Raw genomic sequence first — 67,197 nt, forward strand, 5'->3', positions numbered from 1 at the left:
TGTGTAGGGAGGGAAACCTCGAGGTGGTTCTCCTGCTGTGAACCGGAGGGACGCTTTCGAGGACAGCCAGCTGCTGGCGAGGGATTGTCTCCGGGCTGAAAGCTCCCAGCGGCCCGGCCGCAGAGGTCGGGGTGTGGGTCCTCCGAGGGCCGAAGGCTCGCAGCCCCCGCGGGGCGCGGAGGGGCCGGGATCCCGCAGCCCCTCGGGCCGGAGGCGGGACCGGACAGCGCCAGGGCCGCCCGGGGCTCGGGGCTCGGGGCCGGGGCTCGGGGCTGGCCAGCTGCCTGGCCTCTGAGCCCTCGCCGCCCTCTCGCCTCCGCTCCCCGCGGGGACTTGGCCGCGTCTTGGCGAGCGCGCCCTGCAGTGTGGCCCCCGGGGGTGGGGCGCCTCGGGGCCCGGGGAAGCCGACTCACCTTCCCAGGCTGCCCGGGAGAGCGTGAGCCACCGGGCCCCCCCGCCCCGCCCCGCCCGCGCCCGCGCCCGCGCCCCGGCGCCCGGGCGCGGTCCGCCCGGGTGTGTGCGGGGCAGTGCTCCTGCGCGCTGGCGCCCCGGCGCCCCGGCTTCCCTCCCGGGCGCCCCTCTGGCCGAGCCTTTCCCTCCGCCAGCGGGGCCCGGAGGCCGGGGCGGGGGCCCGAGTGGGGCCGGCCGGCGGAGCGAGCCCCGGGGAGGCCGGCGGGCGCCGGAGAGCGCCGGAGAGCGCCGGGCCGGTTGTCTGCAGCGCGCACTATCGCGGCCGCGTAGTAGATGTCGCTGTTGTCCGTGCTTACGCGGCCGGCCGGCCGGGCTCCGGAGCACGTGACCTGCGAGGAGGCTGCGGCTCAAGGCCATTTTCAAATCTCATTGGCTTGGTTGTCATGTGGTCGGCAGAGGCATCCACAATTACACGGGGAATGTTTTCCTAGAGATGTCAGCCTACAAAGGACACAATCTCTCTTCTTCAAATTCCTCCCCAAAATGTCCTTTCCCAACAGCTCTCCTGCTGCTAATACTTTTTTAGTAGATTCCTTGATCAGTGCCTGCAGGAGTGACAGTTTTTATTCGAGCAGCGCCAGCATGTACATGCCACCACCTAGCGCAGACATGGGGACCTATGGAATGCAAACCTGTGGACTGCTCCCGTCTCTGGCCAAAAGAGAAGTGAACCACCAAAATATGGGTATGAATGTGCATCCTTATATACCTCAAGTAGACAGTTGGACAGACCCGAACAGATCTTGTCGAATAGAGCAACCTGTTACACAGCAAGTCCCCACTTGCTCCTTCACCACCAACATTAAGGAAGAATCCAATTGCTGCATGTATTCTGATAAGCGCAACAAACTCATTTCTGCTGAGGTCCCTTCGTACCAGAGGCTGGTCCCTGAGTCCTGTCCCGTTGAGAACCCCGAGGTTCCTGTCCCTGGATATTTTAGACTGAGTCAGACCTACGCCACCGGGAAAACCCAAGAGTACAATAACAGCCCCGAAGGCAGCTCCACAGTCATGCTCCAGCTCAACCCTCGCGGCGCGGCCAAGCCGCAGCTCTCGGCTGCCCAGCTGCAGATGGAAAAGAAGATGAACGAGCCCGTGAGCGGCCAGGAGCCCACCAAAGTCTCCCAGGTGGAGAGCCCCGAGGCCAAGGGCGGCCTTCCGGAAGAAAGGAGCTGCCTGGCTGAGGTCTCCGTGTCCAGTCCCGAAGTACAGGAGAAGGAAAGCAAAGGTCGGTATGAGCAAGTTGCCACCCCAGCGGGGCGTGCAGCCCGGGAACCGGCAGAGAGGGAGCGCCTGGGTGCCCAGCGTCGAGCCCGGGCAGCTGAGGCGGGGCCGACTGGCAGGTGCTGCTCCTCCTGGCTTTTAGAGGGGCAGTCTCAGTCTCGAGATGGTCCCCGCTTCTCCCCGGCTGCCCTGGCCCTCCTGGCTAGTCCTGGCCCCACGCTGATGGCGCCTGGGCAGAGGAAGGGCTTGCCGGGTTTATTTTTCCTGAGCTAGACCTGAAATGCAACAAAAGAGGGCAAATGAGACCTGCGGCTTGTAAACACGGCCCCAGAACCTCCTTTCTCCTTCTCAGATTTGCAGTCCCAGCTTTGCCTTTCACCCAACGATGATTTTAAGGTGGTCCAAGGCACCGTGTTCGTGTTCAAATGTATGCACCCCGCATCCTGCGAGCTTGGGGGCGGCAATGGGAACGAAATGACTGGGCTGGTTGGCGCTTGGGCTGGGGAAGAGGGCTCCCAGCCTCTGCGGGGTTAGGTAACCTTGGCTTTGTCTGGGGAAAGTGCCGCAAGCTTTGCAGTCCATTTGCAAAAGGGGCAAAGGCTGAAGGGGGGGTAGGATGGAATCTGCAGGGCCCACCCCGGCAGGGCCAGCCTTAGGGCCGAGCTGGGGCAAAGAGCCAGGGGCTCTGGCTTTTTTGAGGAGGAACCCTGTCCCTATGCCTCTCCCCCAGTGTCCAGAGGTGGGCCACAGTAAGGAGCCACATTTCTGGGGGGGGGGGGAATGCTTTTGTGTGGGGACAAGAAGGAATGGGAATGCAAGAAATTCTGGGGAGTACAATGCCCAGGCAGGTCGGAGAAGGTGTACTCGGTTCCTTGGTTATCTTTTGAAAGAGAAGGGCCACTATAAGCCTGGTTGTGGGGCTCCCCGCCTGTGCAGGAAAAGTGGGGAAGAAGTGGCAGACTTGGGGATGTGAGGCAGCAGTGGGATTGGTAGTCTTGTTCAGGCTCTGGTTTGCTTTTTTTCACTCCAGCCCAGTTATGAGCTGCCCACTTAGAATGCTGCTGGGGAGATCCTGAAAGTTTACTATTGTACTAATGTTCCGTGCAGATCAGAAAGTTGAGAGAGAAAGAGACAGAAAGAGAGAGAACCCTGACACGGAGGGCAAGAGTACCCGCCCATCGTGTCATTTTGGGCATTTAAACTAATCTGGCATCAATTACAAATCCCTTCCAGGGCCCACCTCATATGAGTAATGTTTAATACCAGCATTTCCCAAAGCGGCCTGGCTGCCAGCAGGGTCATGGCCAAGGGTACATTTGAAAAGCCTGAGAAAAAAAAAATTCTTGATTTTTTTTTTCTTCTTCTCCCTTTAATTTTGTTAGAGGAAATCAAGTCTGATACTCCAACCAGCAATTGGCTCACTGCAAAGAGTGGCAGAAAGAAGAGGTGCCCTTACACTAAGCACCAAACGCTGGAATTAGAAAAAGAGTTCTTGTTCAATATGTACCTCACCCGCGAGCGCCGCCTAGAGATCAGTAAGAGCGTTAACCTCACCGACAGGCAGGTCAAGATTTGGTTTCAAAACCGCCGAATGAAACTCAAGAAGATGAGCCGAGAGAACCGGATCCGAGAACTGACCGCCAACCTCACCTTCTCTTAGGTCCCAGGCCCGTCGGAGGCCAGGATCGGAGAGGGGGCACCGCGTTCCAGGGCCGAGTGCTGGAGGACTGGGAAGGCGGCAACAAAAACCTTCATTGCTCTTTTGTTTTTTGTTTTGTTTTGTTTTGTTTCCTGCTAGAATGTGACTTTGGGGTCATTCTGTTCGTGCTGCAAGTGATCTGTAATCCCTATGAGTATATATATATATATTAAAAAAAACTAGCACGTGTAATTTATTTTTTTTTCATCGTAATGCAGGGTAACTATTACTGCGCATTTTCATTTGGGTCTTAACTTATTGGAACTGTACAGCATCCATCAGTTCATTCATTCCATCCAGCAATGTGACTTTTTCATGTTTTTCCTGACACAAAAGGTCTGTGTGTGTGTGGTTAGTCCATGATCTCATGGCGTTTTTGAATACATCCAGTACTTAAAAGTACTTAAATTACATATATATTTAAAAAAAGATTAAGAAAACCCACAAGCTTTGGGGGGAGGGGGACTAAAAAAGCACATTACAATGTATCTTTTCGCAAATGAATTTAGCGATTGTCCTTGGTGAGATGGAATATTGACGACTTATGCCTTGTAGCCTTCCCTTGTGGTGCATCTGTGGTTTGGTAGAAGTACAACAACAACCTGTCCTTTCTGTGCATGTTCTGGTCGCATGTATAATGCAATAAACTCTGGAAACGAGTTCGCTCCCTCTGCTTTCTGAAATGGACAAGTGTTACGGTGGAAATGAAAGCCTTGGGTGAGATTATCTCCCTGTTAAACTCCTTGTTGGGGCAGTTGGGGGTGGTGATGGAGATAGATGGAGAAGAAAGATGGGAGAGGCTGGAGTAGGCCTAGGGTGCTGAAATTTGGCAGTGGTGGGGGGAGTGATCATCCAGCCTGGGTGTGCTGTTTTCGTAGTTGAGAAGAAGGGGAGTCTTCGCCCCTTCCCACCTTCCCAAGATGGTAACATAATTGAATCCTAGACCCGTGTGATTTCCCTCTAACCAGAGCCTGGTAAGTAAGACTGTGGCCACGCTGCCTTTTTCCTCACAGCTCCCCATTTGTGTGTTTTCCTGTCTTTGGTTTTGGTTGTGTTACTCTTTTAATACTTTCAGTGGGGTCTTGATGATTTCTGGCTGGCGTGCCATCGTCAGGGGCTAGGTTGAAACCAGTCTTGCTTGCCCACCTGGAAGCCGCCGGGCCTCCATTACAGGAACCAGGACAACCAGCAACTAGCATTGCAACGGATCCAGTTCTGCCCCCCTCTTTCCCTCACCCCCACCCCTATCCCAAGCGCAAGACAAGCCAGGCCACAGCGAAGCCGAGGATGGGTGAGTCTTCCCATCCCACTTTGCCCTGGTTTCCCTGTGGAATGATTTCATGCTCGGTCATTACCTTTTAGTGGCCCACACGAAATTTTCTGAAAAGATTTTCCCCACGTAACGCTCCCTCTATTTAATTATAAAATGCTGGTTGGAGCCACTGTATGTAGAAGGCAAGAAAATGTACAAAAGGTGACTGAAAGAGACTTTGCAAATGAACGTGACTTCCCATGAAGTCCAATGTTCCAGCTGCCGACACAGCTTGGAAAACTCTGGCCAGCCTTCACCGGGAGAGTCCAGGCTTATCTAGTCCTGCGTGGGGGAAAGAAGAGGCCTTAGCGAGAGGAGCTGACAGAGAATTCGTTCCCCCAGGTAGTGCTGTGCTTTCAAAGGGTCTCCACCAGCTTCAAGTAGCTTCACAACACACATCCTTTCCAAGTTTTCTTTTTCTCCCCATAAAACTATGTATTCAGGGGCTCTAAGCTTCACAGTTCTCACCCAGGGAGTCTTTGGGAGACTCAGTATTTATTCAGAGTTTTAAATCTCCCCCTGAAAACCAAGAACCTTCCCCAGTTCCGAGACAGAACCTTGAGGGGAGCCGTTTCCTAGGGGTGGGAGAGAGGGAGAGAGACAGAGGGAGGGCTCGGAGTCAGGGCCAGGTTGGAAACGCCGGAGTAGATTTGCCCAGACCTCCATTGGTTGGGCAGGAGAAGGAGGGCAATTTTAACTTCTCCATTTAGCCCCTGCGAGGTGGGGAGCACCATTAGTTGTTGACAGGGGGCCATGTCTCAGAGGAAAACCCGCGCTACAGGCAAAGGCATCTCCTCTGGAACAAAATCAGAAAGCCCTTGGCAAAGGCAATCAATCAGGCCCTAAGTAGCCATTTACCCCCTTCCTTTCCGGGGCTCGAGGTGGGCTGGGATCCCTCCAAGGGTGCTCTGAGCAACTTGTAGCGTGAGGAGTACATCCTCCGCCGCCGCTCGCTCTCGGGGGCTGCTTTTGTCTCGGCTCCCAGCCGGGCTCCCGAGGCTTTGTACCATGGATTTGGGAGTGACAATGGGCATTTCCCTCAGATTCAAGGCTGCCCAGCATCACCTCTGGAAGCAGGGTGGGGAGGGGGGCTGGAAAAGGGAAGAGGAGGAAGAAGAAGAAATGGGGAGCCGGGGCCCGGGAGCAGCCCCAGGAAGCGGCCCTGCGCGGGGAGCTGCGCTTCCCGCTGGCCTCGGGGAGGCAGGGTTGGGCGGGCCGCGGTCGCATTTGGGCTCTGCCCTCTGGCCTGTTCTCTTGCAGGGCCTTTCCGGCAGCCCCGAGAAGACAAGGCGCCCCGAGGGCACCCCGCAGCCCCGCGGAGGCGCCGCAGCCCCGGGCCGGGGGGCCGGGCCGCGGCGTGTGTCCGCCTCACGTCGGGGGGTGTGTGGCTGCGCGGGCGGGTGCGAGGGTGCCGGGGAGGAGGCCCTCCGAGCGGCTCCATCCGTCCGTTTTATTAGGGACACATTAATCTATAATCAAATACACCTCATAAAATTTTTATTGAAAGGCATAATATCATTACAGAGGTCTTCCACCTGTTTTAAACAACACGACAAGCTGTGAGCGGGCGCGTGCGGGTCCGCGTAGGGAGGGGCGGCCGCGGCCCGGGGCAGAGACTCCCCGCGGGCGCCAGGGGGCCGCCTCCGAAGGGCCGCCGCCGCCCCGCGGGCCCCGGGCTGCTCGGGCTCGGCCCCGCGGCGCCCGGGACGCGCGGCCCGCAGCTCGGAGAGTCCCGGGGCTGCGGGCCGGCGCCCGGCCCGACCTGCACGGCCGCGGGCCGCGAGAGGCGGCGAACAAATAGTCCGCGGCGCCTCCTCCGGCCGCGGCCGGGCGCCGCCGCTGCAGCTGCAGCCGCCGCCGGGCTGGCCGAGCCCCGCCGGACCGGGCTGGCCGCGCGGCCCGGGCTCCTGGGCTCTAATTGCGGCGCTCGTGTTGATGATGATTTTTTTTTTAAATCACAGCAGCCCCCAGCTTAGCGGACTGATTTACTCCGGGTATTGGTAAATATGATCACGTGGGCCGCGCGACCAATGGTGGAGGCTGCAGCCTGCGAGCTCGGCGGCGGCTCGGGCGCCGGCGGGGAGCGGCGCGGCGGGCAGTGTAGCCTCGGGTGGGAGCGCGCGGCGCCGCAGCATGTCCTCCAGTGGCGCCCTCAGCAACTACTACGTGGACTCGCTCATAGGCCATGAGGGCGACGAGGTGTTCGCCGCGCGCTTCGGCCCGCCGGGGCCCGGCGCGCAGGGCAGGCCCACAGGTGTGGCCGACAGCCCGGCCGCCGCCGCCGCCGAGTTTGCCTCGTGTAGTTTTGCCCCCAAATCGGCCGTGTTCTCCGCCTCGTGGTCCGCGGTGCCCGCCCAGCCCCCGGCGGCGGCGGCGATGAGCGGCCTGTACCACCCGTACGTGCCCCCGCCGCCCCTGGCCGCCGCCGCCTCCGAGCCCGGCCGCTACATGCGCTCCTGGATGGAGCCGCTGCCCGGTTTTCCCGGCGGCGCGGGCGGCGGCGGCGGCGGCGGGAGCGGCGGGGGCGGCGGCGGCCCGGGCCCTGGTCCCAGCCCCGGCCCCAGCGGCCCACCCAACGGGCGCCACTACGGGATTAAGCCTGAAACCGGAGCGGCCCCGACCCCCGCCGCCGCCGCCGCCGCCGCCGCCACCTCCACCTCCTCCTCCACTTCCACGTCTTCCTCCTCCAAACGGACTGAGTGCTCCGCGGCCCGGGAGTCCCAGGGGAGCGGCGGCCCCGAGTTCTCCTGCAACTCGTTCCTGCGGGACAAGGCGGCAGCGGCGGCCGGGGGACCCGGGCCCGGGGCAGGGATCGGGGCCGGGGCCGGGGCCGGGGCCGGGGTCGGGGCCGGGGCAGGCGGCTCGTCGGAGCCCTCGGCTTGCAGCGACCACCCGAGCCCGGGCTGCCCACTGAAGGAGGAGGAGAAGCAGCATCCGCAGCCGCCGCAGCAGCAACTTGACCCAAGTAAGTGCAAAAGAAATTGCCCCCTGATTTATTGCTGAAACCTGTAAGGCTCGAATGTGCAAAACTGATAGTTTTACTAACCTATAAAAACGTCTAGACGCCTACTCTAGCCTAGGCGAGCAACACGCATCCATAAAAAGCTTCCCATAACCACCTACCCTGGGCGCGCGGTTTGTACGGTAAACAGAGCGCGGGCATTAAGGCTTTTTATGATAATTCCCCCCAAGTTGTGAAAAGCGGCCATCCTTGGTGAAATTAATTTAACGACCTCTCTCCCCCACCCTGTCGTCTCTCCTTGCCTCCCCTCCGCCCCTCGATCCCTTTCTCCAAACCCCCCTCTTCGTAGACAACCCTGCAGCAAACTGGATCCACGCTCGCTCCACCCGGAAAAAGCGCTGTCCCTACACCAAATACCAGACGCTTGAGCTGGAGAAGGAATTCCTCTTTAACATGTACCTCACCCGGGACCGGCGCTACGAGGTGGCAAGGATTCTGAACCTCACAGAGAGACAGGTCAAAATCTGGTTCCAGAATCGTAGAATGAAAATGAAAAAGATGAGCAAGGAGAAATGCCCCAAAGGAGACTGACCCGGCGCGGCGCCGGCGGGACCACTCTGCGCTGCAAAGGCAGTGGGGTTTTTTGTTGTTGTTGTTGTTTGTTCGTGGATGCTTGATTTCCAGAAATTCTCCAGCGATTCGGACATTTCCTCTCCCCCATCCCCGCCCTTTTTTAGGTAGAAGTGACTGTGTGGTTGGTCTCTGTGAGGTATTTGGGGGACTCTGTATTTGCTCGCTTATGTGTCGGAGAAACGAAGTGGCTTTGGGGTTTTGCCTTTTCCCCGCTCCCTCCCTTGACTGAACCGTTGGTTCCATAGGAAATGCTATATTTTGTGAGTGCACGCTGGATTGAGGGGCCCTCTCCTGTGTAAATGTTCCCTAGGTTTCTGAAAAGTGCTGTAGTTTAGCAATCCCAGCGTTGCTCAAGCAGGGGCCAAGTGCGCCCCACTTCTGAGGATGAAGGCAGAGCGACCGCAGTGGGAGGCCCACGGGGTGCCCACTAGTTACGAGGGTCCCCTTTCCTCAGGGAACCCCGGGGGGGGGGCCCCTCCACTGAGACCGGGAAGGAGGCCTAGAGGGGAGCCCAGGGCCTCTGGTGGGTTGGGGGTCTATTCTCAGTGCACTGGAGGAGCCACTCTCTCCTCAGAGGGCTTGGCTTGCGTGGGCGGCCGCGGGTGGAGGCCCTCCGGGTTCCTGCCTGAGAACCAGTTGTAAATGTTACCGCTTCATACCAATAAATGCTGACCTGATCAAATGGAGCCCAGACGCTGGCCCTGAACACTGTGTGCCTGCTTTCTCCGTCTCTCTGCAAAATATCACCCTCACAGGACTCCTCTCCCATCCCTGGGAGGGAGACACTGCTGAAAATCTGGGGCCCTTCCACCTGAGAGGTGGGTCTCCTGTGCCCCTGAGTCTCCCTTTGTTGGGCAGACCCAGCCAGAGTACAGCCCCGGGGTGCCCTTGGCTGCTCAGTCCTTCCCTCCTGCAGCCCGCTTCCAGCTTCTCAGCGAACTCTGTGCCCTAGGCCTGGTGTCAGCCTTGCAGCAGTGCCCAGCGGGGCCCACGGGCCCCAGAAGCCAGGCACCTGTGGCTGGGGCGATGGCACACTCACACCCCTTGTCTCCCTCTGCTCAGGGAGGACCAGCCATCCACTCCTCAGCGACTCCCCCACCTCCTCAGGCTGGCTGGCTCCGGGAGGGCTGAGCCAGTTAGGCTGTGAGCTTCCGCCCTACAAACAAGAGCCCCAAAGTGACCTTAGCAGATCGAAATGGTCAAGGCTCTCCCCTGCAGCTACCCCCACCCCATCTCATCGCCCCCTCCCCGCTGCCCAAACTCAGTTCCCGAGTGTGCTTAGCTCCCAGCTCGGCCCTCTGAGGGCCGCACTTAGGGGCTAAAATGAAGGTCATTGTAACTGAGGGTTCGGCCCAGCACAGCCTTTGCAGGCCTGAGAGTGGGTGGCGCCGGGTGCCCTGGGCTGGGGGGAAGGGGCAGGGGCGATGGCAGAGTTTGGGGGGGTCCTGATGAAAGAGGGGACTTGAAGGAAAAGAAGAGGGGGGCTGGGAGGGAAAGCCAAGGCCCAGATCCGGCCGAAGGTGCAGCGTACCCCCGCCCCTGCGGCCAACCCGATACCTAGGGCTCTTTGAAAACAGGAAGAGCCAAGGTGTCATAAAGCCATCGAGCCGGCGAGACGTCTGGAGGTAATGAGTTTACGACAGGCTCGGCGCTTCACTTTGAAACCATCTCATTTTGATGTTGTGTTTGTGGGAGGAAGGGAAAAATGCAGACAAAACTGGGTCTTAAAATCTGGACAATAAAATATAAACAAGACTGTGTTGGACCAAGAAGGCAGGGGCTTGGGAGCCCCCAGTGAGGTGTGAGCACCTAGGAAATAAAAAAATGGGGGAGGGTAGGAAAGAGGAGATATCATGATATATTTCTGATCTTTAAAGTGGGCCAGGTATTAGAATTAGCCTACAGTGGGTGGTTCTTTATAATATTTCACTATGGCCGCGGTCTAGCTCCTTCTTTTCTTTTTCTTTCTCTCTCTCTCTCTTTTTTTTTCTTTCTTTCTAATTGGCCTGTTCTTTGGGGGGAGGAAGAGTTAGTGATCTTGAGTCATTTACTCCAGCCGAGGGTCTCCCAGCCGCATGGTTGCCTGTTGGCACACACACAAAAAAGAAGTTATTTAAATGCCCTTTCATAAGGATACCTGGCTCTCCATTCCAAACTTTGCAGCAAAAGTATTGTTGTAAATTACATCCCCTTGCTAATAGAAACGTAATCATTACAGCTGATTTGGAAGAAAACATTTTTGAAATTGAGAAAAAACATTAACCTCGAAGGGAACACCTAAGCTGATTAAAGTCTTTGCTTTAACAAAAATTCAGGTGGAATGCTTAGTCAACCCATTTCACTCTGTGACTTTTGATATAAATTTAGAAGCTCGTGTGTTGTATATGGAAGTGCCAGTACACGCAGACCAACAGGGCCTCTCCAGACAGCCACGCAGAGATCCAGCAGAGAGCCTTTAGTTTGTTTTCTATTTCTGCTTTCCCCTGCCCTCAGATTGCCCAGCGAAATGGGCCTGAAAGATTAAAATCACAAAGCTAAAATAGCAAATATTCAGCGTTAAAAGAAAATATTAATAGAACGTCTATCATTTCTTCGTTTTCAAAGTGCCTGGCTCCTCCGACAAAAAAAAAAAAAAAAAAAAAAGCTTGTTGTTGATGTTTAGAAAGTTGTAATTTTTGTTCAATCTAGCCCGTCCTTTAATTGTGGGCGATTCCGGAATGGGGACCTACTGTGTCTGGCAAAAGAAGCGCTGGAAGCTTTTGAGAAAGACAGTATTGGAAGCTCTCGGGAGTACAAGTATCTTTGGCGTTCAGGAGCCCCTGCTTAGTGCACTTGACTTGTTGACAATCAAAGGGATGAAGCATTATTAGTGTCAGCGATCCAAGCTCCAGTCAAAATAAAGAACAAGATTAGAACTGGTCGGGGGGGAAAAAAAGGGAAGTTAAACTCGGTCGGCTGGAGGCGGCATTTTGCCACTAGAGAGCGCTGTTGCTCCACTTTGTGATCTCGTAAAGCTGGCTCTGCGGCGGCGAGGAAGGTTTTGATTTAAAATATTTACAATCTTATTTTTAATTCCAAATTAGGATAAATTTAACCAAAAAGAAGCAATGTACACTATTAAATTCTCCAACCATGTTTGTTAGGTATAAAATTTTGGATTAGTCAGGATTTCAGAAAATTTGGACTATGGCACAGCTGAAACTATAAAATGTTATGGTTAAGTTAATGCATTCTATCAAAACAAACGTGTAAAAGCATAGATCTTTATTTACAAAGTTAATCGCGCTCTTTCCCCATTCAGATTATAAACGGAATGCACGGGGTGGGGGCGAGGGGGAATTAAATGTTTTGTCCCAAGAGGACATGTTGTGCTGTAATGCTTTCTTAATTAGGCCAGAATTGGTAGAAATGAATTTCGTGGTGACTGTGTTTCTTTTTTCTTTTTTTTTTTTTTTTTTTTTTGCACCCAAGAAATCACACGGTTCTGGAAGGTGCTTTGTATTACTGAGATCTGGGCTCTCTCTTTTTCCCCATTCTGTTCCAAAACCCACTCATTGATCCAGAGTTTAAATGCGCACCATTGCACACGCCGAACACTGAAATTTTAAAAAGCCACAATTACAAAGTTGGTTCCAAGGCTTTATTGAGAATAATTCCCTTTTAGTCGGGTATTTGCAAGGTTGAAGTACAAATCGTGGACTATCAAAATCGGTTTGTTCGCCTTCCGATTCCAAGGAAGTTTTACCTGGCGATAGATATCCGGCAGAGAACAACAAATCCGGCCCCCTCTACCAGCCACGGGTCTCCTCCACTCCCTAGTAATCTAAAATAAAAATAAAAATAAAGCATGCCTGTATCATCTGGAAATTCATTAACAATCCGTTTACCTTGACCATTGCCAGCCAATCCCCGTGGAAACAACTGAAAAAGAGTATTTAGACATTGTCTTGCTATGCCTTTCCATCTCGGTGTCATTTTCTCCTTTTGCAAAACATGATTCAGTGCACACGGACTGACCTCAGGATCGCACTCACAGACCGGACCAACACACGAGGAGTAGGGGGTAGCTGAAATGAGCCTCCTGCTGCGCCTCGGGGTGGGGAGTGGGGGGTGGGGGGGAGCCCGTCTCGGGTTCTTAGACCTTTGTATTGGGCGCGAGCTGCCGGCCTGGAGTGCGCTGGCGTTAGCGGCAGCGTCCTCGCGGGCTCGGGGCACGGCCCCAGGTCAGTTCCCGAGGCTGGTGTGGGCCTGGTGCCTTCACGACAGTGGGTGATCCCTAAGGCCGAGGGGCTCGGTCCTCTAAGGATTGCACGAGGAAGGCCGAGTGGGCGAGGGAAAATGCACAGTACAGACGTCTTATTACACTTATTGGACATGAATACGCCTAGAGAAGGGGGTTAAACGTAATATGGGGGAGAGAAGACGGTGGTGACGCTGCGCGGGTTCCTAAAAATCAGCAACATTTTGCCGATTCGCGCTCGACTTGCCCACGCGACTCGGGACGTGTCTCTTCCTCGTGGCTCACAAGCTAGGATGAGCCTTCGCTTTCCTTCCTTTGGGGAAAAATTAGTAACTTTTTAAGCCGCGTCCGGCGCCCGCTCTGGGCACTAAGTTCCCAGGCTTGGCAGACGAACCAGAACCATCAGCAGACGCTGGGCGCCGCCTTCGGCCGCCTGGAACCGGCGCGATCCCAACAGCGGCCCCGGGGCCCCGGGTGGGGGCTCGCAGGCGGCCGGTCCCCCCACCCCCGCCCCCGCGCTCCGCCCGCGGCCACCGCCCGCCCCGGGCCGCTCCAGGCCGCGGCCGAGACCCGGGGGCCGCGCGTCCTGCCCCGGCGCGGGTTCTCCTTCCCGCCTTGGAAACGGCGGTGCCCGCTTCTCTATTTAGTCCCTCGGCAATGCTAATGCGCGCCCCCCGCGCCCCCGCCGCCCCGCATTCTTGTGGTCCCCCCCCCCCCCGCGCGCGAGCCTGGTGCTGACGTCTATCAAGGGTGAAATGATGGAAACTATATTCATGGGCATGATTTCCATTAAATATCAATTAACCTGGGAGCCTCAGCCAGGCGTGCAGTGCGTCAAGGGTAAATGTACATCTCATTTCCACCAGGCCTGCTCGCCTGGAAAAGGCGGCCTGGAAAAGCTCGCTCTGGTGATGCCAGGATTGGGGTTTGGGGGTCACCCTCGCGGCCTCTCACCAACCCCTGGAGAGGGCCCGACCCCAGCGCGCGGCGCTCCCGCGGGTCTACGCCACCCGCCCTTGCTCCCCGGGGCTGCCGCGCCCGCGTGTCCAGAAGCGCAAAAGCCGCGGCCGGCCTCGGGGGGGCTGCTCCAGGGGCCAGCGGAGGGAGTCCTGTGCTCCCGCAGCCTCCTGGGAGTGGCCTCCCTGCCTCCCCCCAAGTGTAAGGTCCTCCCGCGCCCCCGCCGCGCCGGCCCCGAGCCGCGTCCCGGGGCCCCGGGGGGCGAGGCGAGCCCTTGGCAGTGCCGCTTTATGGGCCCCCTTTAAGGCCGGCGGAGGCATCTCCCGGCCGGCGTGAGGAGTCCCGTCGGGAGCGGCGGCGCCTCGGCGCGGATCCCTCCGCGCGGTTATCTCGCCCCCATCTTCTCCTCCGCGCAGTGGCGTGGTGCGAAAATGCCTCGCCGGGGCGCACCGGGGCGGCAGCCTCGGCGGCGGCGGCGGGAGCGCTGGGAGGGGGCCGCGGGGGGGCCGAGGTGAGAGGTGGCGGCGGGCACAGGGTGTTGGTTTTTTTTTTCCTCTCTTCCCTCCAGAGCGGGGGTTTGTAAGCCGGAGCCAAAGAGTGTCCCCGTGGGCCGGGCGCACTTTTTTTCTTGTCCCCGTGCGCTCAGGGCCGCCCGGTGCCTGAGAGGAAACAGTGGAGGCAGCGGGGCAGGTCACCCGGGGCGTCGGCGATTATATTGCGGCCGGGCCGGCGCGCGCCGGGAGAGGCCGGGCGGGCGGCGAGCGCGGGGGCTGGGCGAGGCCCCGCGGCCCGCGAGGGAGGCGGCGGCGGGCGCAGGAGCCGGGCATGAGCGCCCAGTAGCCGGGTGCCCGCGGCCGCCGGGCCTCAGAGGCGACGCGCGCGCGGGCGGGCGGCGGCGGCGGCGGCGGCAGCGACGTAGCCCGGCGGCCCCGGCGGCGCGAGCAGCCGCCCCAGAGGCCCCCGCGGCAGTGCGGCCGCGCCGAGGCGCGCTCCCTGCCTGCTCCGCACCGCCCGCCCGGGGCCGCCGCCGCCGCCGCCCCGATGAGCTCTTACTTCGTGAACCCGCTGTACTCCAAGTACAAGGCGGCGGCGGCCGCGGCGGCGGCGGCGGCGGCGGCCGCGGCGGGCGAGGCCATCAATCCCACTTACTACGACTGTCACTTCGCGCCCGAGGTCGGCAGCCGCCACGCCGCCGCCGCCGCCGCCCTGCAGCTCTATGGCAACAGCGCCGCCGGCTTCCCGCACGCGCCCCCGCAGGCGCACGCGCACCCGCACCCGCACCCGTCGCCGCCGCCGCCGCCGCCCGCCGGGCCGGGGTGCGGCGGCGGGGGCGGCCCGGGCCCCGGGCAGGACTACTTCCAGCCCGGCGGGGGCAGCCCGGCCGCAGCCTACCAGGCCGCCCCCCCCCCTCCTCCGCATCCTCCGCCTCCGCCGCCGCCTCCCCCCTGCGGCGGGATTGCCTGTCACGGGGAGCCCGCGAAGTTTTACGGATACGATAACTTACAGAGACAGCCGATTTTTACGACCCAGCAAGAGGCCGAGCTGGTACAATATCCTGACTGTAAATCGTCCAGTGGTAATATTGGCGAGGACCCAGACCACTTAAATCAGAGCTCGTCTCCTTCTCAAATGTTTCCCTGGATGAGACCACAAGGTTGGGATGCAATTTTTTATTTTTTTTTTATTTTTAATGCGGGGAGAGGGGGAGAAATCTGCTTTCGTCTCACGTTCTAGCTTTAAAACTACCTTTCCCCTCTCCCTCTTCTTTTCCTTCTCGTGTAGCTACAGTGGCTCTTATTCATAAAGTAATACTTTTTTTTCTCCCCTTAAAGTAGAGAAACCGCGTAAAGATGCGGACAGAGCAATCGGGAGGACCTTCTCTCTGCTCCTCTTGCCTGCATATTCTATATATATATAGAAATAGATATATCAGAGCGAGAGACTTGTGTGTATTTCATCCCTCAGCTTGTTCCAGAAAGCTCCAGCAACCTGCAGAGGCACCATGACATTTCTAAAACGCTTATTTTCCTTTTTCTTTTCTTTTCTTTTCTTTTCTTTCTTTCTTTTTTTTAATCAGCAGCTCCTGGTAGACGAAGAGGAAGACAAACCTACAGTCGTTTCCAAACCCTAGAGCTGGAAAAAGAATTCCTTTTTAACCCTTATCTGACCAGGAAGAGAAGAATTGAGGTTTCCCACGCCCTAGCCCTCACGGAGAGACAGGTAAAAATCTGGTTCCAGAACAGGAGAATGAAATGGAAAAAAGAGAACAACAAGGACAAATTCCCAGTTTCCCGACAGGAGGCGAAGGATGGAGAAACCAAGAAGGAAGCCCAAGAGCTGGAGGAAGACAGAGCTGAAGGCCTGACAAATTAACTTCTACCTTTAAAATTTTACCACAGACTATTAAAACTAATGATCAACACATGCTGTTGGACACCATCTATTTTCTTTGTTGGAAAGGACTTTACCTGTATTTCAAGCTACCTTCATGTCACTGCTCTTGAGGTTTCTGCGCTTTGAGAGGGGTTTGGGTGTTAAAAAAAAAAAAAAGTTTCTAGTATCACACAGAAGCAGCCCTTGAGCTGTCCTATGTAAGGGTAATTTGATACTGACCTTGTTGCTATATTTTTATAATGGTAGTTTTTAATGTCTGAGCTGGTGATTTGCCTCAACAACGTAAACTTCCTAATGATTAGCACTAAATAATTGAATATGAAATGCTTTATTAATCAAATAAGTGCACTTGAACACTTAAAATCATTTCTTTATGGTGAGTAAATTAAAAGAGATCTATTAATTTTTTAAAAAAAATATGCCTGCAGAATATTTACTTTATGTTATTTGATTAAAACGTATTATTTATGTTCTCTTTTTCTGCTTTTATAATGAATGGTTCGGGTGCCTTTTGTTTACTCCTAAAAGGTTTGAGTGTTTTGTAAATGTAATATCTCGGGGAAAAGTCTGGGCCAAATATTCATAAAGCACATGTTAGCTGAAGAGTGTAATGTGTAGTCCTGCTCTGCAGCTTCCTTAAGCTTGGGGGAAAATGTTGGGCCAATGACAGAAGTTTCAGGAAAATGTCATAGTTGACATTTAATAATTTTCTGTAGTCTATACAAATTATAGCAATTTAACCATCTAAAGTGAATGAATACTTGAAAAGCCGATTATAACATTTTCACTCATTAACTTTTCACTCTGGCGAGTCGCCTTGTGAAATGCCTCTTATTTCTCAACTTGCTTTCGTTTTGAACTGCGCTTGGTATTGCCTGAAATCGCTAGGTCTCTATGCTGTGGCCGCTGCTGTGATTCCGTTTTTTGAATAGGTGCCATATTTATTTGTATTCCCTTCGCTCTGTTTGCACGCCCATTTTGAGCCAACTTGTGTGCGTCTCAGATGTCGGTTGGTACGTCCTCTGCTGTTCTCCAGGATGGCCTCACCTATTGAAACAAGCCCTGAGAGCAAATGCAGAAAAATCCGAGTGTAAACAACCGCTCCAGAATATAGCTAGCTCCTCAATAAAGAAATGAATCTTTTTCTAGAGCTAGTGTCTTTGAGCGCCGCACATAATCCTTTTCCTGAGTCAGGAACCACCACCTGGACTACTAGAAGGCAACGTTTCACCAAAGCTTCTATTTGATTTAAAAAAAAAAAAAAAGAGTGGGACTGTGCAGTAAAAATAAATAAATAAATTCAGGGGAGGGGTCTCTTTTTTCATTCCAGAGAGAGCTGGCTGGGCTACCCTAGCTTCGTCTTGCTCTAAATAACCTTGCTAAGATACTGTGAAAGCTTTGAACTTCACAAAGGACTCAAGTTGTGGGCCCAGCGGGGGAAGACCCAGGGTCCAGGTTACACCACAGATTATTCCGCTGAGCCTGTGCTGATGCCAGGGTTTGGGATCTGTTATTAACAAGATATCCATTTTCCATTGGAGGCTGCTCCTGCAGCTGCCATTTTATGAGGAAAGAGGAGGGGGAAGAGGGGTAGTAGAGAAGAGGAGAAATTCAAGGAAACTAATATTTCTCCCCCCAAAACGGAAAGGTAGACATTGAAGAGCTCTTTGCTTTTTCTAGATGCGTTTGTTTTTAAAGAGGTACATTATAATTTCCAGAGTGCTTTTTATTGCACAGGTAAGAAAATGGAATCGGTTTTAGGCCCGAACCAGCTCCTCAGGCGTTGGTGGGCTATTTGCTTACCACTTCAAGAACCTGGGGAATGTTCTGGTGGGGCCAGAAATGAAGTACCACCTAGCTTTCTATCCAGGGAAGAGGCTGTGGTTGTGGCATTCACGGACCTGAGCCAGGAAAGACAATTTTAAGTCACGGGTGGCCTGCGGCTTAAGGAACATTTGCACGAGAGGAGACAGCTGCAAATGTGCATGCTGGATTTGGAAACGTTCTGCTCCGTGTGCTGCCTGAGACTCTGCTGTTGGCAGTCTCTGCTTTGCTCTGTAGAGCAAAGATGCCAAGCGCCTGAAAGCATGGCTAGGGAGCAGCCTGTGGGGTGGTGGTGGTGTAGGTTGGTGGAGGTGGTGGTAGCGGTGGCAGTGGCGATGGTGGCTGCAGCCGCAAGCTGGTTAGAGCTGCTTGCTGGCTAAATTCCAGCTACCTTTCGTTTAAGTGATTCCTCTATTAGCAAAATTTGTTGTCTCCCGCGCAAAAATGCTCCCCAAATTCCAGTTTTAGAGCCATTGATTTCGGGCAAGACTCAGGGGACCCAGTGCATGAAGGGATGTGGAAATGAAGGGGAGTAGCAATGTCCTTATTTCCTCTCTATTCTGTGTTGCTCTGGAAGTATATACCTTCTTGACCCATCGCCCCAAACCCATAGTAAAATTGTAAGGGGATCCCTGGGTGGCTCAGCGGTTTAGCGCCTGCCTTTGGCCCAGGGCATGATCCTGGAGTCCAGGGATCGAGTCCTCCATCAGGCTCCTTGTGTGGAGCCTGCTTCTCTCTCTGCTTCTCTCTCTCTCTCTCTGTGTGTGTGTTTCATAAATAAATAAAATCTTTTTAAAAATTGTAGCTCTTGTACAGAGGGAAAAAAACCCAACTCTGTTGTAATAGCTGGTGCATTGCAGAGTATTTGTACACCTACAAATTTGGTTTTCTGGGTATATATTTGGTGTATTTGTACATACACATAGATTACACGTTGCGGGAAGTGTTGGTCATAAATAAATGTAGTTACATACGTTTCTTTTTGTAGCTGGGAAAAATCATGGATCTGCCTTTAAATAAAGAGCTTGGGGAATTCTCCCTCTTGCTCGTGCTCGCTCTCTCGCTCTCTCTCTCTCTCACACACACACACCTTTTAGTGGCCAGAAACCCCCCATTTTGGTGTTTCATGCAGACAGACTGGAGGTGACGAGCACAGAAGATACCCCATCTAATTGGCTCAAATCTGTAAACACCCGAGGGTTGCCGTGAAGCGAGCAAACATTTTTGCTGCAGAAATTTGCATAAACCTTCAGAGAATCCTTTGAAAATCTAGGCAATGCTTTTTGGCCCTGGATTGCTTCGAGTCTGCTTAGAGAGGTCTGTAAACCGTTTAGAGAAAAATAGGACCCTCCAATGTTAACATTGAATGAAAGAACCAAGCCTTCCAAGTGATTTAGGTTCTCTGTTTGCGAGGACCAGAAACACAAAAGAGGGTGTGGGTCTCAATGGTTTCTAGAGAAAAGTCAGTTCGGGGACTGCCATTTTGTGAGGTTCCACAAAGCCCAGCACATCGCCTGGATTACCTCTGCACAGGGGAAAAAGTGCAAATATGGCTGCCTTTTCAAAAGTGCAAAGTCTTTTCCCAGCCCCCCTTCCCCAGGCTGAAAAGGAGGGTCATAAAGCTCTGCTTTTATGTGGGTAGGGGAAAATTGACAATTGAGATTATTTCTTAGGAAATTCTAGAAGTGAGCAATCTCTGTTCAGTTCCATATGTACAGATCCGTGTAAAGTGTTCTAGCTTGGAAGGGCCCCCAAATTTGCCCCACATGTTCTTACACATTTTCTTTTGTAATTAAAAACATTGTTTTATTATTCTTCAGTGCATAAGGTGTTGCTATTTCACATCCAAGCTTGTGTCCTCCGCTTCCCTGGTGTTTGAGGCTTCTTCCGGCATCTGGGGGTGGACAAGGGAATAAAGAGAACATTTTAATGGACCTTGGCTACTGCTGTGGTTCCTTCCAGCAAAGTTAGAGAGCACACTGTTTCTAGAAAGAATACGACTTTTGCTGACAGATGGCAACAGAATTCCTTTAATAAAAAACATCCAAGGTCATCGGAACCTTTTCAAGGGATACAAATGGCCTGCTCCAGAGGGTGCTGTGTGTTTCCTGTTTAAGTCTATGTTCACTTAGGTACTTACTGGATGTGAGGATGTTAATAACAGAAAACCTACCTGTAGACATCCAATGCAAATATTTATAGATGCATTACCAGAAGTCCAAAGACAGTGTCCTTGAAAGGATGGGGGGATGGGTTACCTCTTCCAGGCAGGTTCTGAAGCCTGGATGACCATGCCCGTGCATTAATGATGAGGAGAATGCTGGGGCCCTCAAGGACATTTACTTTCAGCTGGTGTTCTCTGGAGCAGCTCCTATCAGAAGTGCAAAAGGAATGTGACTCCCGCCTTTGAAGAAAAAGGGCTATTTTTTCCCCAAGGCTGAAACTGAGGATCCACTCTTCCCATCCCCCCCCCAGCCCCCGAACAAATGGAGCCCCCTCCTCTTCAATAATGCATGGAGCAGGCTTTTTGCTGGACAAATATTGGGGGGGGGGCAATGCAAAAGGGAGAAACTAGAATTAAATTGCATAGAAACAAGAATTGCACTTAGGGGAGACATGGCAAGGGGTCTCATAGGGGATCCAGAAAGACTGCTTCCCCTTTAACCCAGTACTGTCCAGGAGGATATTTCTGCGAAGATAAATGCCAAGTGTTGGGAATTCAGATTGTTTTGGAGAAGTTGACAAGTACTTAAAACCAATTCCAAGCTGCGAGCTGGTTGGTGACTCTCCTGCCCCCAGAAACCCCAAGAAATGGGAGGGACCCCAATTTATGTCGGAGAGGCGTGAGGGGGAGGGCGGGCTCTCTTGGCCTGCAGAGCCCAGGTTTCCTGCGCAAGATCAGTGGGGCTGGCTCGCCTGGAGAGAAGAGGGGCAAAAACCGAAAGTGCCTTCCTGCGGCTCGGGAGCCGGCCTCTCTGGGAGGGGAGGGGACGGGAGGGGAAGCCAAGTGACCCGCGCAAGGAGAGTCGGAGGGGGGGTGCCCGGCGGGATCCCCTCCCGGGCGCCTGGGCCGCGCACCGCATGCATTTCCCCTCTAACCCAACTCTGCTCCATCCAGCAGAGGTTTCGAGCCAAAGCAAAAAAAAAAAAAAAAAAAAAAAAAAGCATAAGAAATGCTTCCTAGAAAAGGTGAGAGTCAGGAACCATGGAGGCGAGAGACGCAGGGAGAGCAGAGAGGGGCAGGGAGGAAGAAAGAGGAGAGGGGGAAGGAAGGAAACGGAGGAGGAAAGGAGCGAGCGAGCGGGCAGGAGATAGCGGGCAGAGAAAGAGGAAAAAACATGGCGCTTGCGAGCTGTATGTGCAAAATCCGCAAGGAATTGCAGCAAATTCCTTTTTGTTTGAAGAAAATTTACAACTTGGTAATAGACCTTTTTATGACCTATTTGCGGTCGTCATTGGCTGCGGCTGGTCATGTGCAGGCGCCGCTCGCCTTCACGGCCTTTTTCCTGATTTCCCAGGCGAATTTCCCCCCGCATTCTGCCTTCCTGGAGCCTCACCCCCTCTTTTTCTAACCTTTGTCTCTGCAGAGGTGGGATCCAGTCGCCGGCTGCGGGGCTGCGGGGTCCGCGGCGGCCTCGGCTCCCGCCCGGCGCCCCGCGGGGCCCCACCGCCGCCCCGCTCGGGCCGCGCCGCGGCCGCCTCCGGAGCCGGCGGGGAGCCCGGCGGGCGGGAGAGCCCGGAAGGAGCCCGGGGCGCCGAGGCCCCCGCCGGCGCCCACGGCTCCCGCCCTCCCGCCGCCGCGCCCGGCCTGCTCGGGCGCCTGCAGCCCGCGGTTCCGAGGCGCCTGGGTCTGCAACGCGAGCGCCTCCCTGCAGCCCGGCGCGCGGAGCCCGGCAGCGCCTAACGGACTCCGCGGCCGCCGGGCCGCCCGCCGCCTCCCGCGCCGCAGCCTCCGGGTAAGAGCCGCCCCTCCCCGCGCCCGGCCCCGCCGCCAGGAGCCCCGGGGCCGCCCGGGGAGCTCGGCCCGACGCCCCGTGCAGCCCCGGGGCGGCCGGCCGCGCCCCCTGCTTCCCCAGCGCTCCGCGTGCGAGCGGGCGCCCCCGGGGGCCCCGGGTGGGTCCGGCGGGGCTGCGAAGCCCAAGGGAAGCCCCGTCCCCTCTCGGGACTCGGAGAGGGGGCGAACGGCAGAGGGGCCCCCGCTGGGTGGGGAGCCCCTCCGTCCCCACCCTGGGGCGAATCCCGAGGTGCCTCCCGGACGTCTCCGCTTTGTTGTGGGTCACTGCAGGCCCTCGACAGCTCCCAGCAGTGTTTCGCGGCGTGTCTGTGGTCAGAGGTATCTGGGAGGCTAACAGGTGTTTTTTTGAGGGTTGAGGGTTGAGGCTTGGGGTGGGGGTGGGGTGAGTTCTGTGTACCCAGGATGGGTTTGGTTTGTCCGTCTGGGCTTTGGCGAGTGATGCTGGCTAATGTCTAGGGTTTATGGCTTATTGGGCCTTATGTGTGAGATGGCATCTTAAATATTTTTAACCGTTTCTCTAGTTCTTAGAGAATTTTTGCAAGGACTTAAGCAAGGTGCCTCCCACATCTAATAATGTATCGGGTGAATTTGGATTATGTTATGTCACAAAAATGGGTACATGTTTTGGGAGGTAATGGTATCAGAAAACCTGGTGCAAGTTTTGGGTAAAAAACCCAACAGATACTTAAGAAATTGAAAGCAGGTCTAAGTTCAAATATCGCGTGTGTTTCTTACTTGCCAGAACAGGAAAAGAGTAGATATTTTGCTCTCTAAATGCACTGTCCTAGGGTTTTGCCCACAAATAAACGTTATATGGCAACATTTTACCCTCTTCTTCAAAATTACTGAACTGAAACCTTATATGCATCAAAAGAAAATCCTCTGCAGGAAAAAAAAGGGGGGGGGAATGCTCTTTTATCCCACCGATTTTGAACAGCACTTGAGGATGCATCTGTCGAATCCTCTTGACTATTCCCTCATGAACACCATGTGAAATATTAAAACCTGTGGACAGTCTGCCGCATTGCGCATGGGGTGGACCTGCGCAGCGCTGAATATCGTCTCCAGAGCACCCAGCGGCAAATCCTAATATTCCAAATATTCTTTGTAATCGTTTTGGCCATAAAGTATTTCTAAACAATAAATGACATCTTTGTAGAAAGGTATTTTTAGTAATTAGGGATGGGATCACACTGGTTTCAAAATGGAGGGCCACTTTTTGTGGCCAGTCTGAGGAATTGTCATGGGTCACTATAATCTCAGGAGTAAGAAACTGAGTGATATTTTTTTGCTTGAAATGTCTGTAATTTGTAACTGTTTCGCCACTACAGTACAATGGCTGTTGAGATCTTTGTTTCATCTTGGTATAAAAAGCATTAACCATTGAAAAACAGGCCCCTGGTCGAGGCAGGACCTAGGCCTGTCCCCTGGTAGCGCCAAAGCCTAAGGGGCCCCCTAGGCGAGCTGGGACAAGCGTGGGGGTGAGGAGGAGTTGTGGCCATGGTGGGCAAGCCCTAGTGTTCAGAGCTTCAGTGGCTTTTCCCTGGGTTGGGTGGCTGAGTGCGCCCAAGTGACTAAGGACCTAGGGGGACTGCAGGTCTTATTAGGCAGGCAGCAGAGGGTGAGGTCATGGGCAGATATGGAGGACTGAAGGGTTCTTTGTAAGCCCTGTGGTAGCATTAAGAGCTTACTGGAACTTAACGGTCGATTGCATTTAAGGGAATAAATAATCTGCAAATCACATTTGAACTCAGGCCAGGAGGAGACCAGTTAACGCTTTTGCTGCTGCCGGAAATGCCTCCATTGTCCCTGTTAACGCAATTAAAAAAATTAAACCCAATTTTTAAAAATGAAATAAGAAACACTTGGACCCTCAGAGCTCACGAGCCAGGAAGTGTAAGTCCCAGCGTCCTCAGCCCGAACCTCTGTCCGTTTACAGTTCCCGAGGCCACTGACATGTCCGAGCCTCCGTGTTTAGGGGTCAGGCTGCGAGCTGGGCTTACAGCTTCCCGGGGGCCAGGGAAAAGAGCAAAGCCCGCTATTATAAATGTGGCCAAGCACCAGGGCTGAAGACCAAACGTTATTTTCCTATCATACGCTCCTTCAAATAAGTATATTTCGCCAGAATTCTGTTTTCTGAGCTAGAGAAGCAAGGGAAATCGGAACAAAGACAGTATTTCACTCTGGGCAGGCAGGCAGCTGTTAGAGGTATTTACGGCCTTGCCGCAGTGCGGCCGCGGGGCAGGGCACGCGGGGGCACCGGAAGCTAGGGAGAAGCCACCAAGAACTCGGAATTCCGATTTAAGCCCAATTTAGGGCCACTTTTCCGGATTTGGTGTGAATAGATACCCTCTTTCTAGGAACGAGTCCCTTGGACTTGGTGGTTGTGCAGAATGAGGGAGAAGTTGTGCTTTCTGAACGCAGGGAGGGGGGACTCCCCTTCCCCCTCAACCCCCCCCACTCCACCCCACGCCCTGATTAACGACTCGGGAGAAACTAGATGTGCAATCGCGGATCCAAATGACAACCTTGAGGGTGTTCACTGGCAACATGGCGATTTTGTGGGTTTGGCGGAACAGGGCTTGCACATCAGAGAGGATGGCTGAGGGTCTTCAGACAGGTTTTCCTGGAAGAAAAAAAAAAGAAAAGAAAGAGAGGGAGAGAAAGGACGTTTCCCGCCTCGCTGAGACGGGGCGTCCGAGCCCCGTGCAGGTGGGCGCGCGGGCAGCGGGCCGTGGCGGGCACCGCGGGGCGCGGCCAGGCGGCTGCACCGCTCAGCGCCCCAAGCGCCTGCCACGCACGCTCGCCTGCGCCTGGCGCATGTGCAGTGAAGTGGCCCAGCCCGGAGCCCGCCGCGCGGCACGGGCGGGGGGAGGGGGCGAGCGGACTCGGGCAGGAAGAGGGCTCCCGAGCGCTCCACGCCGCCCGCCCTCCGTGCTCGCCGCTCCTCTTGCCTGTCTTGCGGCCTCCGTCTAAATATAGCCAAGCCTGTTGTCCTTGACGACGTTGTTTCCAGTCGGCTGGACTCCGCACCCCAGCCCCGTGTAAATCTGTACTTGAGACGCAGGCTGCAAACGCGAGCTGGTGGCCAAGGGGACGTTCAGTCCTCTTTCCGGGAGGGGTTCAAAGAAACACGCGCGCCCGCGCACGCGCACACACACACACACACACACACACACACACACTTTTAACACCTTAAGAGACAAGGTGTGTGTGTGATCCTCGGGGAAGTGCATCGGGTTGTTTTCCAGCCTGGGGCGTCCGGGGTAGGAAGCGGCCTTTGCTCCTGGAGCGGCTCTAACCGCCCAACCTCAGGCCGGTCCCTCCTGCAGCCGTCCCGCTCGCGGCCTCCCGTTACGACAGCGCAGGACGGTCGAGGGCTCTGCGGGGTCCCTGGGTGGTCCCTGCGGGGTCCAGCGGCTCAGCAGAGAGCGGTCAGATAAATAAATAAATAAACGGACAAACTGGAGGGATTTTCCGCCTGGACTCGCCTAATTAATGGGGGATGCACGCTCCGGGGCCGGGAGCCCGGGGGTGGGAGGCGGTCTCGGGAGCCTGTCGACTTCTGCCCTCCCCCCCCCCCCGGGGAGACACAGTGACCGGCTCCCAGCCTCGGTGCCCGAAGACCTCCAGGGGCGCGAGGGAGCCTCAGCCTCGGGTTTCCAGGGCAGCCCGTGCCCCTGCTCGGCTGTCTGTCGCCTTGTCCAGGAGGAGGCGCTGTAGGACAAGCGTCTTGCCAGCTGCGGCGGCGCCGGGGATGCCCCGGGCGGGGGGAGGGGGACACACGTGACTGCCCTCCCTCCTCCTGCGGCCTCCAAGTGCTTTCGGGGCTCCGTGGAGGGTCGGTGCCGGGCCCACCCCCAGACGGCTGCTTCCCGGGACGGGCGGCCTCGGCCGACCGGAGGCCGCGGAGCCCGAAGGCCGGTCCCAGGGTGGCAGGCCACCTCACTTCCTCCGCCTTCCCGGAGGTGGCGCGATTTCCGCGCGCTGGGCTCCTAAAAGCAGGGAACTAGGGGCCCGCAGGAGGAGGACACGACGAGCCTAGGCAGCCCCCTGAGGCCGGGCTGCTGCTCTGGCCACTTTCCCTCCTGCAACCCCGGGTACCCGGAATGGGCAGCCCTGAAAGGCACAGGGCTCGGCGCCTCCCCCCGCAGGGCTCGACCGGCCTCGCCCTGACCCTCCGGGGACGCCGCCTGGGTTCTGGGCTTCCCTCTGGGCTTGAGGGAATCTCCTGGACTTTGCAGCGTGGGGACACTGCACATGCACATCTCAGCTCTTCCACACCGCGCACGCACACCCCTTGTCACCCCTGCACCCAATTCGGGGCTTCCGTGGGTTTCGTTTCTTGCACCGCGGTAACACCCAGCCTCAGCAGTCCGCCCCCACCCGACCCCAGGGATCCTCCATTGTCTGTGGGCAAGGCAGTCTTTTTCTTCCCTCCTTTCTGTACTTAAGGGCAAGGATTCTTAATATTTGCATTCACCTTTGTTTATAACTCAGGTTCCTGGGTCTCAGCCAGACTTCTTAAATCAGAGTATCTGGGACCTGCATTTTGTAAACACTCTCCCAAAAGGCAACTAGGAAGCATGCCTATATTTGCAAACTACTGGTCAAGTGTCTCTCCTGCTGCTTCTATGGTTTTTTGATGTCCAGGAGCCAAGTTCCCTTTAAAACTCAGCACCCTGCTCCCCATAGTTCCTGGGGGTCCCTCCCTAATTGATTTTTTAAAAGCCACTACCCCCATAGACTAATTGCTCCCATTTAGGGAAAGGGACTTTGATTTCTTGCTAACTTGGAGATTTTAAGAAGGCGAGTATGTTCTCAGTTCAGACTACCTTGGTTCAGATCTTTACCACTTACCTGCTATGTAACCTCAGGCAAGTAGGGCAAATTGCCTGGGCCTATTTCTTCATTTGAAAAGTAGGAATAAGAGTACCTTGAAGGGTTTTTATGAAGATTTTTACTTACATTGCAATACTTTTTGCCATGCACTATCCTACCTACCTTATAGACATTAACTCACCGGTCAAGTACTTTAAAAAGTGCTTTGGCACATAACGAGCTTTCAGTACATGTTGCTTATCTTATCTTTTTTCTGATCAACATCAGGCCTGATGTTGAAAGAGACCTGGTTCACTCGGTTCTTGAAGCCTTCAGAGAAGACAGGCCTAGGCTTGGTCACACACGGAAAGTGGCAGGCCCAGGAGAACATAGTTCTGGGATGCTTCCTCTTGCTGTAGGGGGCCTCTTAGGCCCTGCCCCCTTGGGTCTCCAGTGCCTATGGGTAGACTTCAGGGCCACATCCAGAAGGGAAGTGCCCCTAGCTCCTCAGTGGGCAAATGTCAGACTGAAGAAGCCTCATACCCACCCAGGCATATCCATGGAAAAGCTTCAGGCCTTTCCTGAGTCTCCTCCACCACCACCCATCAGTCACAACTAGCAAAGCAAGTATCCCCTTTTTAGTCTCTTGAAATCTGGAGCAGGGTAGAAAAGCACAAGGCCAGTGGGCAACAGCAGAGGATGCCAGAAGTGTCCCACTCCCTCCTAATCTGCTTGTATTCTGAGCTCGGGGCTCCAGGGCCCAGGCTGAGCCACAGCTCCCCAACATGGGCCACAGTAATGTCAATGTGTATCTTGGAGAGGACTTATCCCCCCAAATCTCCATCAGCCTTACCATTTTTTTGAGATTTTGTCTTTTTAAAAGCTGTGTAAATGCCATTTCATGCTATAACCCACATATGTGCACAGACGCCTTTGCAACCAGGTTCCAACCTCTAGTCCTGGCTTTCATGACTTGTGCTTATAGACTTCTACGAACGAGGACTCTGCAGCCCTTCACCAAGCTACTTGGCTTAACCAGGAGTTTACCTGGGTCAGATTTTCTCTCAAAACACAAATAGTCTGGGATCCCTGGGTGGCGCAGTGGTTTGGCGCCTGCCTTTGGCCCAGGGCGCGATCCTGGAGACCCGGGATCGAATCCCACATCAGGCTCCCGGTGCATGGAGCCTGCTTCTCCCTCCGCCTGTATCTCTGCCTCTCTCTCTCTCTGTGACTATCATAAATAAATAAAAAATTAAAAAAAAAATTAAAAAAAAAAAAACACAAATAGTCTCTTTAGCTACCAACCATATTGGATGAAGTTTGGCCTATGGCATTGGGCAGTGCTGTAGTCTCCAGTCATCCCCAACTCCTGTGCCATCTACCCTCCACTCTTGCTTCTTAGAGTACTAAGATGATCATCCCAGACCCTACTCTTTTTATACCACTGGAGTCTTTTCTAGCCCCTGGCTCCATCATCAAAGGTCCTGTTTCAAGCCCCATTCATTTGGATCCTATCTCCCCAATTGGGGTTTTCTCCTGGGGTCACCTTTTCTTTCCAGAGGACACCAAACCAGAGCTCCAGTGAGTAGACTCCAGTGTAGGAGGTAGGGTTGAGGATAAGGGTAGAAATGTTCCTTTTTCAGTGATAGAATATGGTGCCAGGAATAAGGGATCATATTTCTCTCCTGCTTGCGACTCCCTGCTCAGCCCCCCTCTGGCTCACCCCTCATCCTGTGTTCCCAAGTGCCAGGCCTACATAGTCTTCTTCCATCTGCCCCCCACCTAGGGAGTTCATTCAGAGTCTTAATCCCTATCTATCCTGGTTATGCAGACACTTGGTTTAAGAGGAGAGCTCAACACTACCTCTGGGCAAGAGACCTCTTAAAAGTCAGTGTCAGAATATTCTTCCCTGAGGCCACATAGCAAGGGCCCTTAGGGTGGACAGAGGGCAGACCTCATTACATTTGGAGTGTAGTTGATACTTGCTGGTGCCCCTTCACTTTCTCCTTCTTCCTGGGAGCTGCTCTGGCTTTGAGGTTGGTGGAACCCTACACGGGCCCCTACCTCATAGGAGCTCTCTGGGCAGGAATTCCCAGGACTGGCCCTTTCCAGCCAAATGGAGAAGGATAGTGCCCAGAGTCCCACTTTTCCCCAAAACTAATTCACTACAGGCTTTAAAGAAGGCATCAACCTCTCCTTCCACACCTCTTCTTCCATTACTACCACCACCACTATTGAAACTCCTTGAGAAATCTCCAGCAAACCGGCCAAGTTAGTATGCTGTTCCCCCGAGGCTCAGCCTTCTTATTAGACCAAGTTTGTTCTTTCCCATCCCCACTCTCTCATTCATCCTGGGGGCTCGGGGGCAAGGGAAGACCGTAGGAAGGTAGACACTCTCTCTTTAATCATGTGGCCTGGCTGCCCTCAGATTAGAAAGTAATTGAAGATATCTGCCTCACTGCCTGTCTTCCTTTCCTCCTTTTTCCTCTGCATAGCTAGTTACTTTCCTGTTATTATCTAAATATACAGAGTAGGCTGTGTCATTGTATTCATCTTCTTGTGTGAGCCACAGTGAAGACTGCAAGCAAGCCCAGTCACCGTCCTTCCGTCCTTCCTCACCACTCATTTTAAAAAAATATCTAGTGAGCCCAGATTTAGGCACCCCGCGTTGTTTCAAACAACCACTTCCTCAGCTTGGTCTCCTTCTTATACCCCACTCTCCCTGAAAAGCTCACACAATTGCCTAGAAAGTCACACATCCTTTTATTAATTCTGTTTTATTAACTTAAGGAAAAATAAAGCTTTTCCCAACCTCTGGAATTCTAAGTTTTGGTGGGTTTTTTTGGTTTTGTTTTTTTTTACCGTGGATTAACTGGGACTAATTTTGAAGCTGCTCACCCAGTCCTTCCAGAATCAGAAATCATTTTTTGAAGAGTTGATCTTTACTCATATTTACAACGGATGTTACCAACTGTAAAAGAAAAAGAGCCTCCTAAGTAGCTAATGGGGGAGGGGGGAAGAAATAAATGCCTTACGGTCTGAGCTAACAGCTCCCCACTTTCTAGCTAATGAAAGTCAAATCAGGGAATGGATTTAGAAATACACAGAGAATGGGCGGAAATTAGAATGCAAAGAGATCTTTGTGGAGAAGGGTCATCTCTTTCTTGGGCTAGGTAGGACTTGCTGATGAGAACTTTTGCAACTGAATTTGATTTAGAAATTGTGTATGTGTGCGTGTGCTCTACAAACCTACCAGTAGCACCCATTCTTTTCATCAGAAATGTCGAAATCACAGGTTTTCACACTGATTGGTGGAAACTCTGGTGGGCTATGGAAGGATGCTGGGGGTCAAGTCTCTTTTTATTTACCCCCGTTGGTGGGAGCTGGGGGCATCTCTCCCATCCCCACCTGGCCCAGCATAAAATATCACATTCTCCCTGAGAGCTGCGTGCTAGGGCCCTAGCTCCTTTTTTTTTTTTTTTTTTGGCTTTCTCAGCAGGAGCGCGCTCTCCCTCCTTCTCTCTTAGGCTCACCCTCTAGTGGGAGTGGCAGTGTGGGGGTGTAGCATTTCACTCAGGTTTGGGGACAGGGACCAAGAGCCCCGAGCCCTGTGGGAGTAGGGACATCTGACTTCCTGGGCTTGGGTTCCTTGAGAACCTCATTTGCTTCCTCACACCCTGTCCCCTTCACACCAGGGCTGTTTTATTGTTTTATAACCTTCTTTAGAGCTTCAGTTGCCAAAGATCCCGATGGGGCTATTCTCCAGTTTCTCACTTTACCAAATCCCAAGTCTTGCTGTTTTAAGCAGTTTGGTCACTTGCAAAGGCTCCCCTTTCAGAGCTAAGCAAATTATAGAAACCTCTAGGCATGTGGCTACCTTCACCTTTCTCACTGAGCCCATCCACAACAACACAGAGCCAAGTGTTAACTCCAACTGCCACCCCCATCCCAAGCCCACCCAGCCTCTCCCTAACCACCCTTCTTCTCTTGAAGTTTGAACAAAATCTCAACTAACTCCTGGAATAAGCAAGTAAGAAGTAGCCTTTGACTTTCCTCTTTATTTACCACATCTAGAGCTAGAAAATGATTGAAATAAAGGAGCCGATGGTACTCACAGTGAATGCAGCCAAAGACTCATAAGACATGCCCACCAACCAGTCTTTTCGAAATAGCACTATCTCCCCCACTTAAACAGACTTCTCTGAAAAGATGCTGTTTGAAAAGCCCAGGGTATTGATATGAATATGACCCTCCTTGCATCCTGAATATTTGGAACTATTTAAATGTGAGAGAACAGTTGCAGTGAACCTTTATTTGGTGAATAAAAGTTTAAAGCCGAAGGTTATTTATGGTTGTGCAGAGATGAGACCTGAGTGGCTATTTACGAGCACGTGATTCCAATAAACTTTGTTTTATGGCTTGAGAGTTGACAAGCCAAAATATAATTCCCACCATAAATTAGGTTAAGAGCATACAAGTGCAGATGCTTGGTTCTTGAAGCAGCGATAGGGAAGTGAGAGGCTCCAGCTAGCACCAGGCTCAGAAGGAGACAGTTCTGCTCCCAGTTCCCTTGCCCACTAGGAGAGAAAACCAGTAAGTCACTTATTACTTTTTCCAGGACAACTCCAGGGGTGGGTGATCTCTCTGCCTTCCTGTCTGGGGTGAGCAGAAGTCCCAGCGAAGTTAATTTTCATTTTAGCCTGAACCTGAATTAACAAATAGAATGGGAATCCCGGTTTCCTCCCCTCCCTTCTGGACATAGAAAGTTGGGAACTGAGGGCTCCTATCTCACAAAAGGGACTTACTGTCTGTCTCCTCCTCATAATGGAGCATCTGGCTCAGACGGGAATTAAACAGTGGTAGTCTAGGTGGAGAGAGTGGGAGAGCAGAGGGGAGAGGGGGAGGGAGAGAAAGGATGAGGATGGAGATGGCTTTGCCTCTGAGATTTCCCAGGGAAGACTGCCATCCCAGAATAGATGAAAACTTAAACCTGGACACCAGCCCCAGTGAGGATCACCGCTTTGTGAGATTGCTTTGTGGGCTCTCCAGAAGCAATGCTGACAAAATGCTGTCACATCCAGAGAGCCGCATAACAATCTAAAGCATTGCCATTTACCTTCAAACCCATCGATTTTTTTTTTCCTCCTCCTTGGTTATCATTTGGGTCCTCATTTCCCTTGGAAATCGCCCTTTGTTTTGAATTGGAGCAGAAATGGGACAGCAAGTCCCAGTCATGCCTGGTCCTTCTTTGGAAGGGAGAAGACAGGTTTTGGGGCGCTGGTTGGGGCTGGGGAACTGGAAACCAATCTGAAACTGGAAAGGGGGGTTGAGTGGCTCCCAGCGCGAGGCAGACGGGGAGCTGGGGCAGGGGACAGATGCAGCGGCTGCCCCAGCCCAGGGGACTTGCGCCCACCCGGCCGCTGGTGCAGAAGGAAACACACAAAGGCCCATTTTCTCCCCGCTTCCCGTTTTCCCACTGGGGAAACCCTGTTCCAGGCAGCCTGAGTCGGGCCAAGCAAGCAGTGAGGTTTTGCCCAAGGGTGCAGGGAGTGGGGGAGGTGCCGGGCCAGGCTCTCCCGCGGCCCGGGGCTGCCCTTGAGGACTGCGGGCTCGGGCTCCGCGGAGAACTTGGCGCAGTTCCTGGGGGCGGCACCCGAAGCGGGGAGGTCTGGGTATTGGTGGGGTGTCCGGGCCTTGTCATTTTTCTGTGTATCCTCTATCTCTGCTTTATCATCCTGTGGAATTTGAGTGACCCCCCCCCCCCCCCGTTTTCCTTGCAACAGGTTCGGGACCAGGAGACTGCGGCCCGTGAGTACCTTCCCGTTTCTTCGCAAGGCGGAGGCGGTGGGGATAGCGGGGAGGTGCCGGCGGGAGGGCGGCCGCGGCTGCCCGGGCCTGGCGGGCGAGGGAAGCTCCCTGGGAGAGGAGGCGCCAAGTTGGGCTCCTGGATGGATGGTTCGGGGCCTAGTTCACAGTCACGCACCCAAGAGAACCGCCGCAGGCGCCCGCCCTCGTCCCCCGGGGCCTCTCCGGGCCTCTCCAGGCCTCCCCAGCTCGCACAGGTGCAGCTCCGCGGCGGCGACGCTTCTGCTAAGAGCTTGCAGCTAATTAGCAGCCCGCCCTATTAACAAGTTTCGGCGAGCATCGCTTTCCGCTCGAACCAACCTGCTAGACGCCAGAGCAACGCGACTCTCCCCCGCAGCCCAGCCTAGCTTACCCCGGGCCAGCCTGGCCCAACCTTCTCTCGTCTTGTCTCGTTTTGTTTTTAATAAAAAGAAGAAAGAAAGAAAGAAAGGAAAAACGTAACCCCTCGCGGCTGCGGGTGTGTGGAGTTGGTCCGCTTCCGGGAAGGGCTGCGAATTCTGAGCTTTGCGTGGAAATCCCTCCTCGCCCCTCCCCCGGCCCCAGCCCCAGCCCCAGAGCTTTGGGCTCTGGGCTGGGGACACGGGCTGAGCAAGGAGGGAGGGATGCGACCCTTCTGGTGCACCTCTGCTCTCTGGAACTGCAGTTGAAGAATTTTCGCACCAGGGCCGCTAGTGTTGCAGGCAAACGTGGTGGTGGTGGTGGTGGTGGTGGTGGTGGTGATGATGGGGGCAGAGATTCTTGGGGCTCTGGGCTCAGAAGTTTGGATCTTTCTGAGTTGCACGAGCGGCGGAAGACAGGTACATTTCTGAGGAGGCCTGTGAAATCGCCAGGAGGACTATCTCATTAAGGTGAAGGTGGTGGCAGGAGAATTAAGGAAGACACAGTGACCCCTCCCTCGTTGCAAAATGGAGATTATTTTCTTTCAATGGAAGGAGGAATGTAGGAGGGCGATAGGAACCAGGCACCCTTACTCCAGAGTGGAAGAAGCTAGGGGTTGGCTCTGGGCCAGGTTTCTTTGCCCTCCAGGGTGGGCAGCCTAGTTGACCCCTAGAAGTAGAGATTCCACCCAGTTCATAGTTCCCCTCTATTAATAAGTCTGGCTCAGATGAAACCAGTTCTGCGCTCCAGGCTGGAAAATCTGGTGTTCCCAGGACACCCCCTTCCTGCTGCTGCCCCGGCTCTGGGTGCTTATCTCTGCCAGTGCTCCTCGCTTGCAAACCCACATTCGGCACCCTGTAGCTGAACACAGCACAAAAAGCCCCAGAGATCAAAAGCATTTGTATGGGCAGTTGAGCGGGAGGTGAATATTTAACGCTTTTGTTCATCAATAACTCGTTGGCTTTGACCTGTCTGAACAAGTGGAGCAATAAGGTGAAATGCAGGTCACAGCGTCTAACAAATATGAAAATGTGTACCCTCACCCGGGTCCCCACCCAGCCCAGTAGGCTCTCCCAATTTGTCTGGATAAAGCCTAGGCCCAGTGTCCCCAGGCAGGTGGGTGTGTGGGAACGCTTGGCATTAGGGGAAGTTGCAGGGGGGGGACCCCCCCACCTTGAACAAGGGAATTTGGTGTGGAGGCAGCCTCGGACTGGCACCCAGGAAATCCCTACAAACTAGCCAAAGCACTGGAACCAAAAGATGGGGGTGGGGTGGAGAGTGTCCAAAGTACAGAGTAGAAACAGGGAGCCAATTTTGCCAGGCTGGGGGGCGGAGGGGAGTTTCCCGTTCTACCCCCACCAGATCCAGGATAAGGCTGAAACTAATTTTTGGATCATAAGGGAGAAAACCAAAACAATCCAAAATTTTTTTTGTAACATCTCCGGCCTACAGCGGAAGATCCCAAAGCCCCTCTTGAGCCCCAGCATCCTTCCTTCCGCCCCTGAAATCCATCCAGACTCTTGAGTGTGTCTGTATCCTTGGTGCCCCAAGCCGAGGGGTGAGCCCTAGACGGCACTGAGGCGCTGGGGCGGGTGCAATTCATGAACTTTTGTACTCTTGTGTGCTGCTGTCTGCAAAGCAAAAATAATGAAACTTTGTGATATGTTTGTAAATGATTTCGAATGACCCCTCGCCCTGCCCTTCACCATTAGCACGCCGACCCTAGCCCGGGGCAGCTCGGTGCCTGCAAGCAGTGCCTGCCGCAGGGTCTGCAGCAGGAGGACGCAGAGGCCAGCCCCGCACAGGGCCCAGGAAGGTAAACGTGAGACTTCTTGGAACACTAGCTTTGCCAGCCAACCTGGCTTCCCCCGCGCTGGGGAAAAGAATGGGCGGAGGATATTCTCTTCTCCTTCTTGCATCTTTTCTTCTGCCACTGGGGGGGTATTTGCTCCTTTCAGGAAAATACCACTCGATAAGGGGGTGGGTTATTTGGATCAAGGGGGGGGGGTAATAAAGCCGCCATTTCTGGGATGGATGATTTTTTTCTTCTTTGCTTTTCTTTCTTTCTTTCCTTCTTAAGAAGACTGTCCTGCCTCCTTGGCTGCTCGGTCACTCCAGCCCTGGTACAAGGATGGGGAACTCGCTGCTGCAAATTTCCACCAAGCTCTTCAAGCTACCTGAACCCTCTCTGAAAGTGCGAGTGGCTGCGTCGGGCGGTGGTGGCTCCGAGGAAGAGGCCGGTGCTGGCTGCGGTCTGGGTACCCACTCTGGGTGGAACCCGGAGGTAGTAACGTTGTCTATATATACCCTGTAGAACCGAATTTGTGTGGTATCCACATAGTCACAGATTCGATTCTAGGGGAATATATGGTCGATGCAAAAACTTCACGTTTCTCCGAAATAGCCATAGTCGGAAGCAGAGGCCAGAGGCAGCCGGCCGCGGGTCAGTTTCCTTTCTGTTTTATTACCTTAGACTCCAGGAGGATGGACTGAGCCTGGTGACATAGTGGAGCCTCTGCCTGGAGAAGCCCCTCACCTTGAAACAGAGGCTCCTGTGTAAATCCTTAATTGGTTGCATGAATGCAGGGCCAAAGGGCTAGGTCTTGGGGGGCTGGGGAGCCAGGTGGAAGGCCAGGTAGACCCAGCCCCATGCCCTTAAGGAATATAAGGTGAGGTCAAAGGGTACCCAGTGAGGGGGCTCGCTGGTCCTTGGCTGCCGAGTGGGAAGAAGGCTGGCTGGGAAGAAGGAGTGCAGGGTCCTTTGGAGCCCATCTGGATGAGATGAGGGTGCCATCACCACCTTCCAGGCCCACCCGTCAGTTGCATAAGCTGGGGGGGGGGGCGGGGAGCTGGTGGCAGTCTTGGCCATACCTGCAAGACTGGCTTTGGCTAAAATCACTGCAGCCTGGGCACTCACAGACAGCTTGGCAGTTACTCATTGCCTGATTTGATTCAGACCAGCCAGATTGTTGTAACTTTTGGGTGACCCTGGCGAAGACAAAGCCAGGACTCGGCCTTTGTACAACAGAGTCCCCTTCCCGCTGGCTGGCGGGAGCCCTGCCTGCCTGGGGTTCTCTGCCTAACTCAGAGGCTCCCTCACCCACCTGCCTTTGGGTATTCTCCGGCCTGACAGACTTGGAGTTTCATCCCCCCCTTGAACTGTGCCCATTTTGGGGGGCTGTTTGCAGGCAGGGGGCGAGTGGAGAGGGCACTGGAGGTTAACAAAGTCAGTGGCAGACAAAAGCTGGGATGCCCTGCCAGGAGCGAGGGTGCTGGGGATTAGAGAACTATATTAACATCTGGTGGGGGCCCTCAAATGTGCCATGGCGAGTCACTTGATTACACGTATGTTATTTAGTTAAATTTGTGAAAATTATGAGATGCTCACCAACCCGGTGATAAACTCGCTCCCTCGCTATTGGCTGGCCTGGTCACATGGCCGCCAACTTTATTCAGTTGACAGCAAGTAGGAGGGCCCTATGGAAGGAGAAAAAAAGACAACACGAGAAAAATTAGTATTTTCTACCTTCTGAAATTAATGGCCATGAGTTCGTATATGGTGAACTCCAAGTATGTGGACCCCAAGTTCCCTCCGTGCGAGGAGTATTTGCAGGGCGGCTACCTAGGCGAGCAGGGCGCCGACTACTACGGCGGTGGCGTGCAGGGTGCAGACTTCCAGCCCCCGGGGCTCTACCCGCGGCCCGACTTCGGCGAGCAGACCTTCGGAGGCGGCCCCGGGCCGGGCTCCGCGCTGCCCTCGCGGGGTCACGGGCAAGAAGCCAGTGGCCCCGGCGGCCACTACGGAGCCCCAGGAGAGCCGTGCCCCGCGCCCCCCGCGCCCCCGCCCGCGCCCCTGCCCGGCGCCCGGGCCTGCAGCCAGCCGGGCGGCCCCAAGCAGCCGCCCCCCGGGACGGCCCTCAAGCAGCCGGCTGTGGTCTACCCGTGGATGAAGAAGGTGCACGTGAATTCGGGTAAGGCGCCCGGCCCTCCGTCCCCACCCCAGCCTGGAGGCCTGGGCCCTGGGGGTGCGGTGGGGGCGGGGGGCTTCCTTGGGCGCCGCAATTACTCTCTCCATAAATTTTTATAGCTGAGGGAGCAGGCCGGGACCATGTGGCTGGCTGCCTGGCGGTGGGCGAGAAAGGGGGTGGAGATGGGGGTGGGGTGGGGGAGGACTCCATTTTCAGAGCGGAGGGAACCCGGTGGAGGAGGGGGGGCGGTTTCCAAAGGCTGGGGAATTGTGGGGCTCGCGGCGGGCCGGGGAGCCGGGAGCACGTTGGGGGATCCCCGCCCGGGGCCTGGGGAGCGGGCGGGAGCGGCGCGTGTGCGCGGGGGCGGGGGCCCGGAGCTGCGGGCGGCGGCGGGCGCGTGGGGGAGCCGGGGCCTACCGGCGGGCGCTGGCCTCACCGCGCTGTCTGTTTTGTCTCGCAGTGAACCCCAACTACACCGGCGGGGAGCCCAAGCGGTCCCGGACGGCCTACACCCGGCAGCAAGTCCTAGAACTGGAAAAGGAATTTCATTTTAACAGGTATCTGACGCGGCGCCGTCGGATTGAAATCGCGCACACCCTGTGTCTGTCCGAGCGCCAGATCAAGATCTGGTTCCAGAACCGGAGGATGAAGTGGAAAAAAGACCACAAGCTGCCCAACACCAAAGGCAGGTCCTCGTCCTCGTCCTCCTCCTCGTCCTCCTCCTGCTCTTCCTCAGCTGCTCCCGGCCAGCACTTGCCTCCGCTGGCCAAGGACCACCACACGGACCTGACGGCCTTATAGAAGTGGGGACCCTGGGCCCATTCCTCCCTGCGCTCCCGGCTGAGCCGAAGCTGCGGGGGCAGGCCGGGCTTGCTGTCACCTCCCTGGGCTCTAAGGTACTGTGGGGTGGACCTGGGACACGCAGGCCGCCCTCGGACTAGGTTAGCATCCTGCCCGAGGGCAGCCCCCTCCCTGGAGCGGGATGGGGGTGGGAGGGGGGCGGGATTCTCTCTCTAAGTACACGATCCTATGGCAGGAGCTACTGAGAACCTAAACCTTGGCGAGTTATTAAACTTATGAAAATCTCTGCTGTTGGATTTTGAATTTGCAAATGAAGGTTGGGTACTTTATCCCAGCGTGAATTGGAACATCCTCCCCCACCCCACCCCTCCAGGGAGCTTTGTGGTTTAATAATGTGGGGGAGTTGAGGCAGAAGGCTGGCCACCCCTGTGCTAGGTGCTTTCAGTGGAGACAGGAGAGCTGGGCCAGGATTTGTGAACTTTCTGGGTTGTCTGTATAATTTCCAGTGTGGAAAAAAAGAGTATTTTGCTCCTAGTGGCCCCATGCCCAAAGAAATGAGTCTAAGAAGGAAATGGAAACGGGTTATTTTATGTTTAGATTATATTTGCTTAAATATTTATTTGTGGGGGATGGGGTACAGAAATCACTGACATCTTAATGCCAAAAATCGTGAGATGGTGAAAGGGGCTGAGTTTCAGGGAGAAGAATCTGAGATGTGTGGACTAACTTCTGGCTCTAACCGGCATTTTGAACTCCACCCCCTCCCCACTCCCCGGAAATGTGTGTAGGGGGCCCTTAACCCTTTTAGAGGGAAGCAAAGGGTCCACTCAAAGTTGAGTTCTTGAAAATATATTTCCACATGTGCTTTTTTCAGCACTGTGCTTACAACTAGTTCTGGGTGATTAAAGAAAAGGGAAAAGAAAGAAACAAATGGTCCAACATTTTCCTTCTGGGGAAAGAAAACAAAACCTCTATGTTCTGGGTCATTAGGTAATGACTGAATTTTCTGTTCCAACTGGATTCCAAATGCTGGATTCCAAGTAACCCATATAGCAGTATTTTATAGGAATTGGTGTAGGGCCTATATGGGAGAGAGGGGGTGTATGGTGGGGAGAAAGTGGGAAAGTGGGGAAATTTTAGCTTTAAAAAAGAGAGAGAAAACTATTTGAATCTAGAAGTCCACAAAACTTGGTCTTAGGGGTTTTTCCCCCTGAAGTTTTTATGTTTTAAACAAACGTAAGGAAGTTTTTCTCAACATTAATTAGAAGCAGAAATCGTAGAAGTATAAAAGTTTCAGGCCCTCTTCCTTGCCTTAAGAATAGTGGTTTAAAAACAATCAGTCTCAAACAACAGGAGTGATGTTCTTTAGTCATTTTTCTTATGCCTTGCCTGAGAAGGGTTCAAAGCTCATTTTTCTAAAATGCTGACCCTTAAGGATAAGGGGGAAAGAGTCAAAGGTAATGGCCAGAGTTCATATACTGAAATGAAACAAGACTTTGGAAGTTTAAACCCCAAAGCCTCAGGCTCCAAAGAGAAGCCTCTGGTTGTAGCTCCCAAAAAGTGACAAAAGGGGGTGGGGGGGGGGGAAGGGATGAGCATGAAAGAGAGATTCAGAACTGGAGTTTTTTTTTTTTTTTTAATTTTAACCAGTGCTTCAAAACACTTTAGAAGGTTCAGAGATAATTTTTTAAAAATATATTTAAATGGAGGGAGAAAAAAGACTTTTTCTGCACGCATGTTCTTTGGTGTCTCCTGAGAGCTAAGAGCAGGTATTCACTGGAGTCCCTAGGCTGAAATTCCACTTCTCTAAAGTATCTTCCAAGCCTTGGTCTTTTGTATTAGACCCTGGGGACAGCTCTTTGTTCCTCCTTGGGGTGAGCCTGGCTCTCAGACTTGCACATGGCAATACTTGAATATCGCCACGTCGGGATATTAAAGATGGATATTCCTGCATTATTCGCATCATTGTTTCTATGACAAAAAGCAAAGAGTTCATACATAGTCAAGACGTCTTTTTTCTGACGCCCTCACGTTGAGAAGCTGAAAAGGTATTTTACTGAAGTTCGGCTAAATTACAGAATCAGGTTCATCCAGAGGACAAATTTTCTATTCGATTAGCTGTATTTCAGCCGGGAGGACTGACCTCTAAACCCTTAACCTTTTGGACTCTAACTACCCTTCTCTTCTTTTTTTCCCCCTCTAACATGGAGAGCAGTCTTTGGATGTAGCATTTGAAAAGAGCCGCTATCGTTAGGCAAGTTGGAAAGTTGCTAAGATTCTTTCCTGAAGCCCAAACCTGTGAATATATTGAACCTTCTCCTTGGGAGAGGGGGCGGGGAAAGTATATATTTTCACAACACCCAACTACATGTATATTATAAAGATTATTATATAGATTTCCCCCTTCCCAGAAGTTCAGGTTATTCACCCCAGCTTCAGACCAAATGCCAAAACTATGTAGCAGCCTTCACCCATGCCCCCAGAGGAAAGCCAAGAGGCATGTTTTGATGAAGAAAACCCAAGCTCCTTCTCAAACATAGCCCCACTACTTTGAAAAGTAACTAAATCAGAGAAACAACTTCTTTGTTTATAAGTCTCAGTTCTCCTCAGTTTCCAGGGATTGTCTTTTGAAATGTTAATGGAGCCTGGATGGCCCAGGGGGCAGCCTTCAACCCTGTGGTCCCAATCGGACCCTGGTGTCCATTTGGGCCCACAGGAGTGGGGCAGGGAAGAAGTAGTGCCTCCCCACCCCCCCCCCCCACCCCACCAACCACCACCACCTAGGGCAGGGAAGGAAATGAGTTTCCATCTGGGAACATACTCTGCAGAAACCTAGATGTGGAAAGGCACAGTGCCCATTTGCTTTTATTTGTTTCCAGTTTGTTCCCCCAAATATGAGCCAGAAGTGTTTGTTTTGGTGGTTTGTGTTTTTTTTTTTTTTTCTTAAAGCTGTGTTGGGGTCGTGACTGGGGAGGAGTGAAGTGTTTGCTGAGGACATGGCTCCTCAGACTCCCATCTCACTTTGTCCATTGCAGCCTTTTGTTGGGAGATGACATTGTCAGTCAGCCCCATGGTGTCTGTTCACACAAGATGCTTTTTTAATAGAATTGACCAATGTTCTGCTGCCACTGATTAAAGTATTATTTATACTAATTGTTGCCTGTAGTTTTGATGTAATTCATTGATCTATATTTGAAATAATAAAAGGTGTAGCGAAACTTCCATCCTGTTTGGTGCCTCCACAGAAGCATTCTTCATTAAGTCTTCTAAAAGCCTTAACATTCGATATAAACAGTTTATTTTATGAATTTCTGCATCATGCCAGACATGTGAAGGTCAAACCGTGGAAGGGTTAGCAAATCTGTCATTAACCTGTCCCCCACACATGCACACTCCCAATTTGGCCACCGTATTTCGTGAGCATTGGGAAGCCTATGCTGGGATTCAGGCTGCAGGGCATTATTTTTTGAAAGGAAAATAAGTAACTTCCTAGGCTAACAGGAGGCTCCAGGTTGGCTCTCTGTGTGGCCCAGGGTAGCCCCCCGCCAGACCCCCTGAGTCTCTCTTTGCTTTGTGGTGGGTGAGAGACTTCCCTGCCCACCCCCCACCCCAACTCTGGAAGAGTCCTGGGTTCTGGGCCTCGTGGGACTGGCCAGTGGCTGCTCCCACCAGACCCCTCTGGCCTCCAATCTTGGACTCCTACTTTTCCTGTGCCCTTCAGCCCCACTGGGGCCTCCAGCACCTGCCCCTCCTCCCCCTAGAGCCCCCTCTGCCCTCCAGACGACAATAAACACTCCCCACTATAAAAAGTGGCGTGCACTATTTTTTTTTTTTTTCTGTCTCTCTAGTCTTGGCCTCGCCTTGCACAGTGGGCCAAGACAGGAGTCCCAGAATAGCTGGGGGGGGGGGGGGGGCGGGGAGGGGGAGCTCGCTCGCGACAGGAAATGAGCAGAATGCATAAAATCAGACATGTGTCCCTAATATATGGAAGGGCTGGCCTCCGACGCGTGGACATGTGTATTTATAAGTGTGCAGACAGAAGTTTAAATATTCAGGCCCATTTTATGATTGTCCTCTGCCCGTCTTCTGGCTAATGGCTCCTCCTGTGCCCACCAATACATCAATACCGCTGTGTGGATTGAATCGCGGGCAGGGCCGAGGAGGAGGAAGCGAGTCCCTAGCCGAGCCCGCTCAGTGCAGTACAGTAAGTCGGGGCCTCGGCAGACGGCGCTTCCCGCCATGATGGGGCGCCCTCCCTGCCCCCCGCGCCGGGCTGGGCGCCGGGGCTCGCCGGCAGCCGGGGGAGGGCCTCTCGTAACCCGGAGAATTTCCAAAGTGCGAGGAAGATGATAAGAATAGATTTCTACAAGTCCCGACCACGTGATTGGCGAAATAATTAATTCAGCACGTCCCTTAAGAAACACGGAGTCGTCATTAATCTGCCACGCAAAGGGCTCTCTCCGACTTGGAAAGTGCAGGGATCCCAAGAATATCACCCGCCGAGGGGGGCCGCGCGGCGCCCCCAGCCCCCTGCACCCCCGGCCCCCGCGGCGGGGCGCGAGCGCGGCCAGCAGGTAAATATTTTGGCGACTTTTATTTCTCGAGATTTAAATCCTTAATGAACTTAGCTGTCAGGGCCGCTGACAAATCGTTCCCTTTGCTTCCTGATTTGGAACCGCGCGCCGGCGAGAAGTTGTTAGTGGCTCGGAGGGTGACCTTTGGTTCAGCGGAGCTTTGCACTTATGAAAAATCACTGCGAGCGGCCGAGTGTGTGTCTGGGAGCGCGCGGGGGTGCGTGTGAGCATGTGGGGGGGCGGGGGGCGAGGGCGAGGGCGAGGGTGCGCGCGGCCGGCCCCGAAACAACAGGAGTTGTAAAAAAAAAAAAAAAAAAAAAAAAAACCCGCCCGGCTGGGGGACGCGCCTGGCGCACGCGGGGCCGAGGTTGCCCGGTCGCCTGTGTCTACCGGGAACAATGGTCGCTGTCACGGCATCTGCTGCCTATTCTTAAACCGGTGAGAAAAGGCCCCGGCCCTCTTTTCAGGCGAGGGTCGTAAATTTTTCCTTGCGTCATAATAGAGGGCTATAAAATCCAGCTGAAATTTTACCCCAGGCAGGTTTTTAACCAACAGATCATGATTTCCGAGTTGCTTCTCCCACTCCCCTCCTTCCCTACTGCTGCTTCTGTCACCACCCCTCCCCCCCCCCCCAGGAGTTTCTCCTTCTAACCCCTTTATTTTTGCATTTTTAATTTGGGCGAGGATCTAAAATTAAAGGCCCGGGTTCGAGGTCCGCGCGCGGCGGCGGGAGCGGGAGACCCTGGGGCGAAAGGAGCCCCGGGGCAGGGGTGCGCGGGGGAGAGGCCGGGGCGCGCTGCGGAGGCCGGCGGCCGTCGCCTCCCGTTCAAGCCTCTTTTCTCCCGCTCTCCGAGGGGATTTGAGGTCCCACTAGCCGCTCAGCTCCCACCTCACCCCCCCCTGCCTGCCGTGGGGGGGGTGCTCCGGGCCGGGCCGCAGCGGGCGTTCGCCGCCTCCAGCTCCCAGCTCAGGGCCCGGCCGGAGGAGAGCCTCTTTATGCGCCTCCTTCCCTCCCGTTGGCTTTGAGGATGATTTCCGCTAGCTGGAGCTGGCTGTTTGGTAGTTGTTTGGGGATTGTGTGTATGTTTTGATTTCTTTTTTTGGTGTGTGTATATTTCCCCCCGTCAGGACAGAGACAAAGTTTCCTCTGCTATGAATTATACATTCAAACAATAATACATTAATTCAATTATTCAAAGATGACAAATGTTTATGTGCTTTGCAAGTGGCTCCGGCACAGATTCCGGGCGCTTTCTCTGAGCTGCTTGCGTTTTTCTCAATGAGAATTGGCTCCCCTCCCACCCCAACCCCACCCACCCCAACTCACCTCAACATCCCCCCTTGGGCCCAGAGAGGAACCCACAAAAGCCTCCCCAGCCCCGCTGGCAGCCCGGCAGCCAACAGCCTCCCAAGTCCTGGGCTTGGCGGGCACCGGCCCGGGCTATTTTATCAGTGTGACAATTGCCCGGGTTGATGTGATAAATCATCGTAAGTAATTCCTGAAAGGGTGCGAGGCTGTTGGGGGCCGGGCGAGGACTGTAAATCTTTCCGGTTTATTGCTCTATGAACATATGCTCCGATTGAAGAAGGCTTAGATCCTTTCCTGGAGACAAATTCCCGCAAAGCGGCCCCCCTCTTTGGCAGGAGATTAACACTTGCTGCGGGCTGGCCGCTGGGCCCCCGGCGGGCAGCTAGGGGGCGGGATCGACCGGGTGGGGGTGAACTGGGGGCACCCACGGTCCGGTTTCAAGAGGCGACCCGAGTGGGCCTCCTCCAGCCAGGCCCGGCCAGGTGAACAAAAGGAGGAGCTCCCCGACAGGTCTGGGGGCTGGAGCCTGTGAGCTGTCCTCCGGGACTTCCTGTGCCTCTGAAGTGAGGATGAGGAGGACTTTACCCCCTTCTCCCCGGCTCTTCTGGGGCTTCGGAGCACAGTCACATTTGCCATCGCCTGTCGGAGACCTTGCAAGCTGTGACAGGGCATCTGCTCCGAGCCGGATGCCGTTGAGAAGCAGAATTGGCTGTGAAAACAAGACTTGGGGGGTGGTGGAGGGGATAGGCTGGAGACCCCAGCGTGGGGCGGGATTCTGCGGGGGCGGCTGGGTCTGGGAGAGGGCCGTGGGGCTCTCGGCAGGCCAGGCCCTGGAGGAGGCTGTTGGCCCGCCCGGCCCAGGGCCGAACCGCTGTCCGGCAGCAGACCTGTTAGGGTAAATTCCGCGGGCACCTCGCAGAGAGCTTGGAGCGGGTCCTGCTGTGCCATTTCTAGACAGCAGCTCCCGCGACTCCCAGCTAAGCCGGGCTAGGACTGATTTCGCAGCCTCCTCGCCTTCTCCGAGGCGCCGCAGGAAGCGGGGAGCCGCGGCCCGGCAGCGGCGGGGCCTGCCGGGTCGGTGGGCCCGGCCCGGTTCCGAGGTGCGCGGGTCTCGGCGATCGGCCGCCCAGGCCGAGAGGGGACACGCAGAGGGGAGAGCGCTCCGGCCCGGCCTGCTGCTCAGGCGCCTTTCCTGGCTCCTCTGCTGCGTGTGCCCAAGCAGCCGTGGCCTCAACGGCGGGGTGCGGCTGGGGTTCCCCGGGGCGAGCGGCCCGGTCTGGGAGCCGCAGTCGCCCCCCTTAGGGCCGGAGCCTGCGCTGTCCACGGCTGAGCGCCCGGTCCGGGGAGGGGAGGGCAGCGCGGCCCCCTCAGCCGAGCCGTGCCCAGGTGCGTGCGGGTGCGAGGCTCGGCCGGGGGAGCCTGATGCTCCACCGCCGCGTCCGGAGCCGCCCCTGACAGGCAGTCTCCATAATTGCCCATCCGTGGGCCAGTCCGGTGCAAGGCTGGGCCAGGGTCAGAGGTCGTGGGGGGAGAGCCCCAGCGCCCCCACACCCCGCCGGCGGCCGGGCTGGGGCTGCGGGAGATGGGGGCTTTCCTTGGGCTCCGCGCCCACCCGTGTCTGCTCCGGGGAGTGGGCCCGGGTCCACGCTCGCTGCCCCTCCTCCTCGCCCCCAGGCCTGGCTGCGCTCCGGGGCTGGATGGCGTGAAAGTTTCAGCCTCAATCAGTACAATCTTCCCTCGGGGTCACGTGAACAAATATGCTCGCATTTGAAGGCAGCGTCTGTATTTCCCGACTACGAGGGGGTTTCCGGGGCTCTCTCCAAATCGAGAAAGGGCCACATTCCGCAAGCAAAACAAGCCCCGAGCTCTGGGGGGTCTGGGAGGGCTGGGCAGGAACCCAGGAGTGGGTGGGGGCGCGGGTGGCCGCGCTCGGGGCCTGGGAGCGGGCGGGCGGGCGGGCGGACCGACGGGCGCGCAGCGCAGGCGAAGCCAGCTCGGGACGACGGACTCGTTCCTCCTGCGTTTATTGGTAGTTGAACCTCAGCCTGGTTCCGTTCTACCGGGAATTCCGTGTGCTCGGGTATATGGCCGCGTCTGCGAGCGCGCAAGACCAGGGTTGGGACAGTGTTGTCTGCAGACAAAGGGGGAAGGCTAGCTCTGCCCCCCACTGGCGCCCACTCTGAGGCCGAGGACACCAGGTTTATGATAAATTGGGATCCAGGTAAGCAATTGCATGACAAAATGGAAATCTTTGGGCACCGGGCTGCTTGCTGCCCTGAATGGGATACTAAATATGATTTATTTTGTGTAATCTGTGATCTTGATTATTGCCAATTGGTGAGGCAGTCCGCGTAGACCTAGATACACTTCTACATATACATCGAGGACGGTGATTAATCGTAAGGAGGTTCGCGTTGTGGGGATGCTCCCCGCCTACCCAAAGGTTAGGAGGACACACTACCTTGCCAGGCTGAGGGGGGGGGTTGGCTGATGGCATGGTTGGAGGGAGGAGGTGGCAGTTTGAGGAGAGGGTCGGTGAGGGATGAGGGGGTCGGGGGCTGGAGGAAGTATTTTGGGGGTAAATGTGCAGTTATGAGAATGGGCTGGAAAATGAAATGAATAAAAAGAAACTTTTTTTACACTGTCACTGCCAAAGTAAGATGGAGCGTCATATTAATTCCGTGTCTTGGGCTGCCTGGCTGGGCACAGGCAGGTTGATTTATATGTATTTAAAATAAACTCTGTGACCAGCCAGCTCCCTGCATTGTTCTGGGAGCTAGCTCCACATATGCACGCCTTTATCTCTTGCTGCTGGCTTAATATTATTTCTCCTTTAGAGGTTAAAGTGCGACTCAGGCTTTCCCCCCCAAATTCAAGAGAACCCCCAAACTACTCAGAAGAGTTTGAGAGGCTCCTCCACATGCCCCCTCACTAATCCGGGTTTTGAGTTCCATAATGTCAAGGGAAAAGATTTAGGGCTCCTGAGTTCTTCTCCCCAAAGAACCCAGGATGAAAGCTAAATCATATTTTGGCTTCTGCATCCCTTGCATCCTTTTGTTTACTGGATCCTGTGGCTCCTGGCTGGAGGAGGACAGGTCCATTCATCCTGGGTTTTTCCGGGTCCAAAGCCCAAGCAAGCAGCTCCATGAGTCCAAGTGAGCAGCTCCAGGCTCATGGGAATGCCACACGGCTGGGTCAGACTGGGTCTCTGTGGGGAAGGGTCCCAGAAAGCAAGGAGCAGTCCCTTAGCCTAGGTTGGGACAGGCCCCAGCTTCCAAGGGCATCACCATCAAAGGAGAGCAGTAAAGTTGTTTTGTCAATCCCCTGCTCTTGGCTCCATCAGAACTTAAAGTCGCTGGACATTTTTCTTCGCCTGCTGCCTTGGAGCAGCGCGCCTGCCAACTTAGTCAGCTGAATCCAATTACTGCGAGCAGCATTTCATTTGGCCCCATGGAGCACTCACTTATAACTTCCCCGAAAATTTCAATAATCCGCACCAAGGCTCCCTATCCTAAAGACTTTTCCTGGGGATGCTGGTGGGGGTTGGGGTCTAGGGCCGGGTCTGCCTCAGACCAGCTCTTCCTTGACAGCTCACAGATGGGGCTCCCACCCACTCCCCCAGTTTCTGGCTGTGGAAAGGGTACTTGAGTCGGTGGCCCAGAGCCAGCCGGGTTAAGCCTACGATTCTGGGCAAGCAGGAGGCTGATGTTGGGCCTGTGCTGGATTTTGGGTGGACTGAGTGTTCGGGAAAGCAGGAGAAGGCAGTGGGGACTCTGGGTGGCCCAACTTTGTCCCCCTTGGGGTCCTCTTTCTTTTTTCCTTGCCAAGCCTCCTGCGCCAGAGAGCAGGGTGCACAGGGCATCGCAGAGCGCCCAGGAGCACACTTACCCTGTTCCTCCACGGCTAGGAAAACAAAATCTAGGTACAGGCAGCGCGGGGTCGGCCCTGGTGGCCTCTCAATTTAGCTGTCTTCTAAGGGGAAGATCCTACTTTTCAAGAATCCTCTTTAAAAAAAATAATAATAAAAGACTCAAGCAGTGAAAGTTGATGTCCGCTCACGTGAATGTATCATATAAAGTAGCTTCAGGGGCTCACCAGTCAGGTCTGAGGACCTGGATACATGTCGCCCCCACTGCGCAGCCCTGGGGCGGCCCCAGCAGCCTGGGCCCCCTGGGTCCGAGGCCGGCTGGGAAGCTGAAGCCCGGGTGCGATATTAGGAGCCCTACCGGGCCGAGATCTCTCCGAGGCGCTTCCGTTGGGTGTTCATTAAGGGGTGAGTTATTGCTGTGTGAGCCAAAGGTCACTTCAAAGGCTTATGGCTGCGTGCTCTGGTCTTTAGAAGGGACTGGAACGCTTTGTGTGGGGCTTTCTCCTGCGCGGTTTAGTGTTTGCAAACTACTGAGTCGACAAATTGCACAGGGCAGATGCAAGAGGGGGGATTGTGTCTCTCCTTTCACCTGACCTGCATGGGCACCCGTTAAGCACCCACAGTCGTGGTGGACAGCTCGGTCTCTTTCTGGGTGAGGGTAGGAGGGATGTTTGTTTCTTAGATGCTTTGCAGCCTGATCCCCACCCAGGGGTGGTTGGGCAGCCCAGGCCAGGAGTGTGGTGGGTACCCACTGGAATAAAATAAATTCAGGGCAACCGGTCAAGATACAAGGTACAAGCCAGAAAAGAGTGCCCAGCTCCCTTCCCACTGGGGCTGAGCAGGACAGCCATTGACTAGGACCTCCCCAGGCCCATCTGCGCCCTAGTCCTCTTTTTCTGGTGCCCTGTGCTGTAGCCTTCCTCCCATCCCCAATTCTGCAAGGTCCTCTTTTGCTCCTAGGAAGGTGGGCTCAGCCTGGGGGATTAAGTCACCTGGAGCACTTACAGCTTGGTTTGAAGCAGGAGAGGACTGCTTGCTGTGGTGCCTTGACCCACTTGGCTCACCCTTTGCCCGAGGGTCTAGCGTTTTCCTCAGGTTGCAGCTCTTCCTTACCCCATCCGGCCAAAGATTTTGTGTTAAAGTCCACTGACTCCCTAGAAGCCGACCACGTCTTTTTTTAATGCCGGGACACCCGGAGTGACTGCGGCCAACATATACAATAGTCACATTGATTATGACACCCTTAAAAGGGGTAGAGCCTCTCAACATGTGTGCGTAAGAGAGAACCGGCTGCCACTGAGGGTTTTCCATCTTGTTCCAGATCTGCCTCGACAATATCAAAAGGAACCCGAAGAACCTAAAAAGAGCTACAGCCAAAATTTGAGAACACACACACACACACACACACACACACACATACACAATTGTGGTGAGTAGTGTGATTTAAAAATATATATATATAATTTCTACTACATTTCCATCTGTCCTGCAACTCAAGGTAGCCATCTCAGGATTCATACATCAAGACATAAAACAAAGGGCGGCTTTGAAGTGGATCACCTCAGTGTGAACTGCTGCCCGTTACATGATAACCCATCATCGGCCTTCAAATTTATGGCGCTTTAATGGGGTGAGCCCGGTGCCTTAAATGCAGGGTGTATTACGTATTGAGTTATCTGGGCTAACTAAGAATGATTTAGAAGGCGCGTCCGGGTTTCCCATAGGGCAGAAGAGGCTCAGGCTGCAGCGAGATGGAGAGAACCCGGGCAGGAAGCTCTGCCGGCGCCGCGGCACCTCCATCCCCACGGAGCCAACCCGAAAAGGAGCGGGTCGGGAATCCCGAAGCAGCAAAGCCAACGGGGAGCAAGAATCGTTGCTGTGTTCCAGCGAATTAACGGGGATGCCCAGCAAGAGTCTTGTCCGCCAAAAAGAGATTTGTGGGCTTCCGAGGCCCTGGTTTAGGGGGGAAAAAAAAAACAAACCAGGGAGAGGAGCCAAGGCCAACTGGAACCTTCGAAAAATGTGAGAGCAGCAGAAACACCCGGCAGACCATCGCCTCCCCCTTCCTTCCAACTTGCCGGACTCTGCGGGTCCATATCTGACTGGGTTGCGGAGCGAGTCCCGGCCCGGCGCCCCCAGCCCGTCGGGTTTCGCGGCCCGGGCGGGCGGGCCTCCGCGCAGCCAGCGAGCCTCCGGCGGCGGCGGCCCCGGGCGGCGGGCGGCGGGCGGCGGGCGGCGGGCGGCGGCGGGTCTTCGGCTCCCGCGTCCCGCCGCCCAGCAGAGCGGCTCCGAGCGGCCGCCTTATATACGCCCGGGGCGCGCGGGCCGCGGGGCGGCCGAGGAGCCGAGCGGGGGATCCTTTGGCTGCTCTTCCTCCCACGCGGAGCCTGTTTTCCACTTCTGAAAAGTGCCGGGCCTTGGGAAGTGTTTTTCTTTTCATTCCTTGCTGAAGCGTTTACTGCCGCCGCGCTTGCAGTCATAAATTTTGTTGCAAACCACAATGACAGGTGCATTGATATGCACCGTGAGAGCTCCAGCTGCTTAATAACCCCGTCCCCTGGCCGCTGTGAGCGCCTTTTATTTATTCGGTATCATATTAGGTATTGATCCCGGGCAGAATTAAGTGCAGTGAGCAAGTATCAGGGTTCGGCTGCTTCGGAGGCGCGGCGGGTGCGGCGGCCGCTCCGAGGGCCGCCTGCCTTCTGGCCGGGGACCCTTCGGCCCTGCGCTCCCAGCCTGCGGTTGGGCCTCCGAGCCCCGCTGGGCAACTTCCCCGGACCGCGGGAAAGGTCGAGCCAGACCCCCTTTAGTGCCCCTACCCGAGAAGGGGCCGGGGATCGTGCCCCGGCGGGGTTCTGGGGAGGCTGCCCCGGCCGGTGCCCCGCAGGCCGAGAGGAGCAGGAATGAGAGAAACGGGCAGCTGAGGACTTGGAAGACCGCCCCTCCCCCTGCTCGGGCTGGTCTTCACCCCAAGGCATTTGGGTCCCCGAGCAAAAATGAGCAGAGGTACCAAAGGGCGGAAAAAAAGAAAGCCTTTAAAAAAAAGGGGGGGGGGGTGATCGAAAAGATGAGCCACTGAACAGTTGACCATTGTCCAAGTGATTTATGACCCATTCCTGCTTTTTAGGTTCAAGCAGAGTTCACAAGGAGTAGGGATTTCTGGAAAGAAATAAGCTTTTTTTTTTTTTTTTTAAACAGTTTTGTCATAATATTCTGGGGTTCTGTTTTAGTAGAGTTCGCTTCTTTGGGGCATTATAAAGTGGAGGTGGCGGGAGGCTGCAAAGCCCTTTCTGGTGAGGAGAGGCCTCCTGCCCTGGCTTCTGGGGCAATAGACATTGGGGTGGTGGCTCCTCATTGAGTGGGCCTTCAAATTCCTTAAGACAATGAAAACAGAGGCAGGAGAACAGACGCTGTGGTTATTCATGAAGCTGCCAAGTATTTACACTTTGGAGGCCCAGGACCCGGAGCTTCTTCCAGGAATATGCCATAGGAACAAATATATATGTAAAGCCATCTGTTTCGAAGACCTGGTCAGTTCCTAAAGAGGCTATTTTAACGTGATTTGTCCACCCATCAAGATAAACTTGGGCAACCTGGGAGGCAAGACGGGGGAGGGGGGGTGTATTTTGCTTTCACAGTTGTAAACAAAATGACAGAAGCAGCAGTGAGTTCTGGTGGTCTGAGTGTCACATGTAACCATTTTGACATCCAGAGGGCCCACAGATTAAGACCGGGACCAGGATCCCCAGAAAAGCCCAGAAACAACTAAACCCAGAGTACCCAGTCCTTTGGCTTGGGGGCAAACACATAAATATTAGTCACAGGATGAGGGTGTAACTTTCCATTTGATATTCAGTAACATTAGTGGTCAGAGAACGGTATAGAAAATAAATGAAAGAAAGATTAAGACCAGCTTTGCTAGGTAGGTATCTTAACCATGTGCATTTAAGAACAATAATAGAAACAATTTCTAAAACGCGTTCTAGCATTCTGTTATCCCATTGAAAAGGGCTTGTGTCTTATCAAGATAAATGTCAAATTCACTTGTATTTTGAAACAAAATGGGCAACAATACTATCAGACAAAGGCTAATATGAGGAATTTTAAAAATTGGGCTCTTTGGTGAAAGTGGAGGAGAAATGAGGGAATGGAGGAGTGAGCTGGGTCCTAGTGGCCAAATCTATTAGGCCACATAACTTGTCTAGACAATGTGGTCCATCATGATGACCATGATGGAAGCCCAGGGAGTTTTGAGGAAGGAAAGGTGCCTGAAAGAGGAGATCAAGAATTAAGACCAGGGAGCTGACCTATGAGTTTTCTTTATCAAGCAGACAAAAGTGGTTGAATGGTACCAGTTATACTTTAACTCCTTAGGAGCCTTTCAGGAGAAGGGGGTGGAGTGAGAGAGAAGGGAAACCTCCATCAAGAATCAGAGGACACAAAAGGGATAGAATTTTTCTTAGTTGTTTCCCCCCCCCCTTTTTCTAATTCTCAGTCCATTCATCATGCCATAAGAGGTTCTCCCATTGGTTGTGGAGCGGGTGGAGGTGGGGTGCAGCAGATGATCCAGAGCAGAGGTCAATAATAATATATATTTATGTAATGGGTGCAGCATAAACATGATAAAATTATAATATAAAGCATTTTACATTCACCCATGCTCCATACATTTCAAATTCTAAATTTCTTCACCCATCTCTAGTGGTATCCATTTAAAAGTAGTGGAGGACAAAGTAAAGACTCTAGAAAATTGTAGATGAAAGAGAAGAAACACTTTTTAGCTTCAAAATAAGTTTGGGAGTCTAAGTGTTCTTGGTTTTTATCTTCTAGTACATTTCACATTGACCCGCAGAGTTAACTGGGCGGATTCTCACCCTGTCCCCAGAAAGTTGACTATCCGGTCTCCATGAAAGATGCTGTGATTTTGAAACCAGGTGGGGGAGATACCTTTTTTTTTTTTCCTTTTTTTTTTTTTTTTGAGTGTTCTGGCTGTTCTGAGTGGGTTATAGAGTTTTCTTTTTTCATCAACATCCTGGGGTGACCCAGTGATTGACTGGTTGGTCCCTCCATTCACTCATGCAACAAGCATTTATTTCTCTTACCACAGGAAGGGCATTGGACTGGGTGTTAGGAATATGTAGATGAATAAGACACAGTCCTTGCCTGTAGGGAGCTCAAAGTCCAGTGGGAGGATCAGCCATTAAAACGTATGAGGCCATAAGTGCTTTTCTATGCCATTTCGAAAGCTAAATGGACAATCTTGAAGAAAGAAAATAGTGTCTGCGTGGGGAGGGAGCCCCTTCTCTTGGATGGAGTTGAGCTCAAGAGAAGGAAAGGTCTTTTCTTATGTTTATGGAAATGCCTTCTGACTTTTCCAAAGGTTCAAATAAGTTGAACTTCATAAAGTCTCAGATCCTCCCACTATGAAGGCAGCAGAGAGCAGGGCGAGCTAGTCCTTCTACACTGGTTGTCTTGTCAGTTACAGTCCCTCTGGGGCCTTTCACTTTTCTCCTCCACAGGTCACCTGGAGCCTGGGGCTACCCCGGCCCCCTCAGGATTCGGCAGACATCGGAGGAGGAGGTGGTGAAGGAGACAGTGGTGGTCAATGTTATTTGAGCAGGGTCAACAGGCCCTGGAGCTTCCTGAGTGCACCATGCAGAAGGCTGCTTACTATGAAAACCCCGGACTCTTCGGAGGCTATGGCTACAGCAAAGCCACCGACGCTTACTACGGCACCCCCCATCAGCCTTACCCACCCCCTGCGGCTGCCAGCTCCCTGGACGCCGATTATCCGGGTTCCGCCTGTTCCATCCAGACTTCTGCACCTCTGAGAGCCCCGGCCCACAAAGGAACAGAACTGAATGGCAGCTGTATGCGGCCTGGCACTGGGAACAGCCAGGGTGGGGGGGGTGGCAGCCAGCCTCCTGGCCTGAACTCAGAGCAGCAGCCACCACAACCCCCTCCTCCACCGCCACCTCTGCCCCCATCCTCACCCACCAATCCTGGAGGTGGAGTGCCTGCCAAGAAGGCCAAGGGTGGGCCCAATGCTTCGGGCTCCTCAGCCACCATCAGCAAGCAGATCTTCCCCTGGATGAAAGAGTCCCGACAGAACTCCAAGCAAAAGAACAGCTGTGCCACTGCAGGTAGCTCTCTGAGGGCGCTTGCCCTGGGCTAAGTCCCCCAGACCCCAAGAAGTTAGCTCACCTGGGAAGCAAGAGGCTCAGGGCTGGAAGTCCAGCTTTGGAGGCCATAGGTCTGCACTCCTATTCATGCAGAAATATCCTTTCTTTTCAGTGTCCCTGATTTGGAGCCACACCCGTACAGGGGCAGGATGCTCCATTCCAGGTTGCTGGTGCCATTGCTAGACAAGTCCCACAGTTATTAGTAGATAGCTTTTTCTTATATCGACCTAATATCTGTTGTCCTAGGATGCTGGTCCTAACTTAGCTCCTTCCATCCAACAGCTCTTCAAAACCTGAAGACAGGTATTATGACTCTCCAAGCCTCATTTTTTTAAAGATTTTATTTATTTATTCATAAGTGACACAGAGAGAGGCAGAGACACAGGCAGAGGGAGAAGCAGGCTCCTCGCGGGGATCCTGATGCGGGACTCGCTCCCAGGGTCCTGGGATCATGACCTGAGCCAAAGGCAGATGCTCAACCACTGAGCCACCCAGGTGCCTGAGTTTTTATGTAGTCTTCATCACACCACCTTACTCCCTTAAATTAGTAAGAACTAAAGTCTGTGGAGTGCTAACATGGATCCATGTTAACAACCTTGATAAATGCCTTACAAGCATTATCTAATTTAATTTTCTGAAGAACCCTTTGAGGTAGGTATATAATAACATCCCCATTTTACAGATAAGGAGACTGTTATGACAAAAACCACAGAATGGTGTGCTTGAATCCAACCAGAGCCTGCAAGACCTAGCCATGGACTCTGCTTGGTGTACCCCAGCCCAGATCTCCCCATCCCAGCAAATCCATAATGCAGAGGGTCATATCCTAGGGGAAGAGGATGTGCTCTGAAACAGGAGCAGCCTTGGGTTTCTCTTCCTGAAAAAGCTGATCCTAGAGTTGAGATCTTCTGTGGGTCCATTCAGGGTGTGTAGAAGAAGACAGGCAGGGCCAGGAGCCCTAAGGCCTGCTGCCATTCTCCTCAGCCTGCTTGGTTCCTAAAATTTTCTGGCCTTGTGTCCTTTGATGCCATTTATCTTCAGGTAGATGAATTGGCTTCCAGGTCCAGAGCTAGTTGGAGACCTCGGATGTAACTAGCTTGTTATCAAGTCTCTGGTTTGCCTGCAATTCTCTGGGGCTGCTGCTCCTACGGGGAAAGTGCCTTCCAGCCTGTAAGCATCTTCTGCTCCTCCTTCCCAGCTGCAAGCCCAGGCCCCTCCCTCCCAGGAGAAATCCATTTGTACAAGCAGGGAGGGAGTGGACAAGCTGCTAGAGGTGGCAGGGGTGGTGGAAACCAGGGTTGAGACTGCTGCTCCCAGCACTGAATTACTCAAAATGCACCCAGGCTGGCCTTGGAGCCCCTGAAACTCTGGGGCAGTATTTTTATGGTTTCTTACTTCCCTGAGTTTGGGTGCAGAGCCCTTGGGTGCAGCTGAGCTGGAGTGAGGTGCCCAGATCTCCACCCTCATTCTGTGCTTCCTGGGGTGCTTTGCTCAGTAGCCAGCCCCAAAGCAAGGTTGAGGGGGGGAGAGAGGGAGCTGCCTTTCTCCTCCATCCCCCAGCAGAGTCTGGGAAGAGTGTTCAAAGAAGTCTGGCCTTCTTTAATGGGGGCTGGGAGGGGGGTGGTGGCTAGGCCTCAGCAGCTGCTACTAGTCTCTCATTAAACTCCTCCACAGCCTTAGCCTTAGGGACAGGATGATGGACTAGGCTGGAAGGGAGGGGGCCGCAGAGTGAATAGGACCTCAGAAGGCAGATTGGGGGTGGGGGTTCGTTCAGGTGCAACTCCTAGGTAGGACTGGGGCCTGCGAGGTCCCGCTCAGAATCTCACCTCTCAGCCGCCCCTCCCCCACTCCCAAGGTGGGGGGAGGGATAGAGGAGCCAGGGAAGCACCCCGCTGCAGCCCGGGGTGCCCCCTCCTCTCCCGCTCAGCATCCCCTCTACCTCCCTTCCTGCCCAGGAGAGAGCTGCGAGGATAAGAGCCCGCCGGGCCCAGCGTCCAAGCGGGTGCGCACGGCGTACACGAGTGCACAGCTGGTGGAGTTGGAGAAGGAATTCCACTTCAACCGCTACTTGTGCCGGCCACGCCGCGTGGAGATGGCCAACCTGCTGAACCTCACCGAGCGCCAGATCAAGATCTGGTTCCAGAACCGGCGCATGAAGTACAAGAAGGACCAGAAGGCCAAGGGCATCCTGCACTCGCCGGCCGGGCAGTCCCCGGAGCGCAGCCCGCCGCTGGGCAGCGCCGCGGGCCACGTGGCCTACTCGGGCCAGCTGCCGCCCGTGCCCGGCCTGGCCTACGACGCGCCCTCGCCGCCCGCCTTCGCCAAATCTCAGCCCAACATGTACGGCCTGGCCGCCTACACGGCGCCGCTCAGCAGCTGCCTGCCGCAGCAGAAGCGCTACGCGGCGCCCGAGTTCGAGCCCCACCCCATGGCGAGCAACGGCGGCGGCTTCGCCAGCGCCAACCTGCAGGGCAGCCCGGTGTACGTGGGGGGCAACTTCGTCGACTCCATGGCGCCGGCGTCCGGGCCCGTCTTCAACCTGGGCCACCTCTCGCACCCGTCTTCGGCCAGCGTGGACTACAGCTGCGCCGCGCAGATCCCGGGCAACCACCACCACGGACCGTGCGACCCTCATCCCACCTACACAGATCTGTCCGCGCACCACTCGTCTCAGGGACGCCTGCCCGAGGCCCCCAAACTGACGCATCTGTAGCGGCCGCCACCGGCCCGGACTCGCGGCGCAATTACCTCTTTTGCTTTGGTGGCGGGGGTGGCGGGCGGGGCCCGCGGGGCAGCTCGGGGACCCCCTCCCTCGCTCCGGCCCGGTCGCCGCCTCCTGGTCTCGGGCCCGCGGCGGCCGAGACGCGGGCGACTGGGCCTCCCCTCCAGGCGCGCCCTCCTTGGGGTGACTGGCCATAAATCAGCCGCAAGGATTCTCCTCTGTAACCCCGACAGTGCCATATACTGCGGACCGAGGGACTCTAATCGGGTAGTGGTGTCCCGAAGGTAAGTCCGAGACCCACCGGCGGCGCGCTCTGCGGAGGGACCAGCGCCCGGACAGCCCGGGGCCTGGCCCGCGTCTAGCTTAGTGACGGAGACCTTAATTTATATGCTCCCTCCCGTCCCGTAAGGATTGCATCGGACTCAACGATCTGTATTTATTATTTGAAGCGAGTCATTTCGTTTCCCTGATTATTTATCCTCGTCTTAATGTATTTATGTGTATATTTGTAGAATTCTCCAGCCAAGCTTAGGAACGCGCTCCCAGGCCGCGGGGGCCACGTTTCACCTCTTTAGTCCCCTTGGTCTGAACTAGTTGAGAGAGTAGTTTTGAACAGTTGTAACCGTGGCTGGTGTTTGTAGTTGATGTAAAGGATTAAGACCGCAAATTGTCCTTCATGGGTAGAGTCAGGCGGCCCCGTGGCGTGGCACGACACCCGTTACTCATTTCTCAACAGCCGCAGCCCTCACCACTCGACACAGTTTATTGATTTCAAATTGTCTGGTACTATTTGAACAAATATTTAGAATAAAAAAATTTCTCAGTCGGAAGTGTATCTGTGTTAATCACGCACACTTGGAAGTAGATCGCTCTGCCTTTTATCTTTCGCACAATCCCAATAGAAGGCCCCCAAGTAGGCTGACTCTTGGATGTATACATTAAAAAAAAAATGTATTCGGAATCTGGCACACGAATTGGTTCTGGGGATACTTGATTACATTGCAGCTATTGACATCAGGGGAGGAAATCTGAGGATGCAAGCCTAGAAATGGCCTGGGCGGGATAATTTGGGTAGGGCTTTGTGCTGTGCCTGCTTATGCTGTTTCCACCACCCTCTTTTTTAGAACACAAATCGACTTTTTAAAGATTGCATTTACACTGGGGAGGCCAGCACTCACTTTTCTGCGCTAATAAAAAATAAACTTTAAGAGAAAACTGACAATCAAAGAAAAGACACACGTGAAGTTGTAAGAACTGAGCTATGAAAAAGCTGAGGTGCACAAAAAGAAACGATCATTTGGAAACACGCACCTAAGCTTTTTCTCTAGGAAATGCTGTCAGGACTTTTTCCTTTATAGCGGTTGGTGGTTCATTTCTAAAGTAAACAGACGTCCCCCGCGATGTAAAGTAATAAAAGTTTCATTAATGGAACATAACACGTACAAACACCTTGTTTATTCCTGTTTCTTTGTACAAAACGGGCAAAAAAATGTCTTCAAGGGTTAATATCCATTTTGTAAATATTAGTGTGGCTTTAGCTAGGGGCGGACAACGTCCACCCGCTCCTCTATCAGGAGACACTTGGAAAGCGCCTTCAGATAAGGTTCAATTCTTTTGTATTTCAGCAAAGTCTGCCCACGCATCTCTATTTGGTTTGACAAATAATGCAACTCCTACTACATCCCCGGTGACACGAGGTGAAATTCCCATTGTGTGGAAATAATTTAACTTCTAATCTTCTGGTGGAACAACAATCGTTTCTATTTGGATGTTTGTGTTTCGCTAAATAATGATGGCTCCAATAATATCTAGTTTCCTTGTTCCTTTGTGCTGTTTTTAAAATGGCATGTTAGGTTGGGGGTGGGAGGGGATTATCCTTTTGCTAAAATTTCACTTTATCTGAGCAGGTTTAGAATATACATGTTGTAGAAGTGTATCAACAGAATAAATGACTTCAACTGAAGGGATATTTTACCCACTTTCAAGGCTTAAAATTGTTTTCTATGAAATTTGCATCGACAGGCAGAATTTCTAATTGTCTTGTAAGAAATTATTTTTTAAGCTATTAGGGAAGTCAGAGAAGAGCTTGCTGCCTTGCAGGGATTACAACAACCTTTCTTAACTGGCTAAATATTAAATAGATGAATTATCAGGCTGTTTAGATTCAGCCCGGTTTTCCCTCATCTCCTCTTCCTACCATAAATAATAATAAAAATACATAATGCATTATGGCTCCAGGCGTTTTCCAGCGCGGTGTGTTACCGCAGGAGTATCTGCTGAGTCTGCGGGTGTCTGCGAAGGCCCCAAGTGTCATCTGCGGCTTAGGGTTTCATGGATTAGACAGTAAACGGTGTCTAGGCCGGCTGCCACCAGCCTCCTCCCACACTGAGCCTCCAAACAAGTGCGGGGTTGGGGGCTCCCTCTCGGGGCGGTGGCCCAGAGGCACCCCTCTCTGATGAGGTGGTGATGGGGGGGGGGTCGCTTGGGACAAATCGGCTTTCTCTCACCTTTGGGGAAAGGTTTCCCGAGGCTTCTGAGAATAGCTCGGATTCTTTGCTGCCATTGGCGTGAGTGTCATGTGATGGGCACACTCGGTGGCTCCCGGCGCGGGGAGGGGGGTGCGGTGGTGAGTCTGGGTCGGCGCTTCCCGCGCGGCCCTGGGCCGGGGCGAGAGGGGGGCCCGCGGCTCAGCCATTTAAAACTTCATAAATTATAAACAAGCCGCCTTGGCCTTCGCCATAAATTCTGCTCCTTTTGAGCCTGCAATTAGCGTTAGGAAGCACCGGAGTCTAAACACAACCGAACGCCCTCTGAAGCGCCCAACTGCCCAAGGTTGCAAACCTTTATTTATTTGCCGCCCCCCCCCCGCACCCCGAGGTCTGCACGCACAGCCGCCCCCTCCCCCGCCGGCCGCGCGCTCGCTCGCGCTGGGTTCCCGCTCGGCGGCGGCGGAAGGTCACAATAGCTGCTGCAGCGCCGGCGGCTCCCGCCTCCCCCTCGCGGCCCTCGAGCGGCGGGGAGAGCGCGTGGGGGAGGGGAGGGGAGCGCGGCCCGGGGAGGGGGGGCCTCGCGGCGCGAAGGGGCAGGTTGGCGGCGGAGGGGCGCCTCCACCCCAGCCCGGGGCTTCCGCCCGCGGCGGGCTCACGGCGGGGAGGGGGCGACGGGGGCGCCCCGAGGCCTCGAGGCTGCGGATGCAGGGCGCTCGGGGCAGAGCCGCAGCCCGGCCTTCCAGCAGCCGCGGCGCCTTTGTGCGCGCAGCTTCCCAGGGGCTGCGCGCCGTGGGGCCTACGCCGGGAGGGGAGCACGGGCTGGGCCTCGTCTCGGGTTGGCCTCCGGGAGGCTGACCTCGTCCGCCGCTCCGAGGGAGGAAGCGGCGCTCTGGCTCAGGCCTTGCTCAGCTCTCTGCCTTTTTCTCCTATGGAGACCGCTGAAGGGTAGAGTGGGGGAGGGGAGGGGTCACGGAGGTTGGGGGGGAGCCTCCGGAGGCTTGGAGTCTGAAGCCCAGGCCCGTGCATGGGGGCGGCAGTCTTTTGGGAGCCCCCGGTTGTTCTAACGGCCCGGCAGTTGAATTAAAGCAGAGTGGAGAGGAGGCTGCACGGATGGCCCACTGCAGAATGGGAGGTGGGGGCGGGGAAAGACAGGCTGAGGGCGAGCTTGCCCTGGCTACCGGGAGAAACTCAGGATCCAGCCCGAGGGGGTAGAGGGACCCAACTGAGATGGCTGGGAGTATGGGGAAGTCGCAGAGGAACGGTCTGCAGAGTAGTCCTGCCCCCCTCCCCCCAAAGGCGGTAAGAAAGGGCGCTAAGTAAATGTTCTGCCTCCTGGCTTTCAGGCCTCAGCCTCGTCCAGGGACCTGACAGAGAAAAATCCGCCTCTGATGAATCATTAAGTTAACCATCCATTTGTACCATTTCTTTGTACAGGCTTTCAAATGAGAGAGAGAGAGAGAGAGAGAATATGGAGTGAGTCCTTTCCCCCTGGTGCCGCCCCAAGCCTAGTCCCTATTAGAGACACATCAGCCAAATTGGCTTCCGAGGCCCCACAGGCTGCTAACCTTGCTGAACAGGATTTTTCGAATTTCTATCTGTAAGGAGTATTAAAAGATAGTGATTACCTATACTAGCTACTCATTTCTTCTCCCTCTCCCATTCTGTACCAGCCAACCTACACTGAGGGAAGTGCATCTCCTCAGCCAGAAGTCTGGGGAGCCTAGGCTCTCCATCTGTTGAGGTTTTTCATTAGCCAGGGTGAAGAGGATATGTGTGGGTGTATGTTTGAATAACAAAGAAGAAACCCAACATTCTAATGAAAAGTGTTTCTCTGCTTGACCTGGGGAAGCCAGAAGCTTGTTTACACTGTCAGTACTCAAGGGACTGTCACAGGCCTGTTTGGCTTTATCCTCAGAATTAGTGGAAACTTTCTCTTGAAGTACAAAATTGATTAAATAATCCCAGTTACAGATCCAGGAAGGTCCTCTTCATCTGGGGGTTCTTGGCATTACTTTGGTCCTTCTTTCAGGAACTGTAAGAAAAAAAGAAAACAGGATGAACAGAGTATGTGAGTATTAAATAAAAATACAAAGAGGGCCAGAAGACCCCAGTCCCCACAGGCCTACAGCCTCATCACTTTGGGGCACTGCAACTGGGTGAGCAGACATATCCTTAGACACTTTGGGCACAGAGAGCTGAGACTGAGTCACCAGCCATACCCTCACCACCTCTTAGGACTAGCTCACTTAGATCTCTCTTGCAGAGGGCCTGGATGGAGAGGAAGAAGAAGAAAAAGAAGAAAAAAAAAAAAAAGACTGGATAGGTGAATCCTCTGTACTTACTGCATTGGTGGTGCTGGTGGTGGAGAAGATCATCACAGAGGATGAAATCTTAGTTTTCATTGTAGCTTGTCTTCTGGTCCAGCTACAGATGCTGTTATCTTTGGGGCCCACCGTTGGTACCATATGGATTACATATATACTTGGCCTAACGCCCATGCTTGAATACGGCCCTCAGGTCTCAAAACCACCTTGGCAAGTTGGAATAGTACAAAGGTAATTCAAGGACCCACTTTCAGGCCAGGTCCAGCCTGGAGCACAGTAAACAAAAGGTTTCCCCACATGATGGAGGAGGAAATGCAAATGGATGTCCAATCATTTGCAGCAGCAGCAGAAGGCGAAAGGTCCCTAGGAGATCTGCAAGGTGGGTGATAGGAGGTAAATCCTTTTGTCCTAGATCCTGTGGCAAAATCTCTTGACTGGCTCCTGGAGCTAGTCTGGATCATATGTATGGGAGAACAATATCTGGAAAATAATGAAAATAGGATTTTAACATTAGTAGGAGCCCCAGGAGGAGACTTGAATTTACATCAGGATTCCCGGAGAACCCTGGCGCTACTGATGAAGGGTTTCCACTGGGGAGGCAGGCCGAGCAGCAGGCCAAGGGGACCTGTTGGGCCTGGGCCTTTCCGACCGGGGCGGGGAGAGCGTCGCCGACTCCCGCGGGGCCGCGGAGAGGGCCCTTTGATGGCTCTATTGTTCCAAGCGCTGCCCTACCAACACCACGTCCCTCCCGCCGCCTCCGCGAGCGCGGCGCGGGGACGCGGTCGGCGGCGCTGGGCTCCAGGCCGTGGCGGGGCTGCCACCGGCCTCCCTCGGCCGCGGCCCCCGGGCGGCAGCGACGCGCCCTTCCCGTCGCGGGCGCAGCGCACACAAAGGAAGCCCCCGCCCGTCCCGGGCCGCGGGGACCCGCCGGGGAGCCGCAGCGCCCCCTCCCCCGCGGGGAACAATAGCCGCCGCCTCCCCCGGGCGCCCCGGCGGCCGCGCCGCACAAAGGCTCGAGAGGCGCGCGCCCGCTCCGCGCCCCCCGGGCCTGCGGCCCCGAGCTGGGGGGGGGGGCGTTGAGCTACCCGGCCCGCGGGGCGGCGGCCGGGGCGGGGGCCCCGTGCGCGTGCGCGGCGGCGGCGGCGGCGGCAGAGGTTGGTCCCGTTAAGGATTCATCAATCACCCGGGGTGCACTTCCCGCTCGACAGCCGTTCCTCCCACTTCGGAGCGAGTCGGGGCCAGCTGCGAGCCGACCAGAAGCCGCAAGCAGCGGAGACGCGGGCACGCGGGGAGCCGCGGAGGGCGCGACACCTCGGCCCCGCCCCCGGACCGCGGGGGACCCTCCCGGGCCCGCCCCACCTGCTCCCTCCGGGCCCGCCGCCCCCGCCGCCCCCTAACGCGCCCCACGCCCCGAAAGGGCCGCTCACCTCTCCCTAGCCAGAACCAGCGAGTCCCGCCGGGCAGGAGGCCCTCGCAGACACTGTGTGGGGATTTTTAAAAAGATTCCCGGGAGACTAGGCTTCGGGGGACGGGGCGGAGCTAGTTCGCTTGTCTCCTTCACCTGCAGAAGTAATTCGCGTGGGAGGAGGCAGGGTGACACTTGGACTGTTGAACTTGGAACTCAACTTGAATGCCATATAAAAAGGACAATAAAAAATACACTTAAAATACCAACCACAATGATACGCCTCTCCTTCTCTGTTCTGCTGTGACAGAAGGACTGGAGTATTTTTACTTCAGCTCTTTTGGGGTTCATTTTAGAAATAGCATCAAGGGATGGACTGAAAACGGCGCGCAGCGGCCTGGGGAGGCGGGGCGCGGGGGGGGGCGGTCATTAGCATTAGAGCCCTCCAGCGCAGGAGGGCTTGGGGAAGTGGGAAGTGGGTGGTGAAGCATTCTTACACCCTCTCTTGAGTGGTACTTGTAGTCCTCTTGGTAAATTCTAAGAAAGTTCCAGGCTACCCCCTCTTTTGCTCTTTTTCTGAGTGACATCAGCTGAGAAGTTTCTGGAGTTAGTGAAGTGTTGCCTCAGCCTATAGGAAAGAACCCTTGAAAGACAGAAACTTCCAGCTCCCCCCTTCCCTCTTCTCTTTCAGCATCCATTGGGTGGAAATTAGCTGGCTTTGGAGAGATGTTCTATTATCATTTTGCTTTACATAGATAATAAGCTGAAGCATTAAGCCTCGCACAGTGTTCTGAACTCATTAAGCGATTAAAATACTGGTCCTGTTGTCCTTGGCTTGGAGCCTGTCCCTCTCTCCCTTGCCTTTCAGCAGCACCTACTGAACAGCTCCTGCGTGCACGGTGCTGGGCTCTGAGCTATAAAAAATGAGTCACTAATAGTGTGTGCCCTTTGATCTACTGGGGGAGAAAAAGAATCCTAAAACAGCATGACAGACGCTGTAACACAGGTGTGGTCAAAATGTTCCTGGAATAAAAAGAGAGAGCCACTATCACCACTGCACTGTCAAAAAAAAAAAAAAAAAAAAAAAAAAAAAAAGGCTTCTCAGGGGATGTGAATTTGGGTTCCTGAAGTATGAGTTTTTTTTTAGGAAGGAAGGAGGGATGTACCAGGCACAGAGAGCAGCACATGCAAAGCAAGGAGGGAAGAAAGAGCAAGGTCTGGACCGGGAACAAGAAGAATCATTTGGAGTAGAGCATCTGGCTGAAAAGAGAAGTTGCACGGGGTCCATGGAAAGGAGACTGGACCTAATCTGTAGACAGTAGGTAGCCACTGAAGGTTTTAAGCTGGGATGTGAGGTTATCTATTTAGGAAGCTTGCTCTTTGGGATACTGTGTGTCACTGGAGAAAGCAGAAATAGGAGGGAAGGAAAAAAGTTCCTCTCTCTGCTGCAATAATCTAGCAGAGAAAGGAACTAAGGTAATGAGGATAAAGAGGAAAAACATTCAGGAGGACAAATTCACAGGACTTGGTGAAAACTGGATGAGTGAAAGGAGTTATGAATGCTAATCCCTAGGTTTCTATTTAGAGAGCCTGAGCCGGTACTCTGGTCATTCACCAAAATGAATGCAGGCTGGGGAAGAGAAGACTTTGCAGGGGATACTGAGGAACTCAGTGGTAGGTCTACATTGTGTTTTCTGCTTTGCTAACCCATACACTGTATGACCCTAAACAATTCACTTCATTTTTCTGGCCTTCAGTTTCATCACCAGTGAAATAGATGTCTATTTCGATGTCTACCTCAGGAGTTTACCATTTGTGTGTGTGAGTGTGTGTGTGTGTGCACACACGCCTGCATTAGGTATTACCCTCACCAGGTCCAAGTGAGTGTCCTATGCAAAGCTAAAACCTAGGGAAAACATCCTCTCGCCCACACCATGCTGATCAATATTTATTTATTTATTTTTTTTTTCTGATCAATATTTAGATCCTGGGTGGCCAGTGAGAAATAGGTATCAGGAAAATTAAAGACAACACCCTACTGCTTCCCAGATATTGAATCCAAGCTAATGCTTAGGACTAGGTCAGATCATATTGCTAATTAGAGCTCCTCCGCTTCCGGAGGGTCCTCTCCAGGGACACGTGCAGAAATGTGGTCCTGGTATCAAACCACTAAAGAGGAGGCCTCTTAGCAGATGTCAGAAAGCTTTTTTATATCCTGTGTCTTTCAGGGAATGCTTGAAGCCACCCACTCTCTTTGAACCTCCTTAGGCTTCCTTGTGACACAGTGCAGTGTAGAGGAAAGAGTGTTGGACATCTGACCTTGGCTATTTACATTGGGCATGATGACAACAAGTAGTTTATCTTTTCTGTGTCATATTACATTTGTAAAATAGAATTATGAAAGGATCAAACAAGATAAAGAAGAATGGCATTTTTGGAGGTGCTCTAAGGGTAAGTAAGAGGTATTATTATTATTATGAAGATTTTATTTATTTATTCATGAAAGACACAGAGCATGAGAGAGAGAGGCAGAGACACAGGCAGAGGGAGAAGGAGGCTCCATGCAGGGAGCCAGACATGGGACTCGATCCACGGTCCCCAGGATCACAACCCAGGCCAAAGGCGGCGCTAAACCGCTGAGCCACCTGGGCTGCCCAGTAAGAGGTATTATTTTCTACTTATTGGATTGGCAAAAGTAAAAAATTTTACTACCCCACTGAGATGGCAAGGGTATGAGGTAAAAGGAATTCTCCTATGTTGACAGTAGAAGTATAAATTGATGCACTTCTAAGGAGAGCCATTTGGCAATTTGTATCAAAATTGCCAGTGCACATCCTTTCGACTCAGTGATTCCATGTCTGGGAATTTTTCTATAGGTCAAAAACTTGAACCTGTGTTTGTAATAGCAGAAGACTGAAAATACGCTAAATACCTATTGAAGAGGATTAGTTAAATAAATTGTGGTACATAGGTACAGGACAGCATGAAGTTGTAAAAATAAACCAGGAAGTTCTGTAGGCACTTCTATGAAATGATCTTCAAGACACGATAGGAGGGAAAGCATGGGGCAAAAGAGTCTACCTAATATGCTATCATTTATGCAAAAATTGTGGGGGAATTTATAGATAGATGGAGACGTATGAAGTATCTCCGGCAAGATATACAAGAAACTAATAACTAGTGAAGGGGAACTAGGTGGCTGAGGACAGGGATGGGAGAAAGGTTTTCACTGCATACCATCGTGGTACACCACTGCATACCTTTGAATTTTGCACCACATAAATTTAAATATGTTACCTGTTTAAAAAATAAAGGTGCAAAAGAGAGAGAAAGAGAGAGAGATTAGTACAAATGTAACTGGCCTGGGTGTACCTGTGTGTGTTCACACTTGTGCTAACTTTGTACTATCCAGTTACATTACTCTAGGGACACTTCTGGTTTTGATCCCCCAGGGATCAAGCTCAGCGGGAGATGAAGGGATCCTCTACTCTTGCTTGCTGGAGGAGGTGAGGACCCAGATCCATCTCTGCCTTGCAGGAGTGGCTCAAGGTGGGCCCTCAGAAGTTTGGAGCACAATTTTAGCAAACAAACTGCAAAGAGAGGGCAGCAAGCTTCCCAGTCAGCCACACCAGCTGTATGGTCTCCCAGAAAAAGGGTGTCTCCACGAACACTGCTCTGTTGGCTGCACACGGAGGACGCCACAGTGTGGAGGGGCTGCTTTACTCTTCCCTCTTTGTAGGCTGTGGACAGGCAGCCGACTGCGGACAGTGAGGAGACCCCGTTAGTTCCCTCATTTTTTTGCAGGATGGTTTTGTCTTTTAACCTTTGAGTAAAGTGACTTCCTCTCTAAAACGAGCGGTTCAGTGTCACTTACCTCTAAAGGGCCTTCTTGCACTGACGTTTTATGATATGATAGGCCCATCTTTAACCAAAGAAAGAATTACAGCTTAGGCAAGGGACATTTCATCCCTTGAATGGCAAAAATAAAAACCTTGAGGTCCCTGGAGCTCAAATACTCATTCCAGATAATTTGGGAGAGGTGGAAGGAAAGAAGAGTTGGCTCCTCCCTCTTGAGACCCTCCCCACCCCCCCATTCCTACCTCTTCCTTCTTTCCATTACCTCAAAACCACTCTGAATTTTCTCTGGGGAGACTGGGATAGACAAAACCCTTTCATTTACTATCTCACCAGCATCCTCAAAGCCAAGTTAGGTAAGTGGAAAGGAGCAGAGCCAGGTCTCTGCAAAGCACTATTTTGTCAGCAAAACTGGGGAAACTCCTACTGACTACTACTTAAGGATATTTTATGAAACTTCACCTCAACTAGACTTAGGTTTGGCCGTGACATTCTCCGCCCCTACCACCCAACAGGCTTCTCAACCTTGTTCAGACTCATGTTCCAGCTAGCCAGGAGCTCTCACAGTGCTGGTCAAGGGCCCCTCCCACAGAACCACCCCTCTCTCCCCACATTGCCCACCCCACTCTGAAGCAGAAATTCTCAAAGTATGGTTCCAAAGAACCTTGCTTTAGAATCACCCAAGAGGCTTACTGAACCGCCTACTGGAGACAGATACACTGGGTGAAAATCTCTTGCGTGGGCTCAGGCCCCTGCACATTTAAAGAAGCTTCTATTATGATTCCTACCCTCATGAAGTGGTTTTGGGAGCCAGTAATCTAAGGATGTCCTTTAGCCAATATTAGTCATGGTAAAAACACACCATTCTGTCCATCAAACATTTCTTGTCTGTTTACTGTGTGCCA

At 53.9% G+C, this 67,197-nt stretch overlaps 6 protein-coding genes and 1 long non-coding RNA gene across 12 annotated transcripts in view; 6 read left to right on the plus strand and 1 right to left on the minus strand.

Moving 5' to 3' along the window:
- HOXD11 (homeobox D11) overlaps window positions 1-3,212 on the plus strand; it is a 12,870-nt gene extending 9,658 nt beyond the window's left edge. Inside the window, exon 3 of the transcript XR_005990564.1 lies at window positions 3,078-3,212. The gene's annotated coding sequence lies outside the window, so the exon portion shown is untranslated. The remainder of the gene's footprint in view (window positions 1-3,077) is intronic.
- HOXD10 (homeobox D10) lies at window positions 611-4,053 on the plus strand. Its single transcript, XM_041773213.1, has 2 exons — window positions 611-1,699; window positions 3,078-4,053. Exons 1-2 carry the CDS (start codon window positions 745-747, stop codon window positions 3,353-3,355), a joined length of 1,233 nt encoding a protein of 410 aa, XP_041629147.1. The 5' UTR covers window positions 611-744; the 3' UTR covers window positions 3,356-4,053.
- A 2,255-nt stretch (window positions 4,054-6,308) lies between these two features.
- Window positions 6,309-8,987, plus strand: HOXD9 (homeobox D9). Its single transcript, XM_041773214.1, has 2 exons — window positions 6,309-7,671; window positions 8,018-8,987. Exons 1-2 carry the CDS (start codon window positions 6,840-6,842, stop codon window positions 8,257-8,259), a joined length of 1,074 nt encoding a protein of 357 aa, XP_041629148.1. The 5' UTR covers window positions 6,309-6,839; the 3' UTR covers window positions 8,260-8,987.
- A 4,804-nt stretch (window positions 8,988-13,791) lies between these two features.
- Window positions 13,792-17,040, plus strand: HOXD8 (homeobox D8). 3 transcript variants are annotated; one of them, XM_041773220.1, is made up of 3 exons: window positions 13,792-14,009; window positions 15,005-15,152; window positions 15,576-17,040. In XM_041773220.1, exons 2-3 carry the CDS (start codon window positions 15,128-15,130, stop codon window positions 15,869-15,871), a joined length of 321 nt encoding a protein of 106 aa, XP_041629154.1. In that variant the 5' UTR covers window positions 13,792-14,009; window positions 15,005-15,127; the 3' UTR covers window positions 15,872-17,040. The 3 variants fall into 3 exon arrangements, with proteins under 3 accessions (XP_041629154.1, XP_041629152.1, XP_041629153.1); XM_041773218.1 differs by having other exon boundaries at window positions 13,872-15,152; XM_041773219.1 differs by having other exon boundaries at window positions 13,872-15,152; window positions 15,579-17,040.
- Window positions 17,041-21,539: 4,499 nt separating this feature from the next.
- Window positions 21,540-37,848, plus strand: HOXD4 (homeobox D4). 3 transcript variants are annotated; one of them, XM_041773223.1, is made up of 4 exons: window positions 21,540-21,672; window positions 32,336-34,611; window positions 34,876-36,766; window positions 37,224-37,848. In XM_041773223.1, exons 3-4 carry the CDS (start codon window positions 36,334-36,336, stop codon window positions 37,562-37,564), a joined length of 774 nt encoding a protein of 257 aa, XP_041629157.1. In that variant the 5' UTR covers window positions 21,540-21,672; window positions 32,336-34,611; window positions 34,876-36,333; the 3' UTR covers window positions 37,565-37,848. The 3 variants fall into 3 exon arrangements, with proteins under 3 accessions (XP_041629157.1, XP_041629156.1, XP_041629155.1); XM_041773222.1 differs by lacking the exon at window positions 21,540-21,672 and having other exon boundaries at window positions 31,468-34,611; window positions 34,879-36,766; XM_041773221.1 differs by lacking the exons at window positions 21,540-21,672; window positions 32,336-34,611 and having other exon boundaries at window positions 34,831-36,766.
- Window positions 37,849-52,872: 15,024 nt separating this feature from the next.
- Window positions 52,873-57,049, plus strand: HOXD3 (homeobox D3). Its single transcript, XM_041773212.1, has 2 exons — window positions 52,873-53,458; window positions 55,453-57,049. The coding sequence occupies exons 1-2, from the start codon at window positions 52,921-52,923 to the stop codon at window positions 56,208-56,210; spliced, it is 1,296 nt and encodes a 431-aa protein (XP_041629146.1). The 5' UTR covers window positions 52,873-52,920; the 3' UTR covers window positions 56,211-57,049.
- A 3,470-nt stretch (window positions 57,050-60,519) lies between these two features.
- The window catches only part of LOC121501289, a 10,548-nt gene continuing 3,870 nt past the window's right edge, over window positions 60,520-67,197 (minus strand). For both annotated transcript variants that reach the window (XR_005990566.1, XR_005990565.1), the window contains exons 2-3: window positions 61,051-61,512; window positions 60,520-60,740 (exon numbers count right to left, since the gene is read on the minus strand). This is a non-coding gene — a long non-coding RNA (uncharacterized LOC121501289). The remainder of the gene's footprint in view (window positions 60,741-61,050; window positions 61,513-67,197) is intronic.

This window comes from Vulpes lagopus, chromosome 11, assembly GCF_018345385.1.
Source record: "Vulpes lagopus strain Blue_001 chromosome 11, ASM1834538v1, whole genome shotgun sequence".
Taxonomy (NCBI): Eukaryota; Metazoa; Chordata; class Mammalia; order Carnivora; family Canidae; genus Vulpes; species Vulpes lagopus.

Coding starts and splice junctions, on each gene's coding strand:
- HOXD10 (XM_041773213.1), top strand. CDS start 745: ATGTCGCTGTTGTCCGTGCTTACGCGGCCGGCCGGCCGGGCTCCGGAG. Junction 1,700..3,077: donor ACAGGAGAAGGAAAGCAAAG/GTCGGTATGAGC, acceptor TAATTTTGTTAG/AGGAAATCAAGTCTGATACT.
- HOXD9 (XM_041773214.1), top strand. CDS start 6,840: ATGTCCTCCAGTGGCGCCCTCAGCAACTACTACGTGGACTCGCTCATA. Junction 7,672..8,017: donor GCAGCAGCAACTTGACCCAA/GTAAGTGCAAAA, acceptor CCCTCTTCGTAG/ACAACCCTGCAGCAAACTGG.
- HOXD8 (XM_041773218.1), top strand. CDS start 14,540: ATGAGCTCTTACTTCGTGAACCCGCTGTACTCCAAGTACAAGGCGGCG. Junction 15,153..15,575: donor TCCCTGGATGAGACCACAAG/GTTGGGATGCAA, acceptor TTTTTTAATCAG/CAGCTCCTGGTAGACGAAGA.
- HOXD4 (XM_041773223.1), top strand. CDS start 36,334: ATGGCCATGAGTTCGTATATGGTGAACTCCAAGTATGTGGACCCCAAG. Junction 36,767..37,223: donor GAAGGTGCACGTGAATTCGG/GTAAGGCGCCCG, acceptor TTTGTCTCGCAG/TGAACCCCAACTACACCGGC.
- HOXD3 (XM_041773212.1), top strand. CDS start 52,921: ATGTTATTTGAGCAGGGTCAACAGGCCCTGGAGCTTCCTGAGTGCACC. Junction 53,459..55,452: donor GAACAGCTGTGCCACTGCAG/GTAGCTCTCTGA, acceptor CTTCCTGCCCAG/GAGAGAGCTGCGAGGATAAG.